Source organism: Rhipicephalus sanguineus, unplaced genomic scaffold (genome assembly GCF_013339695.2).
Source record: "Rhipicephalus sanguineus isolate Rsan-2018 unplaced genomic scaffold, BIME_Rsan_1.4 Seq1138, whole genome shotgun sequence".
NCBI classification, from domain to species: Eukaryota; Metazoa; Arthropoda; class Arachnida; order Ixodida; family Ixodidae; genus Rhipicephalus; species Rhipicephalus sanguineus.
The window spans coordinates 155,008-227,096 of NW_023614391.1; the positions used below are offsets into that span (position 1 = coordinate 155,008).

The 72,089-nt window shown below is 45.5% G+C and overlaps 2 protein-coding genes across 3 annotated transcripts; one reads left to right on the top strand and one right to left on the bottom strand.

Moving 5' to 3' along the window:
• Window positions 1–354: 354 nt before the first annotated feature.
• LOC119376256 (ADP-ribosylation factor-like protein 2) lies at window positions 355–5,632 on the bottom strand. The gene is given in 6 exon segments (XM_037646163.2): window positions 355–964; window positions 1,138–1,167; window positions 1,169–1,219; window positions 2,551–2,713; window positions 3,314–3,424; window positions 5,304–5,632. Coding segments are annotated over 6 exon segments (558 nt in total). The 5' UTR covers window positions 5,369–5,632; the 3' UTR covers window positions 355–826.
• Window positions 5,633–5,949: 317 nt separating this feature from the next.
• LOC119376263 (general transcription and DNA repair factor IIH helicase subunit XPD-like) lies at window positions 5,950–52,118 on the top strand. Of its 2 annotated transcripts, XM_037646169.2 has the most exons (22): window positions 5,950–6,107; window positions 7,831–7,930; window positions 8,496–8,573; window positions 10,637–10,699; window positions 12,981–13,094; window positions 14,841–14,954; window positions 17,431–17,484; window positions 18,157–18,219; window positions 21,668–21,791; window positions 22,944–23,040; window positions 27,144–27,253; window positions 29,269–29,292; window positions 29,473–29,615; window positions 31,611–31,755; window positions 34,069–34,208; window positions 35,881–35,982; window positions 37,308–37,586; window positions 43,924–43,996; window positions 44,063–44,133; window positions 47,134–47,277; window positions 50,340–50,483; window positions 51,951–52,118. In XM_037646169.2, exons 1-22 carry the CDS (start codon window positions 6,103–6,105, stop codon window positions 52,041–52,043), a joined length of 2,280 nt encoding a protein of 759 aa, XP_037502097.1. In that variant the 5' UTR covers window positions 5,950–6,102; the 3' UTR covers window positions 52,044–52,118. The 2 variants fall into 2 exon arrangements, with proteins under 2 accessions (XP_037502097.1, XP_049267342.1); XM_049411385.1 differs by lacking the exon at window positions 29,269–29,292 and having other exon boundaries at window positions 29,449–29,615.
• The last annotated feature ends 19,971 nt before the right edge of the window (window positions 52,119–72,089 follow it).

Below are 72,089 nucleotides of genomic sequence, written 5' to 3' on the forward strand. Positions count from 1 at the left end.
CTACAAAAATAATTGCATATTTGAAATTGGTGCACACGTATAGTGTGCAACGATTTCTGCAAGTTTCAGTTGAAACTGCAAGTTTTGTCAAACTTCTTTTTTTTATTATTGAAAGAGGTACCCCCCTCCCCCTTAGATTGGGGATGCAACCTTACTACGTCACGGCCCATTAACCTAATTTGGTGCTATTCTAAAATGTTTGTTGCTTTTTGCACCTTGTCGCTTTTGTATGTAGTAATGTTCTGTGGAATATTCAGAAAGAACTCTATATTTGCTCTTTCGCCAGGAGCGGCCATTGTATCTTGAGAAAAAGGCTTCAGGAGATGCACATGCAATCAGTTGATAACAAAGGTGTGCACGGTACAAAAGGACATGATAGTTTTATTACCTTTAACATTTAATGAACACCAAACACAAAGTATACAGTCCACAACACACAGCAAACACTTCTCTGAATGTAGCCTTCGCGCCGCACATTCCCGAAGATGCAAGAGACTGTTTGCCCCTTGGAACTGGCACATGAAGTCTCCCTCACGAAGCAGCACCTTAGGTGCAGTGCTTGGCGACTGAGGTGACAGTTATAAATGTAAACAACGGTACCTTTGCAGCCTCTTGGGCCTTTCTCATCCGCGAAATACCAGTCAGCATTTTCAATCCGTCGGAAGACAACACTGACAATCAGCTATTAGCTGATTTCACAAACCCAAGTTGACGGCAAACCACTCGCTAGGCGTGAGAGACGTAATATGTACAACCACTCTTTGCTGTGGTCTGCCGACCAATGAGGAACCGACAAGTAGTAAGTTGAAGTTGATGAGTCTGTGCCTCAGTCCATGAAATACAGGCGCCTGGAGAGGTCGTCGAGCATCCAGTCCATGCCGTCCAGCAGTCCTTCCATGCCCGTGAATGCGCTGCAGCCGACCATCTTCCAGTGGAGGTTGTTGATGGCCGACAGTTCGAGTGCCTGAAGTTTTGTGAAAAGAAGCTGAATGGCAGTGCCCAAACAAAAGCAAACTGGCACGACGTTCTAATTTCACTCCGAATTTCTTTTTATGTGCGATTTCTTTTTATATGACATGTCCTGGCATTTACCCAAATCCTTTTTTAGAGCAATGTATCCAAATGAAGATGGCGTACCTCTGCAATCTGGTCAGGGGGCAGGGCCCCCCGGCAGGTCTTGTTTGTTGGCCAGTACCAATAGACTGCTTCCGAGCAGCTTCTGCACAGTCGAAACAGAACGATATCCTCTTGGCTCTGTGTCATACTGATTTTACCTTGTACACAGATATCACCATGAAATCATCAATTCTGTGTCTTGCGACAGTCATGACCACTGATGCCCTTTCTACTCTCTTTTCTCAGGTAACAGAAAAAAATTAAGGCAACATTGCACTAGTGGTGCCAAGCCTGAAGGAAGTGCAGAGACGGGTGGCCTTCTTTGTTTTTCTTCTTCTTTCGTCATCTTTCTTTCCTTTTCTCTGTCTATTTCTATTTCATTCTGTCTCTCTCTATATATTTCTTTCTCTTTCTCGCTCTTTCCATTCGGACAGTGACTGAGGCTAGTTGTGCATCAGTACAGTGGCGTTTCAATGCCGTGTGGACGTATGAAGCTCACACACAATGCCACAATTTCTGTGCAAGTTTGCATACAAGGTTTCTGACAATCGACATTTAGCAGGCTAAGAAATATCTTCGTTGCTGCATAATGTTTCTTACGTAACTCGCTGCATCTTAAAACGGCAAACCTGTGTTAGCTACAGAACTGCATTATCCCCAGGATGGACTTGCGCGTCAAAGGCATTTTGTGAAGGACAGATTTCCTGGGGAGCTAATCTTGAACTAACGTTTAATGATTAAAAGGCAAATCTTTACAAACAAGTACACTGCTAACGAGGCTTCCATATGAAATGCTGGAATCTTGTTTAAAGGGACACTAAAGAGCAAAACGATTTTTGTCGCATTAGTAAAGTAGCCCTCCACGATACCAAAAACACCACGCTTGCTGCGAGAAGACGCTTAATAAGCGAGAAAACACGCAAAAAGAAAATACGCCACCTTGGAATTCCCGCACCATTTGCCGTGACATCACATAATTTTGACGGCACCTGCTTGGGTCTACGTAGTTCTTAATAGGTTAAATCGAAGTACATTGTCCTCTGAGGCGGCCAGAGATTTGACATAACGAGTTTGTGGAAATTTCGTCGAGCCAGTGGCGCCAAAATACAGTAAATGCTCTTTGAAATCTTTTACCTCACGAATTACAAAGTTTGGCGCGAAATTTAAAAATGAAACTTTGAACTTGGTTTTCTCCTCTAATAATAAACCTATGGTAGTGAAATAAACTACACAAGAGTTCTCCGAGCACACTTTATCAGTCTAAACCAATTCACTGTTTCTCTTTAGTGTCCCTTTAAAAATTCTATTTGGTCGATGTAAGTCTTTCATTTTGTCCCATTTCATACGGACCAGGCGGTCTTCCGTCTGACTCTCAATTACATAAGTGAACTGTGAGGCCTGTCACGCAGCAATTAGAACATTACTGAAGCTCACCTCCTCGCAGATGAGTGACCTCAGCTCCCGGTGACAGTCCTCCATGCGGCGCCGGTCGGCGCTGTCCACCACCCAGATGATGGCATCGGTGCTCTCAAAGTAGTTGCGCCAGTAGCCCCGCAGGGACTTCTGGCCACCCACGTCCCACATGTTGAGGCGAAACCTGTAGACGACGCGCACGACAATGTGACTTGATGTCCCTTCTTCGCCAGAAAAAGTTGCTAGCGTAAGCTGTGATGAACAGTGGCTGAACACACAAATCTTCAGTCTGGAAACGAGAAAATGATCAGTCTCTGTTGAGGAAACTGTTGTCATGACGTGTATTGGTCGAAACTTTATTTTTAACTGCATACGTAAAAGATGCACTGGGGATGCAGCTGACGAAATTGAAATTTTTGGTTGTGTGGGCTGTGAAAATCACATCCTCATGCTTAAGTGTACCTGACGCTGTTTCTATTATTGATGTTTCTTCTTTTTTGTTCTTGATTCGCTACAGTCTAATAAGAAGCTTTCTTTCTGAAAAAAAACCAAATGGGCTTATTTTGCAGCTTCACGCTACAAGCATATGGGATGAAGACATGTTTGATGTCTTGTATCAAGACATGTTTGATGTCATGATAAAAATATCGCTTGTTCAAGATATGTTTTCCGTTTCACGAACACTTTACCATCTTACAGGCTTCCACAAAACTGGCTTGCCATCAATTTCCATGTTCCCTTAATAAACCACGCTGCACACAGCGAGTAAAACGAGACTGCTTACCCTCGGTGCTCCAGGGTTTTGATGTTGAAGCCAAGCGTGGGCGACACTTCGGACGTGTCCTCCCCGTTGAGTCTCTTGAGCAGCGTCGTCTTGCCCGCATTGTCCAGCCCTCTGGGATGGTCTGGCTAAGGCGAAAAGCTTCATCTCTCTAGCAGAAATACCAAGAACAAATATCGAGCAATTCGAGAGCTGCCCCGGTTTGTCTCTCAGGCGTTCCGAAACAAATAGTAAAACAAGGAGAGAAGTACACGACCTCGAGTGCGAAGCAAACCTCGGTCAAAGTGTTGGTTTCGTGATCAAGTGAACAAAAATATGTTACACAAGTTGCGATATTTCAAGAAGCCCAGAAACATTTTTCGAACAACAAAATTTAGGCAAACATGTCATGGAATGTGCAACACGAGAGCTTCTCAAAAGTAAAAATAATTCTAAGGTTTTATGCCACGAAAGCATGGTGTAGTTATGAGGCACCCATACTGGAGGGCTCAAGGTTATTCCTACTTACCACCTGTGATTGTTTGTTTTGTGACATGCACTAAAGCTTAATGCATGAGCATTTTGGAATTCTGCCCTCACGGCTCAGTCCAGTGGCAGAGATTGAAATGTGAAAGAGAGGACAGACTTTTGGGCTAGTTGGTTTGTTACGTTCATTGAAGCTGTAGCACTGATAAGCGCACGTCCCATCCTCTTTCTGTGGTCCCTGTCTTATCAGCGCTATGGCTTCAATGAACTTGACAAGAGAGGTTGAGTGCAACCTCCATTCATACTTGCCTGTGTGAACCGAGGTTGCAGTCCACTTCCAAATGAAACATGCAGGCTGCCATGCACTCTTCTTCACTGCCACTGTGAGTGTTTAAACAGCATCATGAATGGACAAAGAACAAGATGAAAAGGTGACACGTTTGTCCCGTCTTTTGTCCTGTCAGTGTTATAAATGTTTACCAAGACACCCTACAGACTAGTTCATTAACAATCTTGACTATCAGCACCATTTTCCAACTGTCATGTACAGTGGCACTCAATACAAGTGGCAACAAGGTGGTCATGGTTGAAGGGGCTCCAAGCCTGGACTGTGACACTAACAAACGTTAAGTTGGGTTTAGAGAATACTAGTACCTGAAAGAGTGTTCACATCACTAATGCTTGCTCTGTTGGCCCCACTTTGAGCAACATAAATACAATCTGCAAAACATATTGCAGCCAATAATGGGCGCAGGCGTACTTCCCAATATGAGTAGGATAATGCACTTGTACAGGCGTGATCTTCCAGCAGCCACTTGCGGTTGCTTCTGAAACTTTTTTTTTACTTTAGCAAAAATGTTCTTGTAAGAATATCCTCCTCAACAATGTTTCGGTACGTTAGTTTTTCAGCGCACACGAATGAGATCAGGGATTTATAACCCCCTCAAAAGTTATTCCACATCAATACACATTCTCTCCCCTCTTACAGACAGGCACTCATCACCCCCCCCCCCCCCCCCACGCACCACACACGCACACACACCTCCAAATCGAAATTCTCGGTAAACCCACAAGTGAAATTTGGGTTAGCTAAGATATCGTTCGTCTAGTCTTCCTGTTTCTTCTTGTGTTCTTGTCTTTCGCGTAACCTGTTCAAGTCTGGATAAACACCTGCACACGATATGACTCGAGCTACGGCATAAAGACGCTGAAAAATAACATGACGCGCGTGTTAATAACAGCTACAGCACTCAGACTCACGACGACAACCTAAATATACCAAGCACAGCAAGTGCTCGTCCTAGGTGGAAATCTCTTAACATGGGGCTTTCCAACAGACCCGCATGGTCGTCAGGAACACGGGAACGCCGAACATACGTGTGCGGTTACAATTGCTGAGACTTCGGTCTCGTAAGCAGGCGTGACAGGTGCATAGCCGACGCAGGCTTTTTCACGCAGTGGTTTCAGTTAGGTTAGACCACTAGCTGCACATGCATCTCGACTAACGTCTTGCGAGGTATAAGGATACAGGATGAGGACTCGGACCTCCTTCTCCTTGCGTCTCAACTTCTTAAGAATGGTGTGCAGTCCCATATTGCGTCGGTATCGGGCCGATATCAGTGGGCGCGGTGAGCTGACAAACGCGGCAAGCCCAGCACCCGGTCACACACACGAGCTCTTTCACGACACGATTACGGGTTTCACAGTTGCACAAACACCGTTCATCGCCGCAGAACAAAAGGAGCTTCTAGCACAAGCAACGCGCTGGCCACAGTCACGAGTAAAAGGCGTAAAGTCGTGTAAATTTGCGTGGGTGTAGTGAAAGCGGTGAAAGGGGCCCCCGCAAGTCGAAACAAAAACCAAACACAATTTTAAAAAGATCAACTTGGCTTGGATTGAAACGTTAACTACATTGATGGTGATAGTGCGTAAAGCGGTACAAGTTGTCGTCATTCTATGCACATCGTCAATTATAAGTGCTATAATCTAGAACGAATTAGACAAGGGCAAGACTGTGACAATAAATAAAACATATTTGGTAGTGAACGTTTGTTGTCTCATTTGTTATTTGGCTTGGCTTGACCCCGTTAGCGACACAAACGCGATCACAAACATGAGCGTGCTGCGTGCATTGTTTGTGTGCACACACGCACGCACTACACACTGCTCTGCTACCCAAGCGTATGGCGTGTTGTGGACGCTAATGCAGCGTATTAGCCGCAACTCTCTTTTTGATAATTATCATAATGGCTTTCACCGGTTGACACCACTCTAGGTGGCCTGCTGAATGACCGTAGTTCTTGGCCGGCGGTTGCAAAAGCTTCAGAATGAAGTAAGGCGAATACATATCTTGTGCGATCTTCCTTAGCTCTCCAGCCGCGGTACATTCGATGTGCGGCATGATAGCTGCGCTGTGCTCTGATACGGTTGTGGTACCTTTTTGAAAATCCTTCTGGCCGTCGCATATTCTATGCGCTTAATTTCGACAACGGACGAAATGAAAGTTCGACTTCAACTCGATGCGATACGCAGTCGCCTCGACCCGATTCGATGAGATGTGCCCGTTTGAGAGCGTTATTCGCCACAAAAATGTGTGATACGCTTCGAAATTCTGTTGTTCGGGCGCTAGTCATTACACGTTGAGTGCGAAAAGGTCGTTTTTGATCGCTTGCGACCGTCTCTTCGTGGCCGTGTCCACTTCGTTGCGCCGCTAAAAAAGTGAATAAATGAACACAATCAAATTATTATTATTATTTTGTTGCTAGATACCCCTGGACAGGGCCTGTATCTGGTAAGGCGCACCGCTGCAACGAATTGAGGATCACATACAGATCATTTAGAAAAACATCTATGCCACATGATCTTTCTGCAGTTAAGTGTAAATGGTTGTGTAAGAAACGAAAAAAAAAAGGAGCAGCAGTACAGACATTCAACAATTCCATTAACGAAGCTTTGATTCTGAAAGCCGTAAACTCAGAGTCCGTTAGTATTTCTTGGCGAAAACAGAAAAATATAATTTGTGACATCAATATAGGTTTTTGAAAAAAATGTAGTTAAAACTCGTTATAACAAAGCTGAAGGGCGTGCCACGTTTCGTTGTAACCATAATTTCGTTATAAGTAGAGTTCTTCCGTGCTGCTGGTATTGCTTGGCAAAAGGGATTCAACTATTGAATGTTTGACACAGTTGAGACGTTGCAAAATTAAGGATGCTTTAGGGCAAATAAACCACTGTAAATGACGGTCGTTGTCTCCAGTCTATAAGTGCATGGTCCGAAGAAGCAATAAATCAATTCCACCACGTCTAGAGGCTGTGCAGCCATTGAGACATTTACCTAGTAAACATTTGAGCTATCGTGGTTGCTGTCTGCACTTTCCACTTACATCAAGGCAAGCATTTCTTTGGTCACACTGTGTCAACCAGCATCCGCGCCAACAAAAGAATTATCATTGTTAGGATTTTTCATCCCAAAACTACAACATGGTTACAAGAGACGCCGGAGTGGAGGGCTCCGGAAATTTGGACCACCTGGGGTTCTTTAACGGGCACCTAAATCTAAGGACACGGGCCTCTAGCACTTTCGCCTCTATTGAAAATTCGGATGCGATGGCCGGGGTTCGATCCCACAACATTTCAGTCAGCAGTCGAGTACCATAACCACTAGACCTCTGTGGCAGGTCTGCGCCAGTAATATAAAAATAAAAATAATAATAAAAAGATGTTATGTTAGAGGCTAAACAGCATGGGGATCTTTTGTGTCTGAGACGATTTAGTTCATTATATTCAATGACACAGCAACTCTTGTTGGAATGGCGTTTTGATACACTGTCTCTATGCAAACTTCAAGAAGTATCGCAATTACTTCATCATTGCCGGTGTTGTCGTAATGAGGTTTGAATTTATGCCCACGCATTGCTATGCTCTTGTGACCACTTTCCAGGCATGCTTATTCGAGATGTCCTCTGTAGATTTAGATTGTGAAGGTTTGAAACCGCATCTTTCGAAAGCAGCATTTGTGGTGTCTGTGTTTAGATGAGTGGCCTTCTTCCTTTCAGGATCGACGTTGACGGCCTGTCGGTGTTCTTCCCGTACGACTACATCTACCCCGAGCAGTATGCCTACATGCTACAGCTCAAGCAGTGCCTCGATGCCAAGGTAAGGGCCAGCCCACGCTTAGCGATATCACGTTGGCTTTGAGACGCCGAGTCCCTCAATGTCGTGGTTGAAGCACCAAGGTTAGCTTTGTGATTTTAATGAAATTGTGGGCTTCCATCTGCATAGCTCCAAGACTGGTCAGGGTATTCTTCAGCAACTGCGCAGGTGTACTTACCACATTCGAAAAGTATTGCAGTGATCCTATAGCCTTAGCAAGTGCTGTCACAAAATTTTTGACTTGATCCTTTAGTTCCCAACTTGCCTAAGCATTGGAAATGATTCCGGCAAGGGCCGCAGTGTTCCAAATAATTTACTTTTATGCTCGTGTTTTACTAACGAGTTTCACTACTTACGGTACGTGGGATGCCAAGGAAGCTACTGCATGGCATGCTTTATTGAACATCTTCAGTAAGATGAAATTACGTCCCCTTCTTTCTCTTGCATCGGTGTCAGATGCGCTGTAGCCATGATGAAGGTCAACGTTTCGCTCTTTCCTGCTAAGTAATGGTGGAATGCACATATGCGTGTGATGGCCCGCTTGAAGTAAATCCCTGTCGTTTTACAGGGTCACGGGGTGCTGGAGATGCCGTCGGGCACGGGAAAGACGGTCACCCTGCTCTCCCTCATCCTCGCCTACCAGAAGGTCAGTGTTCTCTGCTGTGTGTCCTTGTGAGGCGGTCTTTAGTGCTCAGCGGGCAAGCTGATCTCTGAATAGCACGAACCTTGAGTTTGTTTTGTGTCAGCAGTGTACGGCATCTGTATCACAATGTCAACAGTGTAGTTTGGTTAGTCGCACAACACACACAAATTTGTGTTATAGTCTACTTACTATCCCCATCAAAAATAGAAAAAAAAATTCAACGCCACATTGCTAGATGTTATAGCGGCCGGATTTATATTCTAGTAAGTACTGGAGGTTGGAATTGCCCATCTCGATTTTGTGTGTGTACTCGCAGACCTTCCCACGCTACAGGCTAGGATAAATATGAAAGGCTTAAATACACTCAAACCTCGATATAACGAACACGGATATAACGAATTATCGGTTATAACGAAGTAAATGAATAATAGTCTTGTCACAGATACAGTGTAACAAATAATCGTTTTATAACGAATTTTCGGATATAACGAAGTTATTTTCGTGGCAGATGTGACTTTGTTATAATGAGGTTTGAGTGTATCTGTCTCTTATTATGAACCATCATGCTCATAAAATATGCCACCTGTACTTAAATTCTCCATGTTGAAACATCTAGGCACCGTCATTCGATGTTTTTTTGTACTCCTGATGTCTGTACTGACTGTTGCAAGTATGTCTTCTTTCAATAGCTAGTATTAGGGAACGGAATTCTCTGTCTCAGGACGTGGTCTCAGGCTCGTCAGCCGATTACATTCGTAAAATACATCGACACCCTGATTTATAAGTGCTAATAGAATTGTTTGCCTTTATGCAACTCGGTGCTTTTATTTGCTGACAATTAGCTTGCAAGTGATTTCGTGCTGTTCATTTTGTTCCTTCACCTGTCTGATTTCTTTGTAAAGAAATATCTGTAATGATTTCTTTCGTGAACGCTGTCTGTTAGACATTTGCACATCTATATTTCTTTCACTCCTGTAACAGCTGTTTGCAAGGGCTGTGCATGTTACTGTATTTGTAAATAGCCTAATGAACAACAAAATAAGCAAATAAATAAATACTAAATGCTTTACAATATCTGTTCCTTGGATGTCAGTATCACTGGGGTCCTACATACTGCTGTTAACAATCTTGAAGGCTGGCTTTGAAATATTTTTGTTCTCTTTTTGTTGTGTATTCAGCCATTACAAATCATGTTTGCTTTCTCCTAAGTTGGTTTGTCTTGTTTTTTTATGTGCCATTGTTTTTTTATGTGAAAAATCTTCCTTATATATTTTCTTTGATGTGTGGTTTGTATCTGCAGTAGCTTTGCTTGCTAAAATCACTATAACTGAGCGATGTATGCTGTCCACTGACGTCCAGGTGGCCAGCTCATTGAGCTGCTCAATGCAGCAGCTTTTATGTGACTTCCTCTCTCCTCTCTCTGCAATAGAAAATATAAGCCTGTGATTTGATGTGGATTGACAAGGCCATCACGGTTACCAGTGTAGCAGTACAATCAATAGCCTATGCTGATGACCTAGCACCAGATAGCATTTGTGTGAGAGAGGCAAGGTTTCGTTGCGGCAACCACATGGTTATTGTGATTGACTGTGTTGGCATTGATGTAGCATATTTTGTACATTGGTTGTGTATATTTATATTGTATGTACAGGGTAGTTAATTAGTGTTAAGTTTCTGTGGGGTGCTGTTTATGGACATAACAAATGGGACTGTAATGTACAAGATTCTATTGAAACCTGGCAGAACTGCAGCCAGGAAAAGTAACAAACGGGAGCTTGTGTGAATGAGGTTCTGCTGTATTCATTGGGGTGATGCCACTATGGGCACAAGTGATTAGAAATCCTTCACCGGGAATGTTGCTGGGGTCAACGCTTCAAGAAAAAGACTTGTGGTCGTGACGGCATAGGCGCGGGTACTTTAACTGGATGTTACGGCACACTAAATTAGGTATGTGAGAAGCAAACTTTGGTGGTAGTGTGAAATTAACTTTAACAATCACAAACTCTCATTAATTACTGTTCTGTAAGTGCTTCAGTACATTTTTTAATTTTAAGCTTGCGTTCCAGGCCAACCCTGCCATGATATCAAAGCTGCTGTACTGCTCACGGACCCTGCCTGAAATTGAGAAGGTACGATTTTCGCTTCTTTCGACTCGTTACTATGATTACGCGCCCCTGCATGGCCATATTCCAGCGCTTTGTCTGGGCAGCTAGGTAGACAGCTAAGCCGACTACAGCTATATTAAAGGGGTCATGAACCACTTTTCCAAGTAATGATCTAATGGCCTCAGTATCGGAGTGTACTGCCTCCCGAATCGATTGCCGCAAAAATTTCTCGAATCCGTCAAGAATCAGCGGAGTTACGGGGGTTTGGCGCACGCTCCCAGCGCTTTCTCTCTTTTCTCGTGCCGACGAGCGCACTGGAAGCTAGACAGGGAGGGATGGCATGGGGGAAAGAAGTTACGCCAGCGCGCGTCATGAAACGCGATCGCTCTCCCGCTGTGATTCGCTTGCGCGAGTGCGGCGCCGGCAAGTGGCGGCATTCCGCGGCAAGAAGCGCATCTGATCCGAACGCCGCTCTCGATTTACGTCGGCTATCGGCCAATAAGCATGCTATGTCTTTGCGACGTACAGCGGACAGACGCCCCGCCCACCGACGAGAGTGAGAACCGGCCTCTGTTTGAAAAGAGGGTGCCTGGGGAAACGGCAACTTCGCGCTCCGCTTGTGGCCATTACGCGGCGCGGACGACTGTAATATTTGGCAGAGCTGTTCATAGCCGTGTCAGCTTTCCGCAGGATGTGTTTTTTCAATCAGCCCAAGGGGTGCTTCATGACCCCTTTAAGCCATGTTCTAGTTCTAACACTACCGACAAGAAAGACAGAATAAAAACATTGAATGATGCCAGGATATTTCATTGCCTAAAACAAAATGGTAGCTAAGCAGTATGCTTGGAAACTGTATGGGTGTTACACCTGTGCATGAGGAAGCTTAGTCTTGCCTGCTTATGCGCCTAATGAGAGCTCAGTCGTGTTTGGCACAGATTTGCTCAAGAAAAAGTTAATGTGGGACAATAACCCATGCTTAACTTTTGTCCTGTGGATGGGAGTTGGCGTCAAGTCACAGAAACATCTTTCCAGCCTTTCATTACTTTTTCTTGAAGCCATCATGTTAGCTGTCAAAGTAGGCTGTCTCCAATGCTGCCCATAAAAGGAACAGAGCCAATTTTGTTGTCCTAGTAAAGTGCAAGCGCATTTAAAAGTGTGATATATAGGCTAATACTACTTTTTCAACCCGCTCAAAAGAAAATAACTGTATTGAATGAAATTCATTTTCAGAGTCATGTCATAAAATGGAGTGAACGTGATTGGTTGATACATCTGTACAAATTGTTTTCGAGTTAGACTACAGTGTACCTACTACTGCAATCTCACCAGCTATTTTTCTCAGTCCATTTCTAAAAAAATATTTGCGCTTTTTGGACCCATATTCAGAAGCTAGCAATATAGTAGTTTGATGAGGCAATGGTAAAGGCAATCTCTGTAGCTGTGGCCAACATTTTAAAACAAAATCAATTGATAACAATGCTATAAAAAGATGAGTGAAAAGAGTAGACCAGGAGGTAAAAATAACTTAGTATATATAGGTGTCTGTTTGTGTATTTATAATTTGTTGGTCCATACTGTGCACCCTTTTCGTGCTGTTACAGGCTGGCAAATAGAAGCTCGTAAGACCATGACACGGGCATAAATAAATTCTTTAACAGAAACATTCTGTTAAGTAAGTGGATACACATTAAAAACTTAGTTTGTAGGCATCTCCTCTGGAGGAATGAGGCATGAAAGCATACTATGGTCGGCAACTACAGTGATCGAAGTACTGCTCCAAAGTGTAATATTTGTTAGTAACTGCTCCGAACCTGCTACGAAATGGCGTTGTGAAACGGAAAACGGTAAACTTCAACCGTGTGACCATCCAGCGAGCCTAAATAAAAACAAAAAATAAGCCGTATATTATCATCTAGTATGCAGCTTGTATACTACCTGTACACTAGCATATTGACAATTCTACATGTACTGGCATTGTCGATGTATATCTGATTTATTTGTATATCTGCCTTTGAGCAGGAAGTGCTGCTGACTTCTAAAGTTGTGCCTGACTGTAGTTATAGTTTATCCGTGAAGACATTCTGCCAGGGGGTTGCAACTAGACGCTGTGATCCACATTCAGGCCTCTCATGTGCAATTGTAACAGAAGTATTAACCTGGCAACCTACGCGCAAGTGTCGGAAGGCTTTGCCGTATTGGGTTAGGCTGTATGTAAGTGATTGAGCGCCATTCGGAAATACTCGTTTCTTGCCGTGCGGAGGACGACTCTCTTTCTTCTGCCTTTGCCACGTTGTGCCTTCTGCAGGTGGTGGAGGAGCTTCGTCGTCTGCTCGAGCACTACAAGCAGGATACCGGGGAAGATATGGACCTCCTGGGGCTGTGCCTCACATCTCGCAAGAACCTCTGCATACACCCACAGGTGAGGGGACAGATTGGCCGGGAAAGTAAGGAGCAGTCCACTCACAACCCGCACACAGAAGCACCGCGCAGTGTTCGAGGTGTACACTCAAACCTCAATATAACGAACACGGATATGACGAATAATCAGTTATAACGAAGTAAACAAAAAATAGCCTTTTCATAGATACAGTGTTACAAGTAAACATTTATAACGAATTTTCGGATATAATCAAGTTATTTTCCTGGCAGATGGGACTTTGTCATAATGATGTTTGAGTGTGGTAGCAAGCTCACGAGTTGGAAAACTCAGGCCCCACCTGTTGACACTTGTCGCTAGGCTAGTTAGTCCGTGGTTTCTGTGTTTGGAAAGATGCGAAAGCGAGAAAAGAAACGACCTATGTGGTGCTGTTTGTTTCCTATGGAACTTTCTCTGTTAAATGCGTATAGTACAGTCCAAACTGCATATCATATTGAACCCACATATAATGAATTATTATGTATGTCGAACAATTGTTAAATAAAAGGCCTTTAAATATATTTTCAATATATAAAATTGTTTACACTGAATTACCTGCATATAGATCTTTTTTACGATCCCCTTCAGATTTGATATATCAGTGTTGGACTGCATTACCACTGCGACATGCCAGCAAATGTAAAGTAGTCCTTTTTCTATCAGTTGTCTTTGCGCTTGTTTTAATGTGTTTTCTGTTGCAAGTCGTAAACTGTTGATATTACCGAACTAGAGCAGGAGGTTTTTAAAAATAGCAAAGTGTTCACAGCAAGCTACCACACATGGAAGACATTTAATCAGCTTTACCCACATTTCATTTTGTATGTTTTTTAAAGGTACCAAAAGGCATGCATGCAATACAAATGTGTCTCGTTAAAATGCCTGCTAATTACCACTAAGCTTTACATATTCTGCCAGGTTTGAAGTAATATAGTGTTTCCTGTATAATGCTTGTTCCTTCTTCAATTTCATCATCATTTTGTGTATACTGTTGTTTTTTCAGGTTTCTGAGATTGCATCAAATTAGTACCGCACTTTTATGTTACGTCACCTCAATGGGGAGGACGAGAATTCTTGTTGACAAAATCAACTTATGTTTCACTTTTCAGGCTTGACCTGCGTGATCCACGGCGCAAGTATCCAAATCTCGACAATGTTTGGTGTTATTCGTGCTCTTATCGCTTGCTCTGTAATGAAAACAAATATACAGGAAATAAGGAAATAAGTTGCTTTTTACTTTTCTGTGTTACTCATGCTACAGTATGTGGCTGCACAGCGGGGTGTTGTTTCCTAGTTTTTCCCAGCTTTGTTCCGATGCATCTTCGGGAGACATGGCCTTGGTTAATGAAGCAGCATGTTGCTTTAGTAATTAGTTTCTGTACTGTGTTTTGTTTACTCATTAAAAAAGCCCATATAGTCTCTTGGATTCCATCGGGTAGACATATGTTTCCCACAGCAAACATGCCTGAATCCTCTTTACTGAGTCTCTGTAACTACTACGTGTTCTAAGGCAACCGGACCTCTCTTCAAACACTAGAGCGCTTCCCCTTGAGTTATCATAAGATGCTTTCCTCCTGAGTTCGTCTTATTTCTTTTGGTAGTTTCTCGTAGCTGCTTTGTTCGTCACATCGCTGCTGTCCACTAAAAATCTTCTCCGCCTAGGTTTGGACGTGTTAAACACCGCGATTTAGTATTGAAGTTCTTAAACAAACGGTTTACTGTGTTACCAGAGCAGAGCTGGCACGTTTGCAGGTGAGCCTGGAGCGTGACGGCCGAGTAGTGGACGGCCGGTGCTTCAGTTTAACGGCCTCGTATCGGCGGGCGCAAGCGACCGACCCCGACACCCAGTGCTGTTCCTTCTTTGAGGTGAGCTCATTGTTCGGCAGGATAAGTGGATTCGTTGCACTACGGCTGCTCGATAAAAAAGAAAGGGTGCAGCCTGTTGCGTTGCGCTGAAACACATGGGCGCAAGTGGGAATGCTATGTTGTCAGTTTCGTCCGCGTTGGCGTTAGTAGATGTCCATCTACACGCTTCTAGAGCGAAAAAAAAAGAGACAAAGGGTGAAGGTTGTGGCGTGCGCGAGACGCTGTGTACCGCCCTATATGAGCATGCCGAGGAGCCGCTGCGTTTCGTGGCATCTTTGAACGACAAGGAAAGATGTCAACGTCGGCGAGCACAAATTTGTGCATGGCACTGAATTGTGTTAAAAGTCCAAATGATGAAATAAGAAAATCTTTGTTGTTGAAGAAAGTGATGCTTACAGAGGAATGTGGATGATCTGATCGCCAATAATATATTCCAAGAATTCGAGGCTCCTCAAGAAAACCCTCGACACAAGGACAGTCGCGTTTTCCTTAAACAACCTTGGCGCGACCCGTCTCGTGGCGGCACAGTGGCAACAAGTTGCTCCTGCTGCTTTCGGGGCATGCAACAGGCTGCACCCTTTTTTTTATTGAGCATCTGTGGTAGTGCTTACATACATACTCACCCCTTAATACTATTGTAGACTCAGCTTATCCTCTCGCTTTGCGACACTATGGGTGAACACTGCCCAGAGCTGCCTTCCATTTCAATTTCTGAATTAACTACCTTCACATTTATTCTTATTACAATAAAGTAGGCTATTTCGAATATCACTTCTTTGATACAGAATGGAAGGTAATTGGTGCCGAATAATTCTCAAATGAATTTGAATAGTAGCAGGGTGTGTTATAATTCATAAAATATGTTACATTATAAAATTTTTCATACTTAGCCCATATAACGCGCTTTTGAACTTTAAATTCAATTGGGGTGCAGCGTGGCTTCGTGGCAGAGTGCATTTTCACTGAGGAGGTGTTTCACGGCATAACGGCCACGCGTTGCAGTGAAACCTCCATTTCAGGAGGGTTACATGCGCTGAATTGCATCTGTTTATTCGTTCCGATACTTCGAAATTTCGAAAATCTTAAACTGGTGTTGAAGCGGATTCGAATATACTGTATTATTCCTACCAATATTGAAAGCACTCGAATATTCACGCAGGCCTAGTTTAAAGAAGGGTATTGGGCTTACCGTGGGGATAGTTTTCACTCAACTGTTGCATGGATACATTTTCATCTTTTGTTTTGTTTCCAGTGCCCTCTAAAGCTAAAGCTTGTGCGCTTTCCTTGTTGCTGTCACAGCACAGCCACGTTATCAGTAGCTGTACCTTTGCTGCGTCTTTTTCGAGGCTGTTGCTTCGTTTCATATACAAGCCGAAATGAGAAAATTGTCGAATTATCCATTGAATTTGAGTGAATTAAGAAGAGATTGGGTCCAGGTGGGACATGTACACTCAAACCTCGTTATAACGAACGCGGATATAACGAATTATCGGTTATAACGAAGTAAATGAAGAATAGTCTTGTAATAGCTACAGTGTCGCAAATAAACGTTTATAACGAATTTTCGGATATAACGAAGTTATTTTCGTGGCAAATGCAACTTTGTTATAATGAGGTTTGAGTGTAGTGCATAGGATAGTACGAGATAACCTGTGGTCAGAATGGGTGCCTAGAGTTTTGTGGAATAGATGTCAGGAGAAACGAAGTGCTGTTCGAGGTGTCTGAGAACTAAATGAATGAAATTGGGAAGTTTTCAAGCATAAGAAGCCATGAGGTAGTGTTATACAGGGTGTTATTAAAGTTTGCTAGAAGCCTTCATTCTACTGTGGACATAATACTATAGCCCAATGGAAATGATGGTTCTATGGTCATTCTGCTAGCTCAATGCAGCTTGATTTTGTCATTGTTACTGAAGCGCAAGAGACGAAAACAAAGGAAATGCAATAATAAGAGGACCTTGCAACCGCTAACTGCTCACGTTTTTATGGATCAAAACAAGCCTTTTTAAGGTTGCGGACACACGTTCTTGGAGGCAGTGTATTTGGGGCCTCTTCCACCTATTTGCAGTAACAAGTAATAACGTTGTTCACCTTGATAATTTCTGACCGGTTTTGACTACTGTATATACTCGTACTCTACCAGCACTGATTAACGTTGGCTAACTTTTGTTTGGTGTTGGACATACACTGTTGTAATGGCAACATTCTCTTCAATCAATGCCATTGAATAATATCTCCTAGATTTTTTTCTTGTTTTTTTTTTGTATGAAGTACCTTCATTAATTCCTCCGATATCACAAGATGAAACAGCGCTTGTTTTCTCTCCAGTCAATAGAGAAACAATCAGTTGTTAGTCGGCACGAGGTGCTGATTCTTTTTGGTCTTTCCTTTGCCTTCAGCTTTTGCGTTTGTATGAATGATGTATGTGTGCCATACTCACCCATTGTACTGCTGATTGCATTGTCTTTACTGCGCAGAACTTTGACAGCCAGGGCCGAGACATTCCCCTGCCCACTGGTATCTACAGTGTGGTGAGTTTGCGCATTGCTTGAATGCTCATAGTTCCGTGCCCTGTGCTGTTTGCAAAAAGACAAAGGCTCCGTGGATTTGTTGTTAGCTGTTTAGCTCAAACCTCAATATAGCGAACACGGGTGTAACGAATTATCGGTTATAACGAACAGAATTAAAAATAGTTTTGTCATAGATACAGTGTTACGAATGCACTTTTATAACAAATTTTTGGATATAACGAAGTTATTTTCGTGTAAGATGTGACTTTGCTATAATGAGGTTATAGTGTACTGAGCATGTTACTGAAACTTTTAAGCTTTCTCTTATGGAGATTGTAACCGCAGAAGATGCAGCAGATAAAAAATAACCCCCACCCTGAACTGGTGTGCCTGAATATGGCGCAGGCAGTACCCATCCAGAAACGTGGCTCGAGTCAGTAGATGCTATATCCAAATCTTCAGTTTCAAATCCATTGTGTATAACGGTTTGGTCACATTGACAGGGGAGGCGTTGCGCTGAGTTATGATTGTGCTGGGGTTTGAAGAAAATGGTGCCCTTTTACTTTTCCAAAGAATACTTTTCCACCAACTTTCTCTGTTCGACAGTTTTTTTTATCACTTGGTGTAGCTTTGTATGTGCTAGACTTTTGCTCTGTTTGTGACAAACTTGATTCTCCTTGCTCATTCGTGCAGGACGACCTCAAGGAGTATGGCCGGGAACGCCAACTGTGTCCCTACTTTGTGGCACGGCAAGCGGTGAGCTCATTTTGTTTGCCAGTTCTTGTTGTGTGCCCCATGTTGCATTGAGATGTTCAACCATATTTATTAGTCAATAATCAATCACTCAGTTAATGCCCCAAGGTGCAAGCTGACGAGCTCACTGTACTCAAGGACACTACAGTAGAACCCCGCTGTTACGTTCCTCACTGCTGCGTTTTCCCGGCTGTTACGTCGTTTTCCGCCGGTCCCGGCATAGCTCCCATAGGATACAATGTATTGGGAACCCCGCTGTTACGTCGTAACTGTCGGACCGTTCCCGTATGATACGTCGCGAAGTGCGCTCGGAGCCGACCGAGTGACTACCGAAGAGAGCGGTCATTGGTGCATTTTCACGCAGCTTGGCCTGGTTTGACCGTAACATTATCCGCATGAGAGGTGCAAGCAACAGGATCTTTCGATTGATGCAAACAAATGCATTGCCTTCGAGATTCGTACTGAAAAGATGGCGTCTATGACGTAATTGCTCGCAAAAGCAAGGCCTTCGAGATTGGCATTTACTATTGACAAAAGCATGGCCTTTGAGATTTGTATTTCACAAACATGGCGTCTATGACGTAATTGCTTGCGAAAGCAAGGCCTTTGAGATTGGCATTCACTTCTGCCATCGCGTTGGCGTAGACTCATCATCATCGTTATTTGTCGGAGGACGGGAGAAGTTCGAGCTTGGTTGGAGCTCGCATGGTCGTGCGCGCGGTTCGCGGTCGGACTCGCTGCGCTGGCCGTGATTGCGTGTGCTTAGTTCTTTCATGCCTGCAGCTGTTGGTGTTAAAAAAATCACATACGTTGATTACATTTCTGTGGATGAGGCCGTCCCCAGCTCCGCATTTCTATCCGTCGACTAGATCGTGGCTGAGCGTGCCAATTTTCGTGCTGCTCGTAAGCATTGAAATAAAATTCTGTACCACTAAATATTTTGTCATTTTTCCTGTTTTTCGGCTCTTGCGTTTCCCGTCTCTTACGTTTATTTTCTACGGTCCCTTCAAAAAGGTATCAGCGGGGTTCTACTGTATTCTGTGGCAGCACAGGGAAAGATACGGGAGTAAAGCCTCCGTGCGTGTGTTACTGGACAACTAGCCCAGCACTGTTGACGGTGCTATTTTTTTGTTAACATATACTGATGTATCGTAGCATCCATGTGCGACAGCTTGACAGTATCGTGTATGGGAAAGGGGAAAAAAAAAATGACTCCAGCTTAACACTGAACAGTTTACTTTGTGTTGCCTTGCTGTTGTAAAAAAGGTGACTATATCGAGCTGGCTTCCGGAAAGTTCTACCACACATAATACCTCTGTAGCTTTTGCTCGATTGCTGCAAAACGTTGTTCCTAAGTGCAACCCGGGCAAAGACCCCCTCATGTGTCCTAACATTGACACTAGAAATGTGTGTCCAGGTGAAAGTTCTGCAGGTCACTACTTTTTGCTTCAAGTATGATCACTGAGTTCTGTGAACATGATGAGGTGCATTTCTCTCTTGAGCATATAATCACGAGACCTAATTACTAGGGGTCTGCGAATAGTGAATTTTTGAACCGAATCAGATACGAATTGAATAGTGTTCGAATAGTTTTCGAAAAGGAAGGCAGCCATTTTCAGAGCAACCCTAGAATGGTGATGTAACCATTTTCGAAACAGCTCAGGAATTCCACAACATTTTATTCGAAACAAATATTCATTAGCTGTAACAAAGGAACATTACAATTACTTTTAACCGACAAAAAAAATATACCACAATTATGTAAACTAAGGCAAGCTTGTATATAGAAGCAACTAAGAGCCTTAAAAATATTTTGTAACTGCAGGTTGACATTCAGCAGTGACTACAGTATTCAAGGTGGCACTTTGTCAGCAGCTGTTAAATAAAACCGATATATAAATAAATATTAAACAGTGTTCTTGAGTCAACATGAGCATGAATGTCATGATGAAGATAGTGGATTGATTACTCTCTTGCTTCGGCGACACTGGGGTTTTAAGCAAAAATGCCTCCATACTGTGATAAACATAGCGTCGATAGTCCCGTAAAACCTTAAGCTGCATGCATCTTGGGAATCATGATTAAAACAAGGCACCTAACCCCGCTCTGTTACAATGTTTCGTTTCTTCTAGGATTTTTCATCAGTTTTTATTATTAAAAAAATATTTGGTATTTCAAATATGCAGTATTCGATTAGAGTACCAAATCAAATAGAATGCTATTCGGTTTGTTATTTAAAATTTTAAAATATTCACGCACCCCTACTAATTACCACTAATCACCCCTCCATCTTGCACTAGACATGCTAAATAGGTTGATGGTGATGAATTCAGTCCTTGGTAACTTGAAGTTTAAGGTGTTATGTATTGCAACGTGTCATTTCTTTTTCTAGTTTTCTATTGTCATGTGACAGTGGCAGTGGAGCAATATCTGACTGTTGAATAAGGCTGATTCTACTGTAACCTTTCCAAAATGTTTAATATTCAACAAGGTTTTAAAATGTTTTAAGCATTTAGTAATCTTTCCAGGGACATATGAGTACAGAAAAAAAAAATGCCTGATAAGAGGTGATTTATAAGCTCTTATGCTACGCTTTCTGTTTATGCAAAAGCACACGAAGCCAGCTGCTTACGAAATGAATGCAAAGACAAGAGGAATTACCTGTGATTGTTTATTCAAATGTACAATTGATATGGCAAAATGAAATTAAAGTTAATGAGAAGTAACTTGCCACCAGTGGATGTTCAACGAAAATCTTTCATATTGCGTGTGTGGTGCCTTACAAGTGGAGATAAAGTAGTGGATATCATGCTACTTACATTTTCAGTTATTTATGTGTATGTTTGCACAAATGTGACTCTTGGAGTCTTAGCTAGTGCAAGCACGCTCTTCCCCATGCTTTCTTTTGCATTATGTATTCTGCAATGTCCTCATGTGGTAGTGTCATAAAAAAATCATTCTAGCATTTATTTTGTTCTGAATGTAGGAGTAACAAAATGTACTCGTTATTTTCTTTTTTTTTTATAAAGCTAATTCTTTATTAAGTACACCCATTTTCACTGTATAGTACGTACTTTCTCACGTATAACCCACATCCTGAACAACGATTCGCGGAAAATCTTCTAAAAATGATACCCTCGTATTGCCGCATAGCTAGCTTCCTTGCGTAGCTGTAAAGCACTGCCATGAAGCGACCATTGCAGACTGGAATTTGCTTTTATTTTTGTCTTGACTTTTTAGCTCAAATATAAAAAAAAATTTGTGCATGTTATACACGAGAAAATGAAGTTGTATGTGGATGCCTATAGTACTAGTGTGTTTGGACCCAGCACATTTTTGCACTGCGACAAATGCCAATACACCGTAGTGACATTCACCTGCGTAGTATACTATTCTGCTCTAAATAATGTAGACAGCGATCGTGACACAAATAGACCAACCTTCCTTCTAGGTGCTGCATGCCAAGGTGGTAGTGTACAGCTACCACTACCTGCTGGACCCCAAGATTGCCGAGGTGGTCTCCAAGGAGATGAGCCGCAACGCCGTAGTCATCTTTGACGAGGCCCACAACATTGGTGCGTCGCCCACCTTTGTTCAATTGCGGTGCGCCCTCGAACAACTGCACGTAATACGATTCATTTCCACTGATGGGGCAGTTTCAACTCCACTACCGTATTTTGTCGCGTGTAACCCACGCAAAAAAGTGCAGAAACTTGGGAGCCGAAGTCGGGGAGTGCACTATATACACAGACTATGCTTTCACAGCAATGCTTGGCAACAGTGCATGCAAAGTCGCAGTGACAGCAGTAGCTGTCACTGACAGGAGGTGAGGACAGTACCGTATACACTTGTGTAAGGGCCGCACTTTTCTTCCGCGATTTTGATGGGGTGCAGCCCTTCCATGGGAGTGTGAAATTTTTGTTCAATTTTCGATTCTATATGGAAAAACCTATTTAATCGTGCCATATATCCGCCTATAGCACAATCGCAAGCGGTTGTGCTAAAGGCAGTTGTCAAAATTAACGGCGGCACAAAGGATCAATGGCGCTGGCGAGAAAAGCGGCAAGATCCACCAGATAGCGCCGCGTGACAAAGCTGCAGGACAGCTATTGCCATCTAGTGGCTACTGTGAAATGCGCCGTACAAGAGACGCGACGGCGCTGCCGTTTCCTGGCGAGAATTTTTCTCTCTTTTTTTTTTTTTTTAATTTGGACTGCCAAGTTGGGGGGAGCGGCCCTTACACGAGTGCGGCCCTTAGTCGAGTGTATACAGTATGTAGCGATATTGGTGACTAAAATTGAGTGAAAATGAAGCTTTTGCAATTTTCTAGCATAGTTACTGTGCTCAATATTATGAAGTTTTCAAGTTCATTACAACGTTTAAAGTGTGCAGGTAATACATGGGAATATTTAGAAAAAACTATTTCTCTGGGTTGCAGTTGGGAGAGCAGATGATATCCAGGGGCGGGTTATACGTACTTACTACACTCAAACCTCATTATAGCAAAGTCACACCTGTCACAATAATAACTTCGTTATATCCAAAAATTCGTTATAACCGTTTATTTTATTACTGTATATATGACAACACTATTCTTCATTTAGTTCGTTATAACCGATAATTCGTTATATCCGTATTCGTTATATCTAGGTTTGAGTGTATACCTGTTCAATGTATTGTTTGACCAGACATTGTCAATTTGAGAGCCAACTGATGTGACATTTCAGACAATGTGTGCATCGAGTCCATGAGCGTGCGGCTGACCAAGCGGACCATTGAAGGGAGCATGGAGAACATCGACAACCTTGACCAGACCATTAAAGAGTGAGTCCGTTACTGCATGTACCCTTTAAAGGGCCATGACACGGTCACCAAACAATTTGTGGTTTTCACCGAAAAGTAGAAGTAGAGGGTCTATTGTGCCTGTACATATATTAAAAATGGACTGTAAAGGAAATTTCGTTGCAAAATAAGCCCTAGAAGTCGCCAGCTATAAACCCCGCCCTCTGCCAGCAATCTCCATTTTGCCACGGCACATGTGGCGTCATGTGCTGCATAGAGCAGAGCCATCGCCTTCTACCAAAGTTTCAGCCTCTGCAAATTGGTCAATTTGATTGTCAAGCTAAAGAAAGCTGGAATAGCTCAATTGCACGTGCAGCTGGCCACGGAACAAAATCGTTCGACGGAACGGAGACGCTCGCGCAGCAAGCAGCTTGTTACATCACAGCTCACGAGTGTGTCAGTGTCGCCTGACTCTCAGGCCGCTCGCTTGTTTATAAAAATATTCGATTACACATTGAGCGCTCGACCAAGAATGCTAAAATTTCACCAACTTGTTTCTGAACGCACAAGGATTAACCCACATAACACAGATTATGACTGAAAATTGGTTGCCATGGCCCCTTTCAAGTGTCAATGGACTTCTCATTCCAAGCCCCTGTTTCTCTGCTTCCATTGTTGCCAGGAGCTCAATCATATGCACAAGTGGAAATACTTGTCACTGTCACCTGTTGAAACGATGGCACAATGCAACGGTGGCACAAATCTTAGTGCGCTCAGCTATGGAGCGATAGCAGTTGCAGTGGGGTAGCAGTTGCAGTGGGTAGCAGTTGTAGTGGGTAGCAGTTGCAGTGCAGCTGCAGTGGTCATAGTGAGGATCAAATCCGCATCATGGCTACTTTTTTTGTTCATTAGTTAGAGCAAGATGACGTAATTTGTGGGCTGTTTTACAGCGTAAGCTGTTACGAGTTGGCAACGTGAGCCGATTTTTGTAGCGTAGTTGTCTGTCGCCGCCGGTGTCCGTCACAGCTATGGCGCACAATGAGAAAAAACACCAGAGTTTGAGGTGGACTTGAGCCCAGGCTTTCGGCGTGGCAAGCAAGCGCTCTGCCAGAGAGCGACGCCACTGCTTGAATCCTTTTTGGACAAGCACCCTATATAAGCTTCACGTATGGTGAGAAGACGCGTTAACATAACAAATGTCATACTGCATGGCAGAGCAGTAGATTCACACTGTGTGAATTGCGTAACGAGTGGGTGGTTTAAAGCTCCCCACCCATTACAAAGAGCTCAGGAATAATTCTTCATCGTCCTCATCATCGTCCTCATCATCGTCCACCACAGCAACAACAAAGTATAAGGGTAATAGGTGCACATATTGCCTTAGAAACGCATTGTGGATGCTTCGCTACTTTGTAAAATGCGATGATTTATTGCACAGTGGGTGCTTCGAAACTGCACTTGCAGCAGGCACCCTAAGAGAGCTTACTGCGGGCTCTATGAAGGCCACTCTGCCAGCTTACTCTGTGTCTGTGCTGCACGTTTCGCACAGACCTAGCATTTTTATTTTTTCTGCCACCACTTTCTGATGAAGGAAGGGGTTGCACATTGGACCAAGCAATACTGTCGCACTTAAAAAGAGGAATGCGTCACACCGTGAAAGCAAGCGCGAGCTGCGCGATAACATCATGTCGGGCCAATAAAGTTTAAGCGTGCAACCAGACAAGGACAGAAAAGAACACGTTCAACACACTGTGCTCGTCTGGTTGTGCGCTTGAAATTTACAGGTCATGTCTTACCAACACGGCCAAATTGCCATGCTTGTGATTATGCCTGGGCATGGAAGAAATGGGGTTTTCATCAGTGCATGACAGGTCACACTCCTGGTGCGTTCCCATCATTTACGTGCTCTTCTACGGACACGACATGCAAAAATTGCAACACTGTCCGTGCCACCGGGCACAGTGCCGTGGCTTTACTGGAACACCCAGGCGAGGGCTGTATCACCAATTAAATAATTTGTGGCTCCATCTTCTAGCTTCGCGTGCAGTAAGTGCATGCAAATACACAAGTGGATAATTTTTTCTCATTGGGCCATTTGATAGTCTTTTTGTTAGCTCCATCATTAAAGTGAATAGCTGGTAACATAACAATTATGGATTTGGTCTTCTGGTTAGAATGAAGTTCTCTTCAACTGCGACGCCTCTTTTTCTTTTTTTTTTTTTTTTTGGTAAGTCCATCCTTTAGGATTCCTTCTGCTCTCAGGTATGGATGCTGACATTCATTCAATCAATCAATCAATCAATCAATCAGTTTTTATTATGTAATATACAGGTAATGAATGGTTATTATTATATAGGTAAGACCCCAGAGCCCTTTCAAGGGTTGTTTGTGGCAGGGGTCTGTTTTTAACTTAGATGGTTAGTAGTATTGAACTACAAGGCAAATACATACAAAGAAATAGTACAAGTAAATACAAATGTTGCAATAGCTTTGTTACAAATGCACATAACTTTTTTTTTTGTTATCTCGGTTACTCTTGTAAGTTAAGTAAATGAAATGCTGTGATGCTATTATCGATGCTGTGATGCTACAAGGTAAAGTGTTCCATAGTGTCACAGCAGTGAATAGAGAATGAATGTAAACCACAGTTAGACCTTATGTAGGGTACCCATAATGGTGTAGTTAAAGGGGTACTGACACAACATTTTGCGGCCGAGATAGCCTGCTGGATCGATTCCCGTGTACGTGCGTGTACCATCTGCAAAATATCGACAGCGAATAAAGCTTGGAAGGTATTTTATGTGAATTTTGAAGTTGGCGAGTGCGATCCAGCATTATAGGCGGCACCTGGTGCATTGACACCCTCGGAGGTGACCCAAGGTGACCCCCCTACTTCCCCTACGTAACCGTTGCAGCCGGTACAAGTTATGATGACGTCGTAGCCGCCATTTCTGTTTTGACGCGCTTCCCGACGAATCGGTCCTCGCCAGCGGGTCAAACCTGAAGTGATTTGCCACGTCAAAAATTCCTTCCATCCCCGCCGCAAGAAAATCGTCGCCATCAGACGACGATGAGCCCGACGACGACAGACCGCGTGGAAATGCGTCACTGTTCTGTGTGCTCACGTGACCGAGCGTTTCACTCGCTAGGTGGTGGTAGTTGCACCCGATGGCTTGTCGTTTTTGGAGCTCTGTCAAACCGAAACTGGTAATGAGGAGCTTGTAATTAATTATCTGTCGTGCACTGCAGCAAACGATGTGCCGTGTTATGACTAACAGGCCCCCAGCAACACATTGCAGCAAAAAAACGCAGGGCGAAAATTTTTGTGTCGGGACTCCTTTAAGGTAGAATGTGGAGAAATTGCATGAAACTTCACTGCAGTGTTACGCAATATGAAACTCTTGCCAACGCCCAATGCAGTAAGTGAGCATGTTGGTAGTGCTGGATCCCAGAGAGGCGTGAAGCTCATGTTGCATAAACTAATCGGTAAACCAGAGCTGTCCTCTAGCATGGTTTGTTCCCTCAAACTGGGACTGTGTGTTGTATGCACGTGGGGAAATCCTTAAAGGGGTACTGGCACAATATTTCATGGCCGAGATAGCCTGCGGGATCGATTCCCATGAACATGCGTATATCATCTGCAAAATGTCAACAGCAAATATAGCATGGAAGGTATTTTAAATGAATTTTGAAGTTTGCTTGAGCGATCGACACCCTTGCGCTACTGACACCCTCAAAGGTGACCCTCGGTGACCCTCCTACTTCCCTCACATGACCATGCTGAAGTTTAGATGATGTCATAGCCGCCATGTTTTTGCCACGTTCGCTCCAGCTCCAGCAGCCTACTTCTCGGTAGCTGCTCGCAAACCGCGCGGAAGTGCGTCACAGTTCTGTGTGCTGCCGTGATCGAGCGCTGCACCTGCTAGGTGGTGATATATAGTTGCATTCGGAGGCTTGCAGTTCTTGAAACCGGAACTGGTTGGTAATGTGGAGCTTGGGATTAATTATTTGTCGAGCGCTGCAACAAACAATGTGCCGTGTTATGACTAACGAGCCCCCAGCAACACATTGCAGCAAAAAAAAAAACGCGAGGCCAAAACTTTTGTGTCAGTACCCTTTAAAGACGAAGTCCTTTTGCCGTGCAGGTTAAAAGAGCAGGACGCAGAAAAGCTGCGCACCGAGTACGAGCAGCTGCTCGAAGGACTGCGCCAGGCCAAGGAAGCCCGGGAGGCTGATCTCATCCTTGCGAACCCTGGTAACGTGCTCTATCCCGGCTTGGCAATGATGCAACTACAGTAATTAAATTGCCTTTCGCTGTAATGAGTAATGTAATGAGCTGCTTCTGTGGGCTGGCCACTTAGTAATGTAATGTGTTACCCCAAGCCAATAATTTCAAGAAAACTTCTCGTTACTTTCCCAATAACTTTCAACTAAAATAAAGAATGTCTGCTTTCCTGGCGGCATAAAAAATTGACTAAATAAAGCAAAAAAAAATCATCAAAGACCAGTTAGTCTTAGTGCTAAACCTCAAGCATGGGAAGTTGAACAAAGGTCTCTAAGGCTTCAATGTATGTATGTGGTAAATAAAGTGTACATGAGTTAAAGCAATTTCGAAATAATCATTACTTTTCAAAAGTAATAGGACTGTAGTGTCACTACTTTTAGCCAACTGTAATTTGTATTGTAATTTAAGTACATATAAAATATCTTTAAAAAGTAATGAGTAATGTAATTTAATTATGATTGGTTGGTGCTAAACTTTTCCACCATGTCCTTTCCCTCCCTAACAAGCGAGTTTCACTCGAACCCGGGATTTCATTACCTTTTAGGATTAAATTTGCCAGCATATTCATATTCAGTATGGACCATATTCAGTCCATAGCCCTCCCTTGCAGACTCCCATACAGCCGAGTGTGCCTATGTGGGGGTTATACCCGTGTCACACGGGCATTTCGAAGGCCATTGAACCGATGGTCCATTGACTCAACGGGGATGCACGCGCTGCCACACGGGCAGTTTCAAAGGCCATTGAGTCAGTGGCCCATCGAGTTGACGGAGCACTCCACAACTCCATTGAAACTTCGACGGCCATCGAGCGGCGGAAGTGGAAACAGCGTCACCGCGCCCTCTCATTCCCAGCGTGCTCGTACTCATAATTAGAAAAGGAAAAATTTAACGAGTATGCATTAAAAGTAGTGTGCATGGGCGTTGTAACTTATTTACTAAAGTATTTGTGTGATTTCACGCTTCGTTCTGTCACCGCATCCATAGTCGTCAGCAAATTGTTCACGAGCAACAGCTCATTCTCGATGGCAGCGTCGGCTTCCTGTTTCGCCGCTTCGATCCCAGCATCAAGCTGCATGATCGCAGCCGCGTAGAACACCATGGCGGCCTTGTCATCTGTTTCACGGTCACTCATGATGGCGGAACAGGCATGTAATGAAACCAATGAAACGAAATGAGTACACGTAACCGCAAAACCAGGCAAAACTACGTTAACTACGTGGTAAACTTCGCAAACCCGTAAAAGCGGCCGGACGGGTGAAGCGGTTATAACGTAGCCACAGTTTCGCTGTTCAGCAAACTTATAATTATAACCAACTCTGCTTATAACCAATAATGCACTTATAATTACGTATAGACATTTTTTTTATATTTCAGAACAAGACAAGACACAAATGTGTGCTTTTAAGTGGATTTATTTTAGTTCACTTACGACGACATGAAAACGAAAATAAGATTAGCAGCGCCACAAAATGTTTGCGAGAAACACCTGAATCAGTCAACGGCCGTTGAAAACCATTGAAAACCGCCGTGTGGCAACACGAGAACTCCATCGAGTTCGATGGAGTTGTAGCGTTTCGATGGCCATCGGCTCAATGGCCTTTCAAACATGCCCGTGTGTCACGGGTATTAATGACCCTGTGAACTATACTCATATGCACTGTTAAGGGATGATGACCCACTACAATAGCTTACTGGCTATTGCAGTGCGATAATGAGCTTAATGGAATGGTTTCAGTCCTGGCCGCTGTGGGCTTATATCGATGAAGGCGGAGTGAGGAATGCATGCATACCTTTGATTTAGATGCATGTCTCTAAACGGCAGGGGACCGAAATTATTCCGGAGTCCCTGACTATGGTGTGGCTCACACTAATCATTAGATTGTTTCTTTGACTCTTAAAACCCAAGAATTTTCCGTTTATATTTAGTCATTGATGTTCTGTAGTCATTAAATGAACATTGTGCTTCTTCTCTGTTTTCCACAGTTCTGCCCGATGAAGTGCTAGAAGGTAAGCTGTCGTCTCTCTCGTTCCTTTTACATCTGAAGAGAGTGAATGAAGAGTGAATGAGTGAGGAGTGACAGAGTGTGAACATAGTGACCTCTCCTGTTCCTTGCCCGTCTGAAGCGAATGAGCGAGTCGGTCAGTGAGTGTTTGTGAACCGAGTTGTGCCGTTCCTCCTTGGGGCAGAGGCGGTTCCTGGGAACATCCGTCTGGCCGAGCACTTTGTGAGCTTCCTGCGGCGCCTGCTCGAGTATGTGAAGATGCGGCTGCGGGCGCAGCACATGGTTCAGGAGAGCCCCGCCGCCTTCCTCAAGGACATCCTGCAGAAGGTGAGAAGCCGTCACAGCGTGAAGTGTCAAGCCACAGTTCAGTGTGCATGTTTCTAGGAAGAAGCAGGAGGAGCTTGATGTGGGCAAGTTGGTTGTAACGTACTTAAGGGGCCCCGAAACACTTTTTCAGCGTGGTCAGAAAACGCTGCCGATCGGTAGTCGAGGATCCTGAGAACACGTGAGCCAAACATTATAGCGCAGCACGCGGCCTGGAATTTACAATGAAATCTCGAAGTCGGCTTGAAATCGCTCCCTCTTCTCTCGATAAATAATGCCATAAGCCCAAATGAGCGCACCATAAACACAAAGTCCACAGTCATTTGCCGATTTGAGCATCGTGAGCTGCGTAGTTACGGTGGCCACCGCAAGATGCCACTACGTGCCTGCGCGCGCGATCGCACTGAAAGTACGTCACACATTCGAAAATAAAAAATAAAAGGAAGTGCTCAACGTCATGACACATGCTCGCAAATGGACATAGCTTCTTGCCTTCTTGTCATTCCCCCCTCCCCTGCTTAGCTTTCAGCGCGCTTGTTGGTACGAAAGGAGAGAGAAAGTGCTTAAAGCGTGCGTCAGATCCCTGTGACTCCGCTTGTACTTGTACATCAGATCCCTGTACTCCGCTTGTAATTTTAAAAATTTTTGCGGCAGTCAATTCGTGAGGCAATAAACTCCTTTAATGAAGCCATTCGATGATTACTTGGAAAAGTGCCGCAGGGTCCCTTTTAATGTATACGCTGCATGACAGCAAGAGGACCAGAAGGAAGCACTTACAACAGGCCTGTGTAAACCTACTTCTGGGAAGAAGTAGGTTTACGTAGACGGCGTGGCGAATAAGCGGTTCCTTCATCGTGCAGTGGCTCATACATCGAACAGACAGGTCATTGCCTCAATGATTTACTGTGCGACCACTCTAACATCTTTGTGTCCAATAACGGGAGTGAATTGTTCATACGTTGTTCTATCAGTTGGTAAGTGCTTTTACATCAAGAGATGTGTGTTTCGCCTAGATAACAAAACCTGCGCGTGCCGGAGATTTATAAAGCATTTTCTATGCTTTGCAAAGGCTCATCATATGTGAGCATCTCACTGATCACTGTGACTGAATAAGAGGTTAAGTACCATATTTTCTCGCATATAAGCCGCACCAAGAAAGGGATCAATGTGCTTAAAAAGTGGAGATGAGGGTTATTGAAGGACTCTGGTCGGGGTAGTAGTAGTCGTAGTCGTCGTCGTAGTAGTAGTAGTAGTAGTAGTAGTAGTAGTAGCAGTAGCAGTAGTAGCAGTAGTAGTAGTAGTAGCAGTAGTAGTAGTAGTAGTAGTAGTAGTAGTAGTAGTAGTAGTAGTAGTAGTAGTAGTAGCAGCAGCAGCAGCAGCAGCATCAGTTGTGGTAGGCATCACGTAGGTCATGTGCTCAGGTGGGGGAGTGTTATTAATAAGGAAATAAATTAAACGAAGTGATGATGATCATGCTTTTCTTCAATAAATAAAACAAAATGATAATGATGCGGCTTGAATTGATAATGAATATTTTGTACTGAAAGTCATCATCATCATCTTTACAGCTTCACTGTCCAATGGATTTTGCACCGTGGAAGTGGCTGAAGTTTCTTTAGGTTTCTCACGAGCCTTTAGCACCAAGATGCATGTGTGGTCGAAAGTGTCCCAGAAAATGAACATTTGGTCAGACTGTCTGGCTTGCAAACCGTTAGACGCAGGCTGTGACGTTCCCTTCTCCATGCACACCTACTCAAACCTCATTATAACAAAGTCGCATCTGCCACGAAAATAACTTCGTTATATCCGAAACTTCGTTATAAACGTTTATTTGTAACACTGTAGCTATTACAAGACTATTCTTCATTTACTTCGTTATAACCGATAATTCGTTATATCCGTGTTCGTTATAACGAGGTTTGAGTGTATTTGCGTAAATACTTTTTGAATGACAGGGATAGCGAGCCTCTTCAAAACTGTGCTGTCCTTGTGTCGCAGGTGTGCCTGGAACGCAAGCCCCTGCGGTTTGCAGCGGAGCGGCTGCGGTCTCTGCTGCGCACTCTCGAGGTGCCCGACCCGACCAACTTCAGCCCCCTGGTGCGCCTCTGCCACTTCGCCAGCTTAGTGAGCACCTACACCAAAGGTGCGTGTCACCGAGTCTCGGTGCTGCAAATGAGTTCTGCGGAAACCCACAAGGTGGCAGAAGGTTAATAAAAGGGATAATTGATGACCGCCCTTTCATAGTACGAAGCCACAAGGAAATTCATACGGATTTCTCCAAAAGAAAGCTTCTCGGTAACCAAAAAATTTGTCCTGGTTCGGGGATTTGATTCTGTGCCCGAAGTCTACACCCTTGTCTGGGGATTGATTCTGTATTCTGTGCCCATGTGCTTTGAGTTTTTGATCAATTCGCACTTGCAGTGCCAATTGATAGCTTCCTGGTTAGCTCAGTTGGCAGAGTGACCGCCTGGGAAGGCATTGGTCGCATATGGATTTCCTTATTCGTGCTTCAAATTGATGGTTGTCAATTATCCCTTTCACAAGTCTCAGTGTGGCTTGACTTCTGCGTGTGTGTATTTGCATAGTGAACAGGAGGCATACGCATGTATTTGCTTTGAGAAACAGTCTGCCCAACACATTGTAATGGCAATCTCCGGTAGTTTCAGTGGTCCTTCAGATCTGAGCAGACTGAGTTTAGATGCACTGTGGATCTAGGTGTTTGTAGGGTGCATCTTGTGCCAGCCGAAGTTAAGGCTGAGGGTAGCTTTGGTAACGTCGTTAGTACTGCCACCTGTGATGATAACTGTCATTACCATGAAAGTCCTTGATTGCCATGGTAACCACAGGAAGGTCTGGGACTCGTGATCGGAAAGCTAGTAGTCACTGCTCTGAAGGCAATACTGTGACCACATCTGCATACTCTAACCTGGAGTCAGCTAACCTGAAAAGAACCATCTAAAGATGCCAAAAGCCTTTAGCTCCCAACTCTTTTTGTGGAAAAGAGTGTGAAGTTTCCTGCATGCTTGTCGATTTTCCAATTTTATTTACGTAAGGTTGTCATAAAAATATCAATTGGATGGTTTGTGCTGTGAGTTAAATGTGAACATTAATTGAACATTTCAATGCATCATTTCTTTAATGATACATAAAAATTGAATAATGTTCTCCACCCCACACGGCAAAGCAAGTGTAAAACACGAAATCGCATGCTGAGGTGAGATAGAGCACGGTGAAAGTCTGCAACAAAATTCGCTGCCTGTAGAAGTTGGCAAAGGGGTTAGTAGTGGTAGAAGTGTGGTACCTACCTTTCCTTAAGTGGGCAGGCATAGGCGGGCCTAGAGTTACTGTATATGCTACCTTTAGGTAGCAGAGTAGCGCATAGGTCCGGCTAGCAACCAAGCTATGGGTGAAGTCGCACTCCCTTTGCAGGCGACTGCCTACCGCGTCGCCGATAAATATGTCTGGCGTGTCGAAGGCCGGCGATAAACATTGGCTGTCGATGACTAGTGTTAATTCAGTGAGCTGCAGCGGCGGCGTCGAGAAATACAAAAATTGGCCCGAGCGTCAGCTTCTCCGCAATGCATGGTTGCTAGCGGCGTTGGAAAACAGATGCGCAACTCTGCTACCTAAAGGTAGCATATACAGTAAATCTAGGCGGGCCAAGTCATGAGTTTATTTCGGTTACAACGGAAGTCAGCAGGAAGCCATGACAAAATTGCTTCTGTGGTAAAAAGTTTTGCTCCGACGCTCCGATCGCCAGGAACGTTATCTTACAAAACATTACAGACTTTTGCTGAAGTTGATTGCGCTACAGTTTTACAGTGCAGTTGCTGTCCAACGCTTACAGATTTTTGGGCGGTTAGGCTTGAGACTCAGCAGACGTGTGGTATAGAGTCAAACCCAGCTATATCTAATTATTGTGTCTAATAAACAGTTTTATCAAAAACCTTCGAATATGCATTCAAAGGCATAGCACTGTGTACACATATATTGAAAGGGTTCGCTCTGATCTTCATTTTGTTGAGAGTAGTGCTTTGTTTATGCAAGTGTCCATCTGTTACTACTAGAGATGTCATTGGTACTGCATTCACTTCACGCATGATTAGAAATATTCATGCCGACAAAATTGCGCTGTTTTGACAGATGCTGTCAAATGATGCATTGAACCTGGAGGCATGCCATAGAGAAAACACCCCAGCTCAGAATAATACTGCGCCGATTTGACACGCAGCATACAGCCTATGTTTTTTTTAATACTTGGCACGAATAATGGAAAAATCCTCTCATATATATGTAACGCACTTTGTTTTGTAGTTCTGTTCAGAATGATTTTGTCGTCCATCTTAAACCACTTTAGTGCAGCTGTGCTGTGGCAAAGGCATTTGTCAGGGCTCATGTCTCCTGTCTTGGGTATATTTTGTGCAATCGTGGCCAAGTCATCACATCGGTGGTGCAGGTTTCACAATAATTGTCGAGCCGTATGACGAGCGGAGTCCCGGTGTGCCCAACCCCGTGATCAATCTCTCCTGCATGGATGCCTCACTGTCCATCAAGCCCGTCTTCAACCGCTTTCAGTCCGTCATCATCACATCAGGGGTGAGTGCTGGGACGATGGGTGCCATTTGGCCAGTGGCGTAGGTACTCCATGTCGAACTGTTAACACAGAACGCAATAATTGACGTGGCTCCCCCAAATGGAAAACCCTTTGCACACCTATGGCCACTACAAATTGTGCAGCCTACTAAAGGTTGCTGGTAAGATTGGAGTACACGTTTTATTCAGTGCAAGAAACAAACTTGCAGCACTGTGCTGCAAAGTGAACGAGGCGGGCAAAAAGAAAGAAAACTGTGAGAAAAAGCACAGAAAACACTTCGTTGAATGCAGAAATGCTGTAGTACACACGATTCCTTTCACGTGCGGGCATTGTTACGTCGACCAAACCGGCCGATGCTTGAACGACCCGCTACGAGAGCACGCATGCTCAACAGATCTGTGTCCAGTTACTTGGCTCAGCACTGCAGTGCATGTGGCTGTCGGCCAATTCTTAAGCGGTGCACCGTATTGGAAACGTGCAGGCAGCGAAGAGCACGTGAGATTAGCGAAGCTTACCGTATTCATGCACATGGAAGTGCTTGCATCAGTTTGCCGTCGATTTTCCTGCATAACTGTGAAATCGGTTGCTTATTGAAAACATGACAGCCTGTTTTGCTGACGCATCTAACACGATGACTTCTTTGTCTCTCTCTCTGTGTGCAGATACTGTTTTTTTTTTTTTTCTGCGCAAAGCTTCTGTATATATTGCGTATCCCAGCAATAAGCCTGTGATTGTTAGTTCAGCGCCTGTCGTTCTTTCTCCAAAACCGTGTCCAGCACTGTTTGTTCCCGTCTTAAGCCTACTAATGCCAGCGGACTTCTGAAGAGTCAGTGGAAAGGGAAATGGTGCCAGTGTTTTACTGTTGGAGACTGTAGTTGCTGCATGGTTCAGACGGCGCTGAAACTCGGATTGCACAGTGTGGTTCATGTGTATTGGCTGGCGTGGACCCCGCGAGAAGCTCGGTAATAAAGATGAAACGCCTGCGATTGAAGTGCAGCCATCAATCACGACCGTAAGCAACTTGGGCAGAACGAGCTCGGGTTGTTGTCTATGCATACACAAAAGCACAGTTGAACTAAGATTGTTATAACAGTTGTGCATAGCCAACACACTGGCCAATATCAGCCAGTGCTTCTAGTACGCGAGCAAATATGGTAGGACAGAAGACCACCGGTCTCTATTTTCCAGTTGCAAGGCAGGAGGGGGTTTGCCGAGATATTCTCCCACATATAAATATGTGTGCCACTGTCGTGCCACCATTAGCAGCGACGCTACTGATGCCTCTAGCTCAGCATTTCACCATTCCATCCTTCCAGCCGTGGGTTTACTGTATCTTCTCGTGTATAACCCACACAAAATACTATACAGAAAATTCGGAACTGAAGTGGGAGTGCGGGGTATACACAAATCTCACTGCAAAGTTGGCTTCACATCGCTGCATGGCAGTATGCTTGGATCTTTTTTCTTAATTTCTTATTTTTTTGTGGTTTGTTGGACGCAGGTTTTATGCAGAAATGGGTTACACACGAGAAAATATGGCTTTTCTTCATAGCAGAACCGATTTCCCAGCTGAGTGGTGTTGTTGGATCTGCAAACCATAGAACTGCTGCAGCAGCTGTTACTCCAATGACGCTTGAAAGTGTGGCAACAGGTTGTAATTTGATTGTCTTGCAGACGTTGTCCCCTGTGGAGATGTACCCAAAGATTCTGGACTTTCGACCGGTGGTCTCCGCATCTCTCAGCATAACCTTGGCAAGACCCAGCATATGCCCTCTGGTAAGCATATCAAAGTTTTCTGTGCAGAATATGGAAAATTTTAAGAATTTCTGACCCACCTACTGGCTGTCAGTCAATTACTTTGCACTGAGGTAAGTTTTGCTTAGAATTAGTGTTCAGTCTTTGATACAGTAGAATCTTGGGGAAATGAACCCGGCTGGTAGGAATTTCGGTCCGATATGAATTAGTGAAATTCCCCAGCAAAATTTTGTTTTACGTGCGTGCTATTGTGATTTAAAAACTGATTTTGCTTGTTTTTTGGTGATACAAAATTTCTGATGATGCGAATATTTTCACCCCACCTTGAGATTCACATCACTGTAGTAGAATCATGGCGGCAAGGGATGTTTGAGAGTAACACTAAAGCAGTTAGACTATCAAACTACCATATTTTCTGCACTAAAAGCTGCACCTTTGTATGATTTGTCGCTCAAACTTTAAACAAAATTGGAGCAAAACAAATTGACGTGTGTATAAGTTGCACGTGTGTATAGGGTGGAGCAATCTACAGGCCTGCATTTCTGACATGCTGGGGCATGTCAACTGCGGATATCTCAACAAACCAGTTACTCATAAATAATTACTATTACTGTTCAGCTAAGGTAAGATTTAGTGTGAAGGTGTGCAAATATTAGAAAGTTTCGAATATTTGTAATATTTGGATTTGATTAAAAAATTTTGTATTAGAAAATTTACTTTTAAAATTCGAAAGCATGAAGGCACAGGTTGAATTTTTCTCATATTAGTAAATTCACTTCCAAAATCAGCGTGCTTGCCGCAAGAAGATGTTTGATAAGCGAGAAAACACGCGAAGAGAAAATGCGGGTGGCGATGCCACCTGTAAATTCCCTCACCAAATGCCATCATGTCATAGATTTTGACAGCACCTACTAGGTCCTACATTGTCCCTAATCACTAAAAAATGAATTACATTGTGCTCCTAGGGGGCCACAGACTTAACATACCAAGTTTCAGGAAATCTTATTGAGCCAATGTCGCCAAAATACGAAAAACACTCTTTGAAATCCGTAATGTCACACACATTATCGGCACGAAATTTAAAAATGAAACTTTGATCTTTAGTTTGTCCTCTATTAATAAACCTATGATGGTGAAATCAATGACATTAGAGTTCTCATTGTAGAATCTATCACTCTAAAGCAATATTTGTTTCGCTTTAGTATCCCTTTTAATTTTATTGCATGTTAAATGATAATGATTATAAGGATATTGGGGTTTTGACAAGTAAAACCCCCATATTTATTATTATTATTTCAATGAGGCAAACAATAACGCACGATCACGACCCAATGGCTGCTGTGCAGATTGTGAGCAAGGGCAGCGACCAGGTGGCACTGAGCTCGCGCTTCGAGACGCGCGAGGAGGTTTCGGTGGTGCGTAACTATGGTGCCCTGCTGGTGGAGCTGGCATCGTGCGTGCCCGATGGCCTGGTGTGCTTCTTCACTTCTTACGTGTACCTCGAGTCGGTGGTGGCCGCCTGGTACGAGCAGGGGGTCCTCGACCAGCTGCAGCGCCGCAAACTGCTTTTCCTCGAGACGCCCGATGCAGCCGAGACAGCACTTGCACTCGCAAACTATGTTAAGGTACTTGTGTGTATGCCTGATAGCCGTCGTTCATTTGATCACCTAACTTTATAATAAACGGATACTAAAGGCAAATATTAGGTTAACTTGAATTGTCAAAATGCTATTCCAGGAAACTCACAGCACTTGTTTCATGCTGAATACATTAAGCATTAAGGAGTTATATCAACTGCTGATGTTTGTCCCATACTTGCACGGGATGGGCTTGATGGCTAGTGGATTGAACTAGGATTTGCTAGTTTTTGTTTTGAGGACGTGCCGGCAATATTAAAATGTAGTAACTCTCACTGGCCCAGCTGGTGGTGGTTGAATAACATAGAGTTGTACAGGGAAGAGTTTGAACTGTTGTCATGAGTAAAGGGGCACGGGGCGCGTGCCGGACAGCGCAAGGCGTCGATGGTGTGCGGGGAATGGAAATGTACCCGATGGTGTGCACCCTCGCCACGTCGACGCAAGCCATTGGCCGGAGAAAGGCGCGTGCCACGCGACCCGAACTGAGGTGCGGAACCCCAGAGGAACAAGCAGTCATTGTTCGGTGGAGTCGTCGAGGAGCAAGGTGGTACAGGCCAGCGTCGCGTCCGCGACGAGAGCAGCAGGGCTGAGTTCTGGAGGCAGCATTGTGCATGCCCCGGGAGGGTGGCCGTCGACCTCGGGTCTACCGACGAGGGCGTCCTGGGCTTGCGGCAGCCTCATGCACGCAGTTCTCGTGGCACCTGCGGCACTACCACAGCTCGGCAAGACGACGGCGACCCACCGACAATCACCGAAGAGCCCCTCGACAGTTTCGCCCCGGTGGCACCAGGAGAGGCCAGGAGTTAGCCTACTGGGCGGACAGATTTCTCGCGAGGGCCGAGACCGGCGACGAGGAAGACTAGCGACGCGGCGGATCGACGACAACGACCCCAAGACGTCGACAGCAGCTGCGACGACGGGGCAGGGCGTCGATCTTCGCATCGAATCGAGGCGACGGGCAACACGAACCGTAAGAACGTTCGATTCGCGTAGCGAGACTGAGGCGCCATAGTGGCCAGACTTTGGAGTCTATGGGAGCTAAGCCGGCTAAGCATAGTCTGTAGGCTTTGCGATTTGTTAGAGATTGCACGATATAGCGTCACTGTTTCTAACGTTACATTTTTGATGTAAATTTTTTGGTGTTAACTTTTTGTTTGCAGTGTTGAGTTCTATAAAGTGTGTTTGTCGTGACGCCACGGTCACCCGCCTCGCTCACTCTCCCAACTCCATCACACATTGCAAGCGCTCCCGAGATACGTGACACAATAAGTGGCGAGCCTGTGCCAGGATTTTTCCAGCGTTGGGCCCAGTCGCGTATCGTCGGGGGTTGTAACGATGGATATGGATTGGGAGAAGATTGTGAGAGTCATTCGTGAGAGAAAGCTCAATGGAGAGCAGGGTCTCAGGTTCATTGAAAAAGAGTGGCAGAATCAGAGAGAAGAGCGCGAAGCCGAGCTTGAGGCGAGACGCGCCTATCTCGAGGCAAGTCGCGCCGATCTCGAGGCAAGTCGCGCCGATCTCGAGGCAAGTCGTGCCGATCTCGAGGCAAGTCGCGCTGAACGCGAGGCGAAACACGCCGCAGTGTTAGAAGCTTACGCTCGAGAGAAGCGGGAACTCGAGCTTCAACTGCGATTGGCACAAGCCAAACAAGCCAAAGAGGGTATTGGACAGAATGAGAGAAGGTCCATAGAGATTCCATCGGGAGATATCAATGTGTCTGATTTTCAGAGTTTTGTTTCCGCTGAGCAAAGGGCCAGTGAGCCTGCTAGTGGTGCAGATGCAAGCAGTCTTTGTAGAAATGGGCAGAACAAAGAGGAATCAAGGGTTGCACATAGTGACAGGATAGCAACAGTTAGTGAACTGTATGCCAGTGCTGTTGAAGAGGGGATGGAGGTAGAGAATGCGACACCTCCAGACAACAAAGAGCCAAAGGATAGCTCCCCACTGATGAGCATGTATGTTGAAGAAAGAAGTAGTCAGCGTTCGCGAGATGTGACAATAAAGAGTAAGATGAACGCAATGGCTCAGAAGCACAGTGCTAAACGCGTAAAAGTTAAGGAAACGCAGGCAGCTCCAGAGATAGCGAAAAGTGGTTTCAAGCATCAGGACGCAAGAAAAGATGCCCGAGCTGTGAACAGTAGACGCGTAAGACGAAGGAGAAAGAACGCTGCGAAAACGCGTCAAGTAGGTTGTATTTATTTGGATGCAGAGAGGGTCGTGCAAGAAACCAGGGTCGAGCATAAATGTAGGACGCAGTCAGAGAAAGTTAGGTCAAAGAGGCGTCCCGTGACGAGTAACGGAGGAAACAGCCATAAGGAGCACGCTACGTGGGCAAATAAGAACAGTCCTTTCAAGAATGAGCTGAAGAAAAAGGGCCCAAATGTTGCATATGGGGGGAGTAAATCAACGACTAGTGAGTCCCATGCCAGTGTGCCTGAAGTGGGCAAAGAAGAAAAGAACGCGATGCATCCAGGCAATATTGAAACCGAAGACAGCGTTTCGCTGAGCAAAATGCCTGTTGAAAGAACAAGCACTCAGCGTTCGCGGATAACATCAGAGAGGAGTAGGATGAATGGAAAGCCTCAGACGCACGGTAGTACAAGCGTAAAGTTAAAGAAAGTGAAGACAGCTCTGAAATCAAAGGAACCTGGTCGTAATTATCAGGACGCCATAAAGGTGGCTGAACTTGTCAAGGGCAGACGCGTAAAGCGGACTAAAAAGAATGTCCCCAAAACGCGCAGAGTAGGGTGTAAGAAGTGGTATGCAAACAGGCTGAGGCTAGTAGTGAGAGCCAGGCATAAAGGGTGGACGCTGCCTGAGGAAGTTAGGTCGAAGAGGCGTCGGGTGAAAAGAAACAGAGGCATCAGCTTAAGTGAGCGTCCGAGACATTGGGTAGCGAATAGACGTAAGGAGAAACTGAAGAGGCGTCGGGTTAGAGTAATCAGTTGTAGTGAGCGTTTAAGAAGACATGTCATGAATAGGCGCAGGAAGAAACTGAAAAAGATGCGCAATGTGAAAAAAACACAGGTTTAAGCATGGTGTATCAAAGCGGTGGCTCCTATTGTGTTGAAAGGATACTAGGATTTGAAATAGGTTTTGAGAATATTGATGTATAACATTTTTTTTTTTAGTTGACCTTGACAGACAGTGAATTTGTGCAGATTTTTGAAGAGTCAGTGTGGCGCATTGTGAGTAGTTATTTCGGCAGGTGGAGAGACTGCAGCCTATAGTGTTAAGGACGATGAACTTGTGGACATCGCGAACGGTTCAGTGTAACGTTTGATGATGTGTTCGTGAAAGTGCGTGGTGTTCACCATGGTGCAGTGAAAGTAGATGGGACCATAAGAGAAGAGAATGCGAGTCAGAAGTTTAAGACATCATCAGAAGAGCAGAGGGCCGCAACCCTGAAGAGAAGAAGCAGTTTTTTAAGAAAAAACTCTTAAAAGGGGGCCCAATGTCATGAGTAAAGGGGCACGGGGCGCGTGCCGGACAGCGCAAGGCGTCGATGGTGTGCGGGGAATGGAAATGTACCCGATGGTGTGCACCCTCGCCATGTCGACGCAAGCCATTGGCCGGAGAAAGGCGCGTGCCACGCGACCCGAGCCGAGGTGAGAGACCACGGAAGAAGAGTTAGTCATTGTCCGTTGGAGTCGTCGAGGAGCAAGGTGTTGCAAGCCAGCGTCGCACCGCGACGAGAGCAGTAGGGCCCCGTTCTGGGGGCAGCGGCACAAGAGGCTCGGGAGGGTGGCCGTCGACCTTGGTGCCATCCAAGTGAGGCTCCCCGGGCTTGCAGCAGCCCCGTCACAGCAGTTCGCAGGGCACCTATGGCACTCCCACGGCGTGGCAAGACGACGGCGACCCACGGGCAATCACCAGAGAGCCACGTCGGCAGTAAGACCCGGTGGCACCAAGGGGAGGCCAGAAGTTAGGCCTAACTGGGAGAGATCGGTGTTCTCCGAAAGGAAGGAAACATCGGCGAGGAGGACGATCAGCGAGGCGTCTGATCGACGGCGACGGCCCGGAGACGTCGACAGGAGCTGCGACGACGGGACTGGGCGTCGACTTGGACCACGAACAGAGTCAGCGGACACCGCGAACCGTAAGAACGCTCCATGGGTATCGCGAGTGACTGAGAGGCCATAGTGGCCAGACTTTAGGACTAGAGGAGCTAGGCATAGCTCGAAGGTTTTGCAATTGTCCGTTAGTGATTGCGCAATAGCGTCGCATTTCCTAATGGTACTTTTTGTTGTAAATTTTGAGTGTTCATTTTTGTGTGCCGTGGTGTGTTAGATAAAGTTTTGTTTGCAGTGCCACCACGGTCTCTCCCGAGTCTCTCTCTCTCTCTCTCCCAAATCCATTCCGACATTGCAAGCGCTCCCGAGATACGTGACAACTGTCCAAAACTATGCTGAAAAGTAGGAGAAACTTCAGTTATCCTTATTTACGTTTGGTATCTATTAGGCTTGTGCGAATAGTAAATTTTAGGTTCGAAGCGAATAGTGATTTTGGTCGAATAATTTCGAATCGAATTCGAATAGTATTATTAGGGGTGTGCGAATATTCGAGTTTCGAATTCGAATCGAATAGTACCTAATCAAATAATTCGATTTGACTTTCGAATAGCTATTATTCGAAGTTTCGAGTAATTCGACAGCACGAATATCTAAAACGCGACAAAGGCCAATGGTGCAAATTGGTTAGGGTGGGGTGGCTAAAACTAACGCTAACGTCGTTACAGTAGGCCTTTCGTTGAAATTTTCACTGACATCTTGGTTCAAAAGCGAGTGCATGCTGATCTTAAAGGAGATTATGTCATTTCCACACGTAGAAAAACACATGAGAAAACAGTCAAGCCCTTCACAACTTCGTTCCCGAGACGAAGGCACGGACTTCTTGTGTATTTCGGTCACGTATGTCGCAAGCGCCATAAAACGTCCCCACTTTGGCCTGCGAAACCCTTGGTCATTGGCTTTGCATGTAAAAATTTCTTCATGCTGGGCAGTCGCCACTGCCTCCCCGAACCACTTGTTCAGAAACTTCCATTGTTTCGGCACGCAGTTAAAACGCTGCTATGAACGGGCGCCCGAAGATTTTTGGGCCCGGAGCACCCATGGCGATGAAGCACAACATTACAGTTGTCACATGAGCCGTATTGCGCGGCCACGGGGGAAAAAAACTAGCTACCGTACCCTCGTCTGTTAGTCATTAGGAGGTTTGGAGTGGCGCTGCTGACTGGAATAGCAGTTCTTCTATCAACGTGCTTGTGCGCCCATAAAAACTGAAACAAAAGCTACTTTCGAACAAGTGCGTAATAAAACTGTCGACACACCGCAGCGTCCCCGATTTTTTCTTTGTCTTGCCGCAACTGGCGGTACACATTTCGTGTAAATATACTATTCAATATTCGATTTGGTATTCGATATTTTTGGCCACTATTCGGCACTATTCGATTCGAATTCGATTCGAGGTGAAATTTCAATATTCGCACACCCCTAGTATATATATGACATATTATAAAGAAAAATGAGCATATTTGTCATGACCCAACCAACCTGCACAACGCTTTTTTAAAATTGTAACAAGGCATTGTGCAAATGTCATTCTTTTTGGTTCAAAGGAAGTGGAAACAACTTTGAATAGTAGCAGGATTTGGCTCGGTAGTAAATGATAACCTGTAAATATGTTCCATTTTAAAATTTACTATACTTGGAGCATATAAGCGGTATAACAAGTTTTTAAACTTAAAAATGATGAATCAATGTGAGGGTAATATGTTCATTTAACCTCGAAGTGGGGCTTTCGGGCAGTGCGGATTTTTCCTGGAAAGGTGTATTCACTGTATAGCACCCCCCACAGCAGTGAAGCCACCTTTACAGGGGGTTTCTAAGCGGGCTAATATACATCTATTCGTTCATTTCGAATACTTCGAAATTTGCAATAATTTAAATTCGAATCAAACTGAATTCTAATACTGTATTATTCGTTCGAATATTCGAAGTGCTCGAATATTCGCACAAGCCTAGTATCTATGCATGGCGCGAGGTATTGCTGATAACATCATGTCTAATTTTGTAGCTGAGACTTGACCTTTGTATATGATGCGAGTGTAACTCAGACCTCATTATAACAAAGTCGCATCTGACACGAAAATAAGTTCGTTATGTCCGAAAATTTGTTATATTGTATATTCGTAATACTGTATATATGACAAGACTATTCTTCATTTACTTCGTTATAACCGATAATTCGTTATATCCGTGTTCATTATATTGAGGTTTGAGCATTCTTTGTAGCTGTGATCCTACAATCTTCTGCCTTGGTGCAGGCATGCGAGAATGGTAGGGGAGCCGTGCTGCTTTCCGTAGCCCGAGGCAAGGTGTCCGAAGGTGTTGACTTTGGTAAGGTGGCTCATTTCTGCAATCAGTCGAAGAGTGTGCCTTAAACTAGCTCTCTCTCTCTTACAGACCACCATCTTGGCCGGGCTGTGCTCATGTTTGGCATCCCTTTCGTCTACACACAGAGCAGGATTCTTCGGGTGAGCGCGAGGGGTACCCTTCTTCCATGACACCACAGGTAGATGTAGGAGACGGTTAAATCTCACAGTCACAGAGCTGAACTTTTTTTTACTGAAGGCTTGCGTTATACTACATATCGAGAGGATTGCTCAAGTACAATTGCTGTGTTTTAGTAGTTGAAAAAAAAAAGGATTTTTAGACCCTTTAACGAACCTATACTTAGGACTCAAACATTTCTGGTACGCATATGGTGTTAACAAAAATCCCGAGAGGAATGGGGTCATAATTTTACCGTCAAGCATACTGGCTAGACTAAGCTAAACAAAGCAGGAGAAACCGATTGTGCTACAAATTTAGAAGTGGCATGTGAACAGGTGGAGCGATGAATTCAGGAAACTGGTAATTAGGGATGACGGTTGTTGATGTGATTGAAAAATGACTGAAATTTGGCAATATTTTTGCTTGATGATGGTTGGTAGCTGAGTGCTGACGCACGGTCCTTGACGAAAAAAGAAAAAAAAGTTGCAGAGGATCTTGAAGCATATTTTTATGAGATGAGCACACAGAAGCGTTTATTTCGGCTAGGTTGTTACAGAGGAATGCTACAAAATGGTGTTGCCGAGTTCTTTTATAAGGAATGAGGCAACGCAAGACGACAAACTCTGTTATAAGATGTCCATTTCATTGAGCCTAAATCGTTTGCTCTTGCCCCGAGCAGACGACCAGGATCCTCGCGGGAATTCGAGCCACACTCTGGATATTTCTCCGTGAACGTCTTTTTGCACGTACCTGAGCATTGCAACCACTGCATTTGAGCTCATCGAGTATGTCTATGTTTTGCATAGTCATGTGCGGATATCCAATGCATAACTTTAATCTTTCATGACTTCCTTTGCGCAAGACGTACACGGACACAAGGAAAAAAGAGGCAGACAACACGGGCGCAAACTCAACTGGGAAGATGTAAAAACACCAGGTTGAGGGAGCATGACTCGCATTAGTAGTCAGGACGAACACATCTGGTGGATCATTGCAGGTCTTGTGGGTGCGCACCAATTTTTACTGGAGCTGTGCGAATAGCAAAATTTTCGGTGCGAAGCGAATTCGAATATTGCCGTGTGAGTGCGAATCGAATCGAATATTTTTCAATATTTCTCGAATATTTCTAGAATATTTTCGAATATCGAAGCGAATTGCAGAAAAAAAGTTAGAGAGGATTCCTAAGCATATTCTTATCAGATAGCAACATGAAAGTGTTTCTTTTCGCTAGGTTGATGAAGCATGGCGGGGTGGGTGTTTCATAGTTGTCTTATCAAGAATGAGGCAATGTAGAGGCCGAATTGTATTTAGTACATGATTTGGTGCAACCAAAATGTTGCCGACAACACTTTACACATGACAGGCAAAGATGCCATTTTCTCAGCCTCTCTTCTTCTTTCAACTTCTGTGGTAGCCCAACTGATGTGGTGGACAAGGGTGTGCTCCCTTCAAGTCTAGAGTTCCAAATCTGCCTCGTAGACGTCGATATTAAGAACATCTGAAATTTTGGATGCTAAAATACTTCGGCGTCCGATTTTCGGACTTCCTGCCCAAATTCATGTCCAAAACAGCATTAATTGAGCCCCCAATTCTGCCACATCTTTCATCTTCATGTTGGAACCAGCGTTTTCTTGAGTTAATAAATTTGCGACCGTAGCGGAGCTTGAAAGGCGGCTTTGCCGCAATACGGGGGTGTGAGGAGGTGAAGCATATTGAAAATCTATGGATCACTTCCGATCGGACGTTGGCTCTCTCTTGCCCAAGTTCGACCGCAACGGAGCTTGAAAGGCAGCTTTGCCGCATTACGAGGGTGTGATGAGGTGAAGCATATTGAAAATCTAGGGACCACTTCCAATTGGACGTTGACTGTCTTTTGCCTAAGTTCGACCGCAACGGAGTATGAAAGGCAGCTTTGCCGCAATACGGGGGTGTGATGAGGTGAAGCATATTGAAAAATCTAGGGATCACTTTCAATTGGACTGTCTTTTGGCTAAGTTCGACCGTAACGGAGCTTGAAAGGCAGCTTTGCCGCAATACGAGAGTGTAATGAGGTGAAGCATATTGAAAATCTGAAGGGGTCACTTTCAATCGGACGTTGACTGCATTTGTCTTTGGGAAGTTCGAATAGTTCGAATAGTAAAATTTCAGTGCAAATCGAATCGAATAGCAAACACTATTCGAAAAATATTCGAAATTTCGAATATTTGCACACCCCTAATTTTTACAGACATTAAGATTCTGTCAACTCACGAGAAAGAAATTAACAGGGAGTTGATTGAAGCATTCCATATTAGAAACATGGGAGAAAATTGTGTTAGCCAAGCTTCCTCCTAATAATAATAAAAAAAAAAGTTTGTTCTTTGCTCCTTATCATGACGTAGAGCTGAATAAGTTTTCTTTAGTTTTGTCGTGTGTTCCTGGGTCCACCAGTGGGGGGCGTTTGTTATACATGAAGATAAAAGTACAGTTTGTTGTTCAAAATAAATCAGCTGTGAGTTTGCGCCCGTGTTGTCTGCCTCTTTTTTTCCTTGTGTCCGTGTACGTTTTGCGCAAAAGAAGTCATGAATGAGTACCAACTCGCCCAACTTTCAGTACTGTTGCTAACTTTAATCTGCCGAGTGGGTTTCTCATTTAACAAAATGTTACGGGGCTAGTTGATGATACTTTCTTGATACATACAAGACAGAAGTGCATGCATGACAGGACGGGCACATGCACTTCTCATGCCATTATCAGCCTGTGATTCATGCATATCTCTGTCCTGTCTTCATCAAAAGTAGTGCTGGAATATTTTAAGTAAGAATGTAAGAAACTAAGGCTAGCCTACCATGTACACATGCTTTATACCAGCGCAGCTGGCTGGTTGTTTATCTGTGGCTATTGCTGGCTATCAATACTGTATGAAGGTATAACAAGAGGTAGTTAAAGGTAATCCTAATGAAATGAAAACACCTAACTACTTGAATTCCTTTCTTTGCTAGGCTCGGCTGGAGTTTCTGCGGGACCAGTTCCAGATCCGGGAGAACGACTTCCTCACCTTCGATGCAATGCGGCACGCCGCACAGTGTGTGGGCCGAGCGCTTCGTGGGAAGACGGACTATGGCATCATGATTTTTGCTGACAAGGTGGGGACTCGCCATTATACTACTGTTTGCATTTACCATATTTTCTCGCATATAACCTGCCCCTGCATATGGTACAGTCGAACCCAGATATGTTGTATCTGAAGGGGATCACAAAGAAGTTCTACATATATGTAATTCAGCATGTAATAAAATATTTCATATGTAGAAAATATATTTAAGGGGATTTTACAACTTTTCGATGTACACAATAATTCGTTCCATCTAGGTTCGGTATATGCGGGTTCGACTGTAACTTGCATGCCCAACTATAAGCCGTAAACCAAATGAAAGAGAAATATCCCTCGTATTACCCAGATATTTCGACCGTGCATATCTTTTTTTCACACCCAGATAGAAATTACCCCTCTAAGTTTGCTCAAGGTTGCAAAACGACATCATTTTTATTCTGTTTTGGTCACCTGTGTCACTCTCCCATTGTCAATTTCAGCCATCGCCCTCACTGCCACCTTTCTTGCATTGCCCTGAAGCCACCCTGCATGCCGAAATTTGCATACCACTTGCACCTCGACTTTAGCGCTAAATTTCCTTTGTTTTGCATGTGGCTTATGCACGTGAAATCACAGTAACGCATAGTTAAGCTAGATGTCAACAAACACTACTGCAATGTGCTAGTAAAATGTAGTAATCGAGAAATACACTAATCGTGTGAGACATTTGCACAGTTGTAGGAACAGCGTACTATTTCGAATAATGTTTAGAATGTGTGAAGCTCTTTTCTGAACCCTTAGGTGCTGCAGTGGTTGCTTGTGTGGAAGCATGTGTTGTCAGGTGTTGCATGTGTTCCGAGAATATCTTTTTAGGCTTAATGTCATCGAGGGGGGGGGGGGTAATGCAGCAGCACTGTATCATGGATGAAGGTAACGTAAGGCTTGAAACCACTGCGCTGTCACATTTTCAGCTGTGCCGGTAAGATTGTTCCCTTTAGGTAGAATTGAACTTTCTTCTAAAGCTTGGCATTAAAGCAGATGTGAAATGCTCAATGGCTATACACATTGACATAAAGTTAGACATGAAGTGTTGATTGCGACAGTATGTTGAAATTTTCTGTCACTATTGCTCCGTATGTAATGTTTTCCTGTCTTTTCTTACTGAGGTTAACTTTTTAAATTCAGTTATTGGATTACGCCATTACTTGGAATACGTTATTTGCATAGGTCGGCAAAAAATTTGGAGCTCACTCAGACTCACCCAAGAAGTATTTTTTGCTCTGGGGGCTGACTTGGACTCACACTTGCCAAAATTTTCCTCAACTGGAATCACTCGGACTCACCAACATATTATTCAGCCGGACTAACTCAGACTCAGACTCACAGCTTGACTTGAGTCTGAGTGAATTGACTCATGAGTCCATTAGTGTAAAATTAGCTTTTTCAGTCATGGTGTCAACGCCCTTTAACGCCAATATCTCAGATAATCAGTGCTCTACCATACACCTTATGATCTTGTGCCTTGAAGTATGAGTTATCAGTGGTTTCAATCTAATAAGGACATTTTTGTGAAATAAGCGACTCACACGAGATATTTTATGAAAAGACTCTCGTGAAAGAGTGCAGGGGGAGGTCGTGCCCCTTCCCACATCCCCACTGATCAATATATATTGAGGTGGCACATCAACGCTAATGAATTGTGATATGTGTTAATAGACTTGAGTATAAACGTAAGCTGATAAAAGGCTGATAGTAATGCTGAAGATGAGTAGATAGGACCATATGTCGACAATAAGAGGTGGAGCTCACTCAGACTCTCAAGCAAAATATTTTGCGCTTTGGGCTCGCTTGGACTCGGACTCACCAATATTTTCCTCAACCGGACTCATTCGGACTGAGAATCACTAAACTTTTCTTCAACCAGACTCACTTGGACTCAAGCTCACCAAAAGATTACTTACTCAGACTCGCGGCCCGATCTGAATCTGAGTGAGTCGACTCATGACTGAGTTTGCCGACCTATGGTCATTTGCAACTGTTCAAATGTTGAGCTGCCAAGTTGTAGGTGAAACTCTTACATGAGCGTGTGCCATTCTTCAGCAAGTTTACTTTTACGAGTACACAATTGGGTGCCGCACTTTTGCCCTGCTTGACGTTCGATATATCGGGAGTCGCTGCTATTCTTGTTGGATGTAACCGTAATTTTCGCTATATATTCTCACTGTAACTATACCGTGTTCAGAAGTTGTTCGATATACAGGATAATTCGATGTAAACGGGCTCGATATAGTCGGCTTCGACTGTAGAGCATAATGCATTCTGGGAAAACGGCTTCAAATCAAGGGTGTAGCACCCAAGACATGCCGTCTCAAGCTTTAAAGGCCCGGTGACACCTTTCTGAGTTATCATAGCATGATGGTACTCTTGGACTCTGTTGCCTCCCGAAGCTCCTGCCGCAAAAGTATGTGAGCAGAGCTACGGGATCACACAAGAGCGCTTTCTCTCATCTTTTGTTGCGGATGCGTGAAGATAGATACTCAGGCGGGATGGCAGGGAGGCGATGTGCCATTCAAAAGTTAAGGCATCATGACCTTGGACATTTCATCTTCTATCTTCTGTTACTGTATTGGTTCTTACCTCTGGTTCGGATGTGGGCTGTACGCTGTTGATGACCACAGTACCTACATGGCACAGCATGTGTATGCTGGTGCACCGTTCATGCAATCAGCCCATACCTGTTGTGCCTGCTTGCTGCATGGTTGGGTCCACTCACTGTGTATTTGAGACAGCATTGTCAAGGAGAGAGCGAACAGTTTTTTTGTCTGTGCTTGTGACGAAATTGTGAATTGCCTGCTTCGTGTAGTGCAGTATTCTTTGGCTCACATACTATTTTGCAGGTACTTTGGTTGCAAATTGGCAGTTTTCTACGTTCTAAAAGTGTTGCAGGGCCCCTTTAAGTAAGGCCTTCATTCTGTCACTCGCTTGTGTGCTTCTCCTTTGTGTGGATACCCCTTATAACAATTTGAAATGGTTATCATGGCTAAGCTTCCACTGACGGTAAGTAAATTTGTGCTCTTGTAAACTGACGTGCTGGTGTTGCCGACGACGACGCAGCGTTTCTCGAGATGGGACAAACGTAGCAAGCTGCCCCGGTGGATACAGGAGCACCTGCAGGACTCCCTGTGCAACCTGAGCACTGAGGAGGCATTGCAGGTCGTCAAGCGCTTCCTCAGACAGATGGCGCAGCCTTTCACAAGGGTCAGCACCTCTTGAACGTTGTCTTTTACTCTGTTTAGCTGGCATGGGCTCATACGTTCAAATAAGTCTTCGCAAAGCGATTTTGATATTTCTTGTTGCAGGTCTGCGCCTCATGCTTTCTTCGTGAGCCGATATTATAGAATGTCAGATAGGAACTTTGTCTTTGATGCAGCGTTTTTTTTTCTCTTTTTTTTTTCTGCTTTTATTGCGACAGCAATTATAGGGACAGTCTCGGCCGGATTTTGCCGTCGCCGTCGTCATGCACCGTATATGTATAAGTATGTATATATATATATATATATATATATATATATATATATATATATAAAAGCCCCAAAGAAAAATAATTCAGAAAAATGCTTCCAAGGCGCGGAATCAAACCAGGGACCTCTTGCTCCTCAGCGAGTGGCGCTAACCGCTACGCCACGAAGCGCAGATCCTCCATGTAGCTAAAGGCGAGCGTTATATACACACCCTTTACCGCTGGACAGACTCAGAGACGGCAGGCACATATAAGCGGTTATTCATTACCAGCTAGATGGCGCTAGGAGCGCGATGGGCGCATTTAGAGGTCGTCGGCGAGCTCGCTCGCTTCTTCTCATTGCGCAGGGAGAACCTTGCCCTTCCGCTGTCTGCTCGCGCGGTTTTCTGGCGGTGAAGGGAAGAGGGTTGTTTCAAGCTTTCACCGTGGTGTCCTTGCTCATGTTACGGAGCGTACGAAAGTCACTCGAGCTGAAGGGACGCCGCTAAATGAACAAACAGACGATGAGCGCGGACTATCAAGTGTCACAGCTCGACACTTAAAGCACGCTAGTTTCCTTCGCTGCTTCGGCCGCCTTTGCAACAGGAGCGCTGTTCAAACTGAGAGTATCCATTGGCGAGCCTCACTTCGTATAGCATTAGTTTCTTGCTATCGCATTCATTGCTTCGCCCTTGCAGCGAAACTGTGACTTTTTTTTTTTCTTCTCTAAATTGCATGTACTTGTCATGTTCTTTTGGTGATCGTGTGCAAGAATGATTTATGCAGTATTTGTGCTTATGCTTATGTGTGCCGTCACTTTATGCTGCTGAGCTGTTATCGGCTGGGAAGCTTAGTCAAGCTCACAAGAAATTTTTCTTCCCATAATCTCTTTTCTTCTTTTCTTCCCATAATTTAAAGTTCATGTTGAACTCTTTTAAAGATATATGAGTGCAAATGTTCAGCTATAAGGAGCAACAGCAGCTAATACATGCAGTGTGGAGAAACAAAAGTACTGTGAGTTATCAGATTCAACTGAATAATGTAGCTTAGATTAAGCAGCTCTTAAATGCATTGGACATGTGGCAGACCAACCAAAACCTCCTGTTTGTTTGAATTAACCAAGAATGTGAAGTATATATCAGAGTTTGAATTGTCATGAGTCTATTATACTTATCTGGGTTGACCGAACTCAGCACTGTGCTCAAGCTTTGTCTTTCTTGCTGCAGGAGGACCAACTCGGGGTGTCTCTGCTCACAGCCGAACAACTACAGTCGGATGAAACAAGGCGCAAACTGGAGAGCAGGGTGCAACTTCACTGAACAGAGGGGAGGGGGGGAGTTCACCGCAGCTGGCATCGTTCCCATCATCAATGTTATTTAATAAAATGTCTATCCGTATTTGGTGGCTCTTTCTAAAAGGCTCGGATGTATGATGTGCTTTGATGCACATAGCAGTAATAAAGATGTGGTTTCTTTTTTTTTCAGTCTTTTTAGGGTTAAAACCACAACCAGACAACCACTTTGTCAAGTAGTTGCATTTGCCTTGATCCCCTCAGTTCCAGACAGCAAATGTCTAAAAACTTATAGGGTCCCTTATTAATTCGCCTAAGACGACTCGTAGGCGAAAGCCATCGTCTGCCCCCCTGCAAAAGCTTTCTGCACCTATGGTTTTGCACTACCTGCAGGATAGGAAGCATTGCGAGCTTTTCTGCTCCTCACGTGCGTCACCATTTAAGACGTCTGAAATTTTGGCACTCTGTGACGTCATGATGACGTTGTGTGGTGACGTCATCACTTGTGTTGGCGCTGATGCCGTTGGACTTACTATGGCCGACGTCAAGAGACAATATTCACGTTTAATGAGGCATCTAGAGCTTAAAATGCGCAGGATCCCTTATGCATTCTCCTAACACGACTCGAAGGTGAAAGCCATCTTTTTCTTTTCAGTCGATGTATTGATCCTGCTCTGCCGCCGTCCGAAAGCTCTCCGCACCTAATGTGGTTTTGCACTGCCACCGTGATCGATCCACCTTTGACTAAGCTACAATGTCATGTGACATGTTAAATTTTGGTGATCTGTGAAGTTATAACGTCATTGTGTGATGATTTTTTGCATCACTACTTTTGCATCACTTCGCCGGACACCGACGGTCACTTTTTGCGTTTGATGAGTCATCTAAGGCTTTTGCCTTAGCTTTATCAACTCTGCTACATACCATGAAGAACTGAATCAGAAAAAAACGGGTGTGTATCCGTGCACATAGTGCATGACGCACGAAACACAAAACCTCTAAAAAACGTCTCGAAACGGCTACGAATGGCCATCGAGGTCTTGGTCTACGAGAAGACCTAAAATAGACATTTTTTTAAATATAAAATTTCCGCCTCAAGTGTGCTTGCTTACTGTTTATTAGCATTTTCAACAGCTACGGCATAGCCAGAGTCTATTTGGCAAACGAGTTCATAACGTCTACTTCGAGACATTTTTTAGACATTTTGTATGAAAGGGCGAGTGCACAACGACTACCTCAATGATTCTTCGAATGTTTTGTCGAGAAGGGCCAATATGCCAAAAACGGCACGTCATCAGAGCGGTGACCGTCGGTTTTACTCAAACAAATGACGCAAACAACCCCCCCCCCCCCCCCCCAAATTGGTTTGACACCGCATGTATACCTGTAGATATGTTACTATGAACAGATAATGATGCTACTAGCAGTACGCTCACATAACAGCGACTGACAACAGGAGCAAAGCGCAGGCACGCACGCAGCGCATCGTGCAATCATCTTCGGTGGCACTCATGTTCAAACGGTGTCCTTCATGCACCGGCGATTGCGGAGGCCCGGTCGGCGTCGCTTTGCGCTGTCAGCAGCTCGGCGGTTATCGTTTTGCGTTTTGTGTAGCGTTGCCAGCTTTTCTGTGCGGTTCACTGGCTGTTATCTGATATCAAGTAACTGTGCTCATGCCGTTTGCCTCATATTTTCCATCAGTGTTTCGTAAAAGAAGCTCTACTCTGTGTTTTCGCCGACGGTTCGTTACAATAGCCGAATCTGCTCGGCACCTTCATTGCAGCTAGGAAGCAGCTATTCGGATAACGTACTTCTTTCGCTAAAGTGAAATTAAGTGCGCCTGACTTTTTGTCATTACTGCTGGAACTTTTTAGCTGTCTTGTAATTAAAAGGTTTAATATAACAGTTCTTTGCTGGTGGTTGAATCTAGGTCGAACGCGATACTATATACGGAGGACGCGCCGGCGCGAATCGTAAGCCAGACTGGCTCGCCCTATTTCGGGTCTTGTTCTTCGGTGGGTTTCAGCTCCTCTCTGGGTGTGTGCGTGCGAGCGAGCGCTTGCTTGCTTACAGCCATGTCGGCCTGTCGCTGACAAAGTGCAACGCTTCAACAATAGGTGCCTTGCTTTGTGAGTGCGGTTATGATTGATTGTCGTTTATAAATACATGATACCATTTTATCACATCTGTAATTGGAAATGTGCCTTTAGAATGACTTGATGCTCTGTTACTTGTAAATCATTCCTAGCTTGCTTTTTCTTGTATTGCAGCTTTTCTTTCACTGCTGTTTGTACAAGACATTGGGCCTGAGACCGCGCTAGCTAGCGCGGAAGCGAGTGCAGTGTCGTGACGGGACCTGGAGTGCATTTATGTAGAGCTTGAATTTATGTTGCTGCCGCGGCAGTCAGCTCCACCTTGTACGTGCGGTCACGTTCTGTCGTAATCATGTGCCGCATTGAGTTGCGCTTTATTGAATAATGAAACCGTTTTTACAAGATCATGGGATAATTTATTGCTTCTGATAGGCATGATTATTTGTGCGTGAAACACTAAACGTCATTTATGAAGTACGTGTTCATATTCTGCATGTTCAGATTTATTATTTGTTCAGTTGTGAACCGATGTGTTCTAATGAAAATTCGATACATGTGGTGGGCTGAAGTAGCTTCCCGGCACATGGCACTGACACATGACACGTCCAAAAATTTATAAATGCCACCGTGAGGACATGGCTGGATGAACAGTATGTTAGTGGTTGCTTGATTGGTCACCTGCACGACGACTGACATAAAAAATGGGAGATAAACAGAAAAGAGCTCCCGCGGGAGCTCTCAGTCCTTGTATTGTCTAAATTACTATGGTAGCCGTCAGGCTGCCGACCAAACATACTGCAAAGACAGTTATAATAGCTTTTTTTTTATTTCTAAAGCAATTACAGCAAGATTACGAAAACGTCTAAAAGACAGCTTGATCTTGTCAAGGCGATTTTTTTTTCGGACAACTTTTAGCGTCACAACAGCACGGCTACAAAATGTCTTGACCAAGACATCTATTAGCCCTTTCAGCTAGCCGTTCAAGACGTCTTTTAGACGTGAAAAAGCTTCTTTTGTGTTTCATGGGTGGTGCTATTCGGTAGCCAGATAAGCATGAAGTAAATACGCAATTAATTCAGTCACGCAACAGCAGTGCGTATGCGAAGTAGGCGGAACACAAGCTAAACACGTGCAAATAAAACGACAAAGAAAAAAACGTCAGAAAGTGCAAAAATGCAGACTGTCGCCGAGGACGAGCATCCCGTTCATTGGCAGGTTGTGCTTCGCTGACAAGTAATAGTAACATTCAGCGGGCTTCGTACATTGATTCGGCAATGGAAAACGTACATATCACCAGTAGGCTGCAGTCAACGCGTTTCATTAGCTGACAATGGGCTAAAAAAAAGAAAGGTTGGAAGTAGCGCTCTGTGTCCTCTTTTCTGTCCCCTCCTGTCGGTTGCGCTGATTTGCACTCATTTTCACCGCTAATGTATAAGTGCTACCATATTATAAAATTGTAGTTCGTCGTCCCTTGTTTGAAACGTAAAGGTTTGGAGAGCAGTGAAGTCGAAACCTTCACTGAAATTTGCCAGGAAGTTCAAGTTTTCGACCGAAAGCTAGCGACACCCACACGCGCCTATATGGGAAAGTCACCGGGATCAAATACGTGAGAGGTGTTTGACGTCATGTAGAGAGTTCATTACCATTGAATGGGACATTTATGCAAGTGCTCTCTGGGTGGGGCTGCGACGGCTGTGGGCGGAGCTTACATTTATACTTAGGTTGTAACCGACTATAGTTCACTACGCGTTCACGCCGAGAGCGTCGATAGTGCCGAGCAGCGTCTATGTGCTGTGTTGCAATACGTTGGCTCCCTGTCGCGGCGTGAACTCGAAGCGTGTTGACTGCTCGTCGTCCTTGCCTAAATCAAGAGATGCAAAACAAAGTTAAATCTCTGCAAACCAACGATCTGATTTTCCCCCCAAAGCAAGCATAACCGCGCTATCGCTCGACAAACTTGGTTTAACAGAGTTCAACCAAGGCAAGTTTTTTTTTCTTTTCACACGCTGTTTTGGAATGTAAAACGCAGAACAGAAAACAGACATCCATGTATATCGCGTTTCTGCGGGATCGATTCCTGTGAACATGCTTATATCATCTACCAAATCTCAACAGCGAACATAGCTCGGAAGGTATAACTTATGTTCACTTTGAAGTTCCCGTGCGCGATCCAGCGCTGCACGCCGCACCTCGCGACATCGACATCGTCTAAGGTGACCTGAAGGTGACCTTCAACTTCCGAGACGTCACCACTGCGGCCGTGCTCCGAGCTGGCGCAGAGAATGATGATGTCATAGTCGTCATTGCCCTTTGGCAGCGCTTGTGCCAGCAGGCTACTATTTGACGGCTGCTCGCGAGTCCATGCCCGCGGCGAACTTGTGGAAAGTGTGGAAGCCTCAACAGAGTGATTGCCGCCATACGACGACAATAAAGACGACGATGACGGCAACGACATTGTGCAGTACATGCGGCAGCGAGAGAACGCGAGCAGACGATGCAGGCAGCGCGGTAGTGCATCATAGTTTTGGGTACCGTTTCACACGCTAGATGGCATTAGTTGCACCAGGCGGCTTGTCATTCTCTGCGCTCTTCAAAACCGAAACTGCGACTGGGCAGCAATAAACAGACTGTCATTAGTTATCTGTCACGTGATTTAGCAAGCGATGTGCAGTCTTATGACTATCAGGCCCCCAGAAACATATTACAGAAAAAAAAACGAAAAAAATGCCAGACGAAACTTTACCCCCAGTACCCCTACTCCAAGCGCTCCTACCAGTTTTCACGACTTTGGGTTCGAATGAAGGACCATGCACCTTGTGGATAGAAAACCCAGCAGCGTGAAGAGTTAATATCGTGGTTCCAGAGTTCCTCTCGTGGTTCCACATTCCTCTGACAAAAATTTAGTGGTCGTGGGGCATGTCGCCTTTGCTCTTTATCAATAGGACCTCTGCTGCATTTAGTTATCAGGTGGCAATAATGCCAGGCACTTGCCCTAGCTGTGTACCCCGTAGTGGGGGCTTGCCATAAGCGGCGACCAGCAGCTTCGTTTTTGTGGAATCATCATATGTAACATAGCCGTTCGCGCGCCCCTGTCTTCTCAAAACCTGCTTGATCTTACATGTATGGCTTCTTAAATAATATTTTATACATAATCTACTTATAGAACAACCGCTTTCTTGGCCAAGCCAAAGAGTGAGTGCGTGCCAACAGCATCAAGGCTCTGCATCGACGTCTACAACTATGCGGCAGCAGTGATTGGCGGTGGTGGTGCAAGTCTGCCACGCCAGCCAGCGCCGGGCGGCGCAGCACCAAGCGTCGTCACTCCATAGCTGCAGTCAAGACCGGTCTGCCGCCACCGGTTTCCTGGTCCCGTCAAACACCCTGATCGAAATCGGTGAGCTGAAATGTATAGTTGTTCGTCCTTTGCGGCATCGCCAACGTGACCGCGTATTCCAGATGCCCTTGTAAAGGTGAGCGGGCACACACACACACACAGATACACACATAGGCGTGCGCAGGGTTCCCTTTCAGGGGGGGGGGTGAAGGTTCACCGCGGCGCCCCCCCCCCTCTCTATGAAGTCAATGTATGGGACAGACTTTGCGCCCCCCTCTTAGGTGACTAGGGGGGCGGTCACCCCCTGCCCGCCCCCTCCTCTGCGCACGCCTATGGATACACACATACATACACAGACATACGCAGAACACACGTCCGCCGTGGCGGTACAGTGGTGACGGTGCTCGGCTGCTGAGCCGAAGGTCGCGGGTTCGACCTCTCTCGCAGCTGTCGCATTTCGGTAGATGCGAAATGCTAGAGGCCCGTGTATGTCGTGCATCTTACAGAACACTAAATGGTCGAAACTTCCTGAGCCCTCCACTGCGGCATGCCTCATAGTCAGATCACGGGTTCGGCGCGTATAACCCTGGACATCATTTTTATTACACACACATGCACACACGCGCCTACTACACAGATACACACATGCATACACACGTACGCACCTATATACAGACACAGATCACACACACAGATGCACTCATGTACACACAAACACACACATATATACACATATCCGCGCACACGCGGAAACGCGCGCGCACACAAACACAGGCTAGCACACACAGACTACTAACTTTGGCCTTGCTGACTCTCTCGTCTCGAGGCAAAACATTTCGCTATCACGCGTTAAAAAAAAGTCAGTTTCACCACAAGGGCGCAGCAATGAATGCGATAGCGACAAATTGCAGTGTTACACAAAGTGAGGCTGGCTGCTAACTGTCTTGTATCCGATCTCGCCTAACTACAAAACGCTGGTGTAAGAGAATACGGCCGCTCCAGGGAGATGCTCTCCATATAGTCACTTCACGTTGAGAGCGCAGCATGTAGAAGGGTATACGAGCCGCATGCTGTGATGGCTTTCGAGTAAGCGCGCGCGCCAGAGATCGCTCGCGACCGCGCCCTTAGATCCAAAGTTCAAGGTAGTGGCTGCTCGCGCGACACCCCCCCCCCCCGCTCCCCCCCTCGCGCCTTTTTCGTGGTAGTTAAAGACGGCGGGGCGTTTCCTGTCTGCTTCAAAGGCAGGCCTCCCGAGCGGGGTGACGTTATCGCATGCACCCTGCGAGCGACGGAAACGGGCCGGCTCGTTTGATCTCTGCTTCGGCCGCGTTCGTCGCCCCTGCTCGCGAGCTTTTACCTGCGGTAGAACAACAATGCGCGGGGGGATCTTATCAATTTGGACTTCATACCGGAAGGACATGGCGGCGACGGCGACGGCGAAAACCAGTCGAGGCTGTCCATATAATTGCTATCGCAATAAAAATACAAATTTTACAATTCCTCCACTGCGGGAACTGAATCCAAGCCTGCAGGGGTGTGGTAGAGTATTCTCCGGTCAGGGCCTGTCGTTTCTATAGGAAGGGCGTGGACACGTGCGGTAAAGGAAATTATTCATTGTCTCAGATACTGCCCTCGATTGACCATCGCCTAGCATCTGCTCTCCGTATGTTCGCCGTGTGCACCTTGCAGCTCGAAAAGCTGGTGCGGTCGTGACATGAACCAAATGTGGATGTAAATTATCCTCACGCCGCAGCTACCTGAGGCAGCAAGTAGGTGCGTCATAATCACATCGTGGCTTTGGGACGTTAAACACCAACAGTTAATGAACTAACTATTCTCTTTGTTCCTACTGTTGTTGCCGGCATGACAGGACATGCAAAGTGGCGAGTTGAAAATAGCTAAAAGCACGTACGTGCGAGCTCAATCGTGTATGTGTTCATGATTTCGGATTAAGTAGTGCAATCATCTTGAAACGAATGCTATAGATCTCGTATTTGTTTAAAATTTTTATTTTTGTTTATACATTCTCCGTGACAAATGTATGGATCCCGATTCTCGAATAAGAGCAGTTGGGCCTGTCATCAGAAGAAACGCCACTTATCCGGAGCAACACGCTCTTCTTTAGGAGTTTATGATACGATGTATCGACGTCATCGCTTCCCTTCTCACTTTGAACAATGAACATTTGTGCGCCTATAAAATTATTATAGTTAGACAGCGAAGTTTTTTACACGCTATGCTGTATTCTCGGACATTTATACTTGATGTTGGCACTACTTCTTTCATCAGCTATCGTATGCGTCTAGCAGTATTCACGTATTCACATTATTGAATTAATAATTAATTAGGCTTACGTAACAGCGCGTAGTTTGCGGCTTATGATGCAGCGAAGCTAATGTTAATATGTGTGTAGTAAATGACACTATTAATAAGAAAGGAACAACGTTTGCCTGACATAATAAAAAGATGGTTGATCCCTCCGTCATAGGAATCGGAATAACACGAAAGTAAAGCGTGCCATTACAGAAGTAACTGTATCTTTACTGTACGTTGATGTAAGAGAGTTTGTGCGATGTATATTGATGTCTGGCAGCTATAGCACCGTTTAACATGGATGCACCCACTTTGATGATTGGTGGTACATCTCCATCCCGACGGCTAAACCTTGAGGTAGCTGTAGTAGTTAACGGTGAAAGCGTAATGAGAGAACGAGGTGTGATATCCAGAAGAGCGTCACATATTGGACGAAGAACTTGGTCGCCATCCCGTGGCATGTTAAAATGTGATTGAACACCACGGCCGGACTAGAGGGAAGCGCGAAGCGCGTCGTGCCGCCCCCCCCCCCATCCCCCCGCCGCGATTTTTCTCGGGGTGAGCGCGTGAGCGGGGAACGTGGTGTTACAGCCAGGAGAGGCAGGCGCGCGTCGCAGAGCTATTTTTGGTATGGATTAGCGTGATGCTATGAGCGAGGCCAACGCTTTTACGACGCTTGGGCTAAGATCGCCACCTCGCGGTGTGTTAAGAAATTGATAAAATTGAACTTCTATTGAAAACGCGCCGAATGGGACGGACGTGTAACGCGTTGCAGGTGTCAATCGCGGAGGCCACAGTAATGACGAATTACTTTACTGCTCCCAGAGGGCAACACTACCCCGCCGACCGGGAGAGTGGTAGATATAAAAGGCGCGTTCATAGGCGTGCGCAGGGTTCTCAATCAGAGGGGGGGCAACGGTTCATCGCAGCGTCCCCCCAACCATAGTAAGTCAATGTATGGGGCAGATTTTGCGGCCCCCCCCCCCTCTTAGGGGTTAGGGGGGCGGTCGCCCCCCCCCCCTGCCCCCTGTGCGCACGCCTATGGGCGCGTTTGTAAAGCCTCTGGAGTCTGACCGGTGGCGCAGTGGATAGCGTGCCCGGCATCTGTTGTTGCTGACCGAGCGGTCGTGGGTTCGATGCCCGTCGACGGAACTTTTTTTCTTTCCCATCTGATCCTGTAAATTTTTTCGTCGTCATTTCCGTGACGGAAATACGTCACTGAAGTCTTGGTGGACCCCGGCATAAAACACTTTCGTGTTAAAAATCTCAGAGGTACACAACGTGGTTGACGTCAAAAAGTAATGAGATGATGTTTCACGCTTATCGTACACGCAGTCAAACACATATACTTAAAGGAGCACTGACACAAAATTTCGAAGGCGAGATAATGTGTGAAATAGATGTATGTGGAGCCGTACACAACGTCTACGAAATATCAAGGGCCAATATAGCCTAGAACATATTTAAAATCAATTTTAAAGTGCATGCCGCGCGACTGAGCGAGATGCGAGCGCTTCGCGACGCCGACATCAACGCGGGGGATGTGTAAACAAACCTACGTCACGAGTTTGTGTTGGCTGGTGGCTGGTTGTGCCCTTGCGCTTGTGCCGTGCTACCTGCCATTTCTTCCTCCGTGCCTGCGGCTTGGCGTGATCTAGTTGTGCTCTCTTCTGCTGTTCTCTTGTCGTGCCCGTTGGCAGATGTTATGGCCAGCTCACGCTAGCGGCAAGGCTGCCGCAACGGCGCGGTGCCGCAGAATGTCGGCCGTCGCCACACGCGCGAGATCTGTCCAACTTGCACGGCAAGCTTCGCTGGCGAGGCATTCACGCCTCCGAAAAACATGCCAGCACTGCCAAAAGCGGTTGTCGTCCACTTCGAATCTATCAAGTTGCCGCCGTGTGCTCTGTAACGCGTAAGTTCCGAACTGGTGCTTCCATTTGCTTTAGATTCATGTCCTTAAGCTTCGACAGCAATGTATTCGTCCCGATTCGGCGTTTTTGAGAGCCATAGTCAAATAATCGATGCTGTAAGCTTAGCGAGTCGAGATGGGCGCTTCCGAATGCTCGGAGGACATAGACTAAGCGTTTGTTAGTCGTTTCTAATCCTCCATAGCTGACGCCACTTGACCTGGTTCGGCGCCCACCGCACTCACGCTCGCGCGCCGCCTACGTGACAATTTTGCGTGTTCACGTGGCCAGCTGTGGTTACCCGTCCTCCGGAAGTAGTGCTGCCTAGCTCGGTGCTCTTTGAAACCGAAACTGCGACTGGGCGCTCTAAAAACGTCTCTAAATAAAGAACCGTCGCGCACTTGCGCAAACGAGGTTTGCAGCCGTGATAAGTGGATCATAAGCTATCTATTGCAACAAAAAAAAAACAAGGTGCAAAATTTTTGTGTCAGTGCTCCTTTAACAAAGCTGACTTCACACACTCGTGCGACCATGTACATACATGAGTCGACAGACGCATCTACATCTCGTGCAGTCTATTACAACAGTTACTGTGCGGTCTGTCTCAAAGTAGACTAACCAGGAAACATATTTTGTTTTGCAGACAGCCCGGTACATACGGAGGCGAGAGAAAAGTGACCGGATTCAGAACGTCGAAGTAGGTGCAGCGGGGACCAGCGGGGCAACCTTGTTCGAGACATCGAAAATTGTCAAGAAGACCCACGCAGATGGGGCGAAGGCGGCATCGACGTCGCCGCCGGACTTCTGGGCGTCAGAGGACGTCGAATGCATTAGACTCAGCGGAGAGCAAACCCATCCACACACAAGGAACCCGGGCTGAAACGTCTTTGAATAAATCAAATGCTGAAAACGCCGATGCGGGACAATGCCAGATAACGCAAACGCCAGAAACCGCTGAAACTGCATCAAGCGCGGAGAGCTGCGGGTCCGGTAACGAAAACAATCTAGAGAACAACGCGTGTTGTGAATTTGCTGGGACCGACTCAACTGCAGGAGGCAAAGGCGGTGCAGAAGAAAACAGAGATGAGGCGTGTCCCGTATTCGTAACCGACACAACCGCAGGACACAGAGGCGGGACGCAAGACAACAGAGATGAGGGGTGTTCCAAATGCGAAGACTCCTCAATCGCCGGAGGCAAAGACGCGACGAAGGACACCAGAGAGGAGGCGTGCTCCAAGTGTGCAGCCGACTCATCGGCAGGAGGCAAAGGCGTCCCAGAAGACAAGGTTGCGAACAGGGAACATGGGGAGACGCCGGACATTGGGAGTGCGAGGGAGGCTGTCGGAAAACCGAGAGTTCACACGGTTACAGTGGGAGATAAAGACGCGGAGATTGTATCGGCTACCGATCCGGACGTCCATATGGCAACCTTGACCGATTCTGACGTCGTAATGGTGTCGGCCTCAGATCCTGACGTGACAATGCGGACGGTCTCAGAGACCGATGCTGCAGTGATGCCCTTTAGTGTGTCATTCATGTGTCTCAAGTGTCATTCTCAACTGGGCATACAAATTTGCGGCGTCCACACCGTGGGTCCAGCACAACGTGTGGAGGCTATTACTCAAGCTGCCCTCGCACAGGCACCACAAAGAGTTAGCGGAGACGTACAAGGATTCTCGGTGGCACCTCCGTACTTTCTGCCACAAGCATCACCGGGATTGCATATGTGCAACGTTTCACCAAGCGGACAGTTCCAGTCGTCAGTGACCACATCTTCTTGCTTCTTCACGCCATTGCCACCGGTAATCCAGACGTTCGGCATGACGAGTGCACAGCAGCAACCGTTTATGGCCACGCCACCGCCATCTCTCACACAAGTACCATGGGAAATACAAATGTACAATATGCCCCCGAACGTCCAACATCAACTACCTGTAAACACATGGTGGCCAAACTCAGCACAAGTACCGTTTGGCTTCCAGATGCATGACTTCGTCGATGGCACGCAGCGACTACCTTCTGTTGCTCTGGTTCCGTCGTCTGGCGCAATATTTCACACGCAGATGCGCGGCTATCCCTCGAGCTGCCAACTGCAGCCTTCTATGATGACCGCTCCAGCCCTTCAAGTGCCAGTGCCGTCGGCTGTTGAGATGCGTCGTCTGTCTACGCCTAACCAGCCACAGCCTTCGATGGTAACTGCTCCGTCCATCGTGTTCCAAGGGCTGCCGGCTGCTCCGATTCGAGAATTTGCAATGCCTGGCCACTTTCCACCATCGTATTACATGGCAGCGCCACCACAGGTACAGCCACCTCTGTATGCGCAGGTTTACAATCTTTCAGCGACTGGCCAGCCCCAGTATTCCTCGCCTCCTGCATTGCAAGCAGCACCGGGACCTTGCATTTTAGAAGTCAACGTGAACGGCCAGCCTCAATCCTCCATGGCCGTGCCACCGGCAGGCTCGGTGGTACAAATGCCGGCGGGCGTTCCGATGTGCGATATTCCACCGAGCGCACAGTTCCAACTTCCCAGAGCTATTTCCCCTGTCACACAGTTCCCGCCGGCCACACAAGGTCAAAGCGTTGCTTCGAACAACCAGCCACAACCTTGTGCTGGTGTTCAACCACCGCAGAACATCCATACGCCCTATTTTGCGTCGTTTTTTCAACCACAGTCATCGTCAGGTTTGTCAGCATCTCCCCAGCCTCAACCACCTTCTGGTGCTTCACCCCCTCAAAACCTGCAGATGCCCGCTGTTGCATCTCATTTGCAACCCCAGCCATCAGTTTCGGCAGCACCTTCGCAGCCTCAACCACCGTCTGGTGCTCCACCACCTCAAAATCTGCAGATGCCAGCTGTCGCATCTAACTTCCAACCTCGGCCATCAGTTTCGGCAGCACCTTCTCAGCCTCAACCATCTTCTAGTGTTCCACCACCACAAAATCTGCAAATGCCTGCTGCTGCGCCTGGTTTGCAACCTCAGCCATCAGTTCCGGCAGCACCCTCTCAGCTTCAACCATTTTCTGGTGTTCCACCACCTCAAAATCTGCAGATGCCCGCTGTTGCGCCTGGTCTGCAACCTCAGCCATCAGTTCCGGCAGCACCTTCCCAGCCTCAACCATTTTCTGGTGTTCCACCACCTCAAAATCTGCAGATGTCCGCTGTTGCACCTGGTTTGCAACCTCAGCCATCAGTTTCGGTAGCACCCTCCCAGCCTCAACCATCTTCTAGTGTTCCATCACCTCAGAATCTGCAGATGCCCGCTGTGGCGCCTGGTTTGCAACCTCAGCCATCAGTTCCGGCAGCACCCTCCCAGCCTCAACCATTTTCTGGTGTTCCGCCGCCTCAAAATCTGCAGATGTCCGCTGTTTCACCTGTTTTTCAACCGCAGTCATCAGTTTCGGCAGCACCCTCCCAACCTCAACCACCTTCTGGTGTTCCACCACCTCAAAATCTGCAGATGCACGCACTTGCAACTGGTTTTCAACCACAGCCATCAGTTTCAGCAACACCCTACCAGCCTCAACAATCTTCTGGTTTTCTACCACCTCAAAACCTGCAGATGCCTGCTGTCGCATCTGGTTTCCCGCCTCACCCATCAGTTTAGGTAGCACCCTCCCAGCCGCAACCTCCTCTGGATGTTGGATGTTTAACTGTCTCAGAACGCGCAGAGGCCCATTATTTAATCTTGTTTCCAACCACGGACGTCCTCAGGTTTTGCGGCACCTTCTGTCCTACAAGATTTGATGAAAGAGCGCTTTGAGGGCGTTTCAGCCGCCGGCCAGCCGCAACATTCAGCGGATGGGCTAACCTACTCATTCTCGCAGTCTAAATCACGGGATGAGACGTACGGCTTTGCGACCAGTGGCCAACGTCTTAGTGTCATGGCCTAAGCCAAATCTCTTCTTGTCAGCACTGTTGCCTAGCACTTTACCTCCACAGGCTGTCTCCATAGCGCAGGCCTCTGCTCCCTTGGCACCACCGTCACTTTCGTGAACTTGTAGCTTCCGCTCTTCGCCGGCTATTGCGAACCTCTCGATGATGTCGCCGACAGTTAGCCCTGTTTGTCAGGAACCGCCATTGGCAGTGGCCACGCCATCCGGAAACTGAAATAGGTCGATGAACTGGACAAGATGCAGCAAGGGTGGTCTGCATGGTAGCATTAGTGCTTCGCTTGTAGACTCACGAAGAACGTTCGGGTATTGCTCGAAGCATGCGGGTGTATAGTGAACTCCGTGCATTGCTTAAAGACAAAGAACGCATTTCGAGCGTGACTATTCGGACCATTGTACGGGTTAGCACTCAACATTTGCGCCTGCATGTTCAAAGCTATTCGGTGTGGTCAATATTTCACGATTTAAGGTATTCAGTATTGCACACGTTAGTGTCTGAACTGTAAGAGCATCTTGGCGGCTCACCTGATTTTTCAACGCTATATTTTAAAATGTTTGGACTATTTCGCGAAAAAATGAAACATTCGATGGGCCCACATGCCAGAGGTCTTCTCCAAGGCAGAATAGAAACGCACCGCATAGTATAGCACCACTGAGGGTTTGCAAGTGTATTTTTTATATTTTACAGCTGATGAACGCAAGTGTGGTTACGACAGTTGGCACGGACGAGGACCATCTACGCGTTCAATGTATGTGTTTAACATGCAGTCAATGTATTGCTCCATGTTCTGTAGGTTGCGGAACTTTCGAACAATACGTGTACATCATGAGGGACAGAGAATTCATACTTTTAAGTGGGTTGCCACATACTTCAGCCCATGACGTGAACATTCTCAGTGAAAACGTTGTAATAACTGCCTCCTGACTTTTGCTAGCGATAAACCGCATCACTTCTTGCAAAATTACCAGGGTGTGCAGCAATTACATTACGCGACACTGTCGTTTTGAAGGAAAAGAAACTGTTGCCGCGATAACTGTTAAGGCCTCCTGGCATACTAATAGAGATTTAGTGTTGGGGGCTGAAAGCGGCTTGCGTACGCAAGCCCTTGGGTTCATTTGCATTCTTGCGGGGTGCGGCTGGAAGTACAAAGGAACACGGAACGGTGCGTGAGCAGGGCGCTTGTGACTAATGCCTTGGGACTATGTTCACGAGTGGGAGGGCTACCCCCTGAGCTCCCTCGAGTATATATATATATATATATATATATATATATATATATATTATTGCGTTACCATCGCATGTTCGCATCACTCCGACGAAGGCCAGTCCCGCGGCCGAAACGTCAGTCCTTTACAGAACAATTTTTCCTACGTGCTTGATTTTTTGAACTTTTACTTCAGGGTCCTTTGTTAGCACTTCATTATATATATATACAAAAGTGTGTTGCTCTAGACCAGGGGTCTCAAGCTCACCTCAGCTAGAGGGCTAGAGGGCCGGAGTCCCAAAATTTAGTCCGCCAAGGGCCGGGACAGTGAAGAAGGCTGAATCGCGGAGGGGAGGAGGGGTTAGGGTATTAAAAATGTCGCTTAACGCTGCCATTTGAAAGGTCGTATTTTTTATATCGCATAGATGGATCGTTTCTGAGGGTGATCTTGCACCAGGTTTCGAGAAACACATCGATACTGATCTCCAGAATGACTCAAACGTGGACGCCGATTCTGAAGCAAGAAATTTTGTTCCACGGCTGCGTTTCAACACATGGTGACCGCATGGGGTGCCTCTCGAAAGAAAAAAGAACTGCTTGAGACCAGTGCCGTCTGTGTAGCTTACGTAAGTAAAGGGTATTTGAGTAAAATCTCAGTAGGGGGAGTAAACAATGCCAGTACCGTTTAACGAAGTCGCAAACATTTTATTCCTTTTGAAGCCACGGGTCGCTAGCGAAACGTCCGTGGGCAGCATGCGGGCCGCATGCTTGGGATAGCTGCTCTAGGCCGACGAGTAACCACGAGCACTCGTCTTGAGTGGACTTGAGCATGCTATATGCGCACAACCGGCACGGCCAACAGGATGAGAAGAACAAAGAAGGACAAAAAGCTGGGCTAGTTGGAAATAGGGTTGCCACCTTACCAATAAAAAAAAAATCGGCTCATTGAGGGGTGGGGGTGTATACAGGTGGTTAAATTTATGCTGAAAAAATAAAAAAAAAATGACGCCATAATCAGTATTCCACACCCAAAATTGCCCCCTTTTCTTTCTATTTGTCTCTTCCTCTTTCTTTAGATCTATGTCTCGCTCTCCTTCTGCAACCGTTCTCTCGCCCATCAGCTTTACTGCATCCCACGCCACACAAATCGGCGCACTTGCTCTGGAAGCGAAGCAGACGATGAAGAAGAGAGCGCGGGCCGATTCATCATGATGGTAATTTCTGTTCGCACTACCCGGCGCAACGAAAAGCTTAATCATCTCCGCTGTCTAAAAAAAAAAGAACGCCAGGCCTGCGCAGAACACGCGCTCCAATCACAGCGAAATGCTGGAGGAGTGGCCTTTCTATAGATACCGCTGTAAAGTCTCTTGGGGCACGTACCAAGAGCGCAGTGGCAAGGTACTCACGAAGCCACAAATCATCATAACTGTGCGAAGTAGGGAACTACCAACTATGCATTTTCATCGTTCTGCGGAGAAACGAGGCACCCGCTATATATCAGTAAGACATTGTGTGCGCTTTGTTGATGCTGTGGCTGATGATGATGAGGAGTTATCGCTGGGCCCTTGGTAATGGGTGAGTGTAATGGGTCTACTCTTTACACAATTCACGTGGTTGTTATTTTACCCTTCTACCACGTCATATTACGTCTGTTAACGGGATTCATTTCTCGACATGACTCTTGAACAGGGTATTTTTGCCAAGGGGATTCAGGAACCGGCGTGGCTCTGATGTAGAATGCTCGACAGCCACGCAGAGGGACTCGGTTCGAATGCCGCTCTTTCCTGGACTTTTTTTTTCCCTCATTGTGCGCGATAGCGGTTACGGACACCGGTGAGGCGGCGGGACAACTACACCACCAAAATAGGTCGCTGTTGTGATGGCACAACAGATTTCCCTACAGGAAAGCTGTTTATTCCAGAAAAATTGAAGGCGAACATCTTGTCATTTCGCCAACGGTAATTTGCTTCAATCAATATGTAAAGCAAACGACCTGTATCTGAACGCTGTCGCGTAAACCGCGTTAGGTAAAATCGCCATGCCAAGTCTCCTTCAAAGCGAATGGAATGGAATGGAAAAAAAGTTAATGTGGGTCCGTCGGGGCATGAACTAGCACGTAGCGGGCCGCTCCCACGTCGGAACAGATAGGCCTAGCCTCTCCGCCACGTCGTGGGCCCGTTGGACTGCCCATAGTTGTGTTTTCAAATTCGGACTGCGTAGCGCAGCTTCCCGCTTGGACGATGTAACGTCATGACTGAAAAAAATCCTATACATAATTTACTTGTGAACCAAGGACACCTCGCACCCATAGCAATGACTGGTTCCAAGTTTAAATAAAACTTCTCGGGCTAGTTGGTGTTGTATTCCAGACGCCATATTTTTTAGCGCAAACAGGAAGAAAAAGAACGAAGTAAGTCATAGAGTCAAATTTGGTTGGGTCAGGTAAACTCAGCTGTCTGGTCGGATCAAAATTGTAATTAATGTAATTATCCTCCATAGGCTATAATACATTTTGTAATTTGATTGCTCTTTAACTTCACGTTTTTTTTTCTACTTTACTAATAGGGAGGTAAAAATTAATGTAGTTATCCATAGCATACCATAATTTTTCTTGGCCACTCCCCCAGAGTGGTTATGTGCCATATTGAAAGGCTTCAATCAATCAATCAAAGGAGAAGAGAAGAAGACAGTGCACAGGGCAAGCGCTGTCTTCTTAGAACCAGACGTCATATTTTTTAACGCCTTCTTCTCTTCTTCTCCTCTTCTCAACCAGTTAGTTCTTTTATTTATTTATTTATTTATTTAATATACCTCAAAGGCCCCCCAACAGAGGGTTTTACATGAGGGTGTGGGCAAACAATGTAGGGTTAATAAAACAATGATTCATGGCATTTCGAAAGTTATCCGTGTTGGAATGATGGATGACACTGGGGGAAGATCGTTCCAGTCCTGGCTGCTTGGGCGAAAAAGGAGTGATGGCGGGCTGTGGTGCAAGCAGGGGGTGGGTAGACGGCCTTGAGGTGACTTGTGCGGGCTGAAGTGCGAGGGCTGATTGAATGGGAGAGTTATATGAAACGCATGATACATTTTGTGATACAATGATAGCCTAGAATCTTACGGGTAGTTCAAGGTTAGGTAGACCTGCTTTTCTTTTAAGGTTAACACTGGTATGATATGAGTAATCTGAGTAGAGAACCTAACTGCGCGGGGTTTGAATTACTTCGATGGGACTTACATAGGTTAATTTGAGGTGGGTCCCAAATGGCGGATGCGTACTCTAGTTGGCGAATGAGTGTTTTGTAGGCTAGTAATTTGACTGATGGAGGCGCAAGATGTAAGTACGACTAAAGTAACCGAGAGCTCTGTTAGCATTGTTAACTATTTTACTTACGTGAGAAGACCAGTTTAGATTCTGTGAGATGTTAACAGCAAGATATTTAATGAAATTTAGGGAAGAAACTATGGAGCCATTAATATTATAGTTAGCGGCAGGTAAGTTATGGCGTCTGTGAAATGAAACGAGTGCAGTTTTATTAGTATTTAGGACCATGAGCCATTTGCGACACCACTCGTCGAGTTTTTAGTAGGTCATGCTGGAGAGTAATTGTATCTGAAACGTTAGTAATAGGTCGGTAGATTTTCTTCCTGTTTGCGCTAAAAAATATGACGTCTGGTTCTAAGTGTTTAGCATAAGTAAACGCCGATCTCGTTTTGCTGAGCATGTGCCATCATGCTCAGCAAAATCGTCAGCTCAGCTAATCTTAGCTGTTCAGCTAATCATCATTGTCAGGCAAATTTACGTCTACTGCCGGGCGAAGGCCTCTTGCAGGGATCTCCAAATTACCTATCTTCTTCTAGCTGATTCCATTTGATGACAGTGAACTCCTTAATTGCGTCACGCTATCTGTTGCGCTGGCGTCCTTCGGTGCGTTGCACATCCGTTGGCAATCATTCCGTTGCTCTTGCTGTACACCTGTTGACTCTCCTACGCATTACGTGGCTGATCTCTTAAAGTTCGACGTATAATTGTATGACACACTGTGTTCCTCAACCTTTTTTTGAGTGTCCTTGTCATGCTCCAAGCTTAAGCCCCGTATCTTAGAACCGGCAGTTGGCAATGATTGTATACTTTAGGAATAGCGGCGGATTCTCTGTCCGGAGTGATATCATGAAATGTGATTAACAAAAAATTATCTTCAGAATCATCGTCGTAAAAATTGTTTTTACGACTCTAGTAACGGTCGAAATTACTTGCCCGAGATTTCCCGGGAAGCATCGATCATTTTTTCTGTTGAACACGAGGTCATATTTTTTCCATTCCTTCCTCGAAAACAAGTGCGTTTCACGAGTTTTCGGCATTTTGATGCGTGCTTACGATAATGCTGCGTCCAAGCATCTCCTGAGACTACTTTATTCGAGAACGGATGTCTTCGCGCCATGATGAGGTCAGTTTGACCGAAACGTACAAGTATTGATAAGCCAGCGGGCCGCTGCAATTATGACGACAACTGCTTGTTTTTTTTTCAAAACGACAGTGTCGCCTAATGCCAAGACTGTGCACGTTGATGATGTCGCGAAATGTGACCCTATTAGCCATGGTTCTCACTGGAGAGAGGACGGACGTAGTAGCATTTACAACGCTTTCTGTGAAGACGTTCGTTTCGTGCCGGTGGCTGTTGCAACAGGAATAAATACACGAATGCTATCTCTCGTCGTGTACATGTATTGTAGCCATAGCGAACAACACAGAGCACAGAGACCGAAACATTGATAGCACAATGTATAAAACGTAGTCGATCCACGTATGTGCAACCTGTCGTATTCACGCCGACATTCCTCCGCAGTAAAACGCGGACAATGCATTTGCGAACCCTCAGAGGTGCCGTACTTTGCGGTACGTTTATATTCTGCCTTGAAGAGAACCTCTCGCATGTGAGTCCATCTTAGGTTTCACCGCTTTAATCGTGAAATATTTCAAAAAATTTTTAAAAATAGCTTAGAAAAATCATTAGGCGAGCCGCCCAGGCATTCTTACAGTGCGCCGATTCGTCCTAGTAACTGTATCCGACACATTCGGCATGAATACGTGCAATATTGAGCAAGTTAAATCGCAAAATATTCACTGCACCGATCGGCTTTGCACATTCAAGCGTAAATATTGACTAACCGTTACACTGGTCCAATAATGCAGGCTATAAATGCGTTTTTTTGTGCTTAAGTAAGGCGAATGTACTGTGTGGAGTTCAATAATCACTAGCATGCTTCGAGCGCTGCCGGAAAGTTCTTCACGAGTCCATAAGCGAAGCACTAAGGCTACGATCCAGGCCGTCC

Bases quoted from the DNA above. Each gene is read 5' to 3' on its own strand.
- LOC119376263 (XM_037646169.2), top strand. The intron at 23,041-27,143 runs GTGAGTCCGTTA...TTTGCCGTGCAG, and splicing joins CTTGACCAGACCATTAAAGA to GTTAAAAGAGCAGGACGCAG. The intron at 34,209-35,880 runs GTGAGTGCTGGG...ATTGTCTTGCAG, and splicing joins CCGTCATCATCACATCAGGG to ACGTTGTCCCCTGTGGAGAT.